Below are 71,593 nucleotides of genomic sequence, written 5' to 3'. Positions count from 1 at the left end.
AATTGTTATGAAGCTTCTACAGAAGTCTTAATTGTCAATCTTTTGACAATATTTGATTCCAAATTGTATAATCATTGAAATTATAGTATTAATAATGTAATTGGGAAACATTTAATGGTCAAGCATAATCATATAGCTTTGGATTTTAGGTTTTTATTTATATTGATGTCAATAAAAGTTTATGGTTTCCATAACACCCTTCTTATTATGTGGTTGATTTTGAAAAGTTTTTTTAAAATTTATCTGTATTATCAATTTTTTTGTGGTAAAGGGTATTGCTAAAAAATGCGAATTTGGTTATGGCATTTGGGAGGCGATATGGTTTTGTAGGAAGAAATGGATTAGGGAAAACAACATTATTGAAAGCTATTTCTAGAAAAGAGTTATTTATTCCAACTCATATCACCATACATCATGTAGAACAAGAAGTTACAGGTGATGATACCACTGCTCTTAACAGTGTTTTAGAAGCAGATGTTGTGCGGTATGACATTATCTATTAATACTCATTCATATAGCTTATATAGCTTATTTTTGCCATTGTATTATATTGTTGTTTTGCAACTTATTTTGCAAATTAAATTGTTACTGAAAATTTAAATAAACTGCAAATCATTTGTTTAGGGAACTATTTTTTCCCAACAAAATAACTTTTAGGGAAAAACTAGTTACCTTAAAGGTTTTTTTTTGTTGAAATTTTATGTTTGTGCTTTGATATCACGAAAAAGAATGAAAAGGTTTTTTTATATTTTCTCTTTTTCTTTTTAGAACTGCTCTATTAAAAGAAGAAGCAGCTTTAACAGAAAAAATAAATAAGTTAGTCATTTAATGTTCACTTATGTTCACAATTTCTTTAACATTCTACCTCTGCCTTTACGTAAATTAATGGATTAAATATTTTAATTTTGTATTACAATTTATATTTACAATGGTTTCAAATTAACAATTATTATTGCAACCATTTGGTTGAACCTTTTAGCAGGCAAATTAACATGATATAAAGTTAGTAACCTGCTTTTTTTAATTTGTTTTAAAATACTAAAGCTATAGGTTTTAATATAAAATTTCTAAAAAGTAATAATTTATCAAATCTAAATTGTATCTCTATATGATGCACTTGATCCTAAATATGTTTCATAAAATTCTTCTATTTTTTGAGCTAATAAAAAATGGATAAGATCTTGTTATAATCAAAATAATCATTAACATGCTTCTTGATGAGTGATGTCATATTTAATGTAATAGAATAGGTACCAAGTTGTTGAGTAATTTATCCCAAAAATCAGTAGTTTAAGTAATTTGAAATAGTACACTGGTTTTTTTCAGATTTATAAAATTTGCATTTCAAAATTAAATGCTTTCTATATTTAATTCCATAACTAAGCAAAACAATTTTTTTTTTAAGATCTGAAGATAGTACAAGTAATACAAGACTTGCAGAAGTAAGTGTGACTCTAGTTTTATCAAATAAATGTTCTTTCATCATTTTATTGGTCATAGAATGTAAGAGCTGGAAATATATTAATTGATATTTACCAAATTTAAAATATAAATTGATATTTACCAATCAATATTAGTGGTTATGTTTTTTTTTTTTGTTTTTTTTTTAACTTTTTAGATACAGTTATTATTTACAATCAGTGCATATAGATAAATACAAGTCTATCTTTTTAAATTTTTAGATACAATTATTATTTACAATCAGTGCATATAGATAAATACAAGTCTATCTTTTTAAATTTTTAGATACAATTATTATTTACAATCAGTGCATATAGATAAATACAAGTCTTACCTCTTTTAAAGTCTGAAAATCTCTTTGGGAATGTCTTACAAACTTTGATTGCAGTTTCTATTCTTCAATTTTCCATACGTAATTTGTTTCATATCTCCATACATAATTTCTTCATATACTCCATAATGCTACCATATTCTTCTATAAAAATTATCTTCAAAGACATCTTGACAAAAATAATGCATTTGTACAGTAGCGTAACTCAGCTGAATTTATTTGTAAAAAAAAAACATTAAAAACTTGTAAAAACAAGTAATTTAATTGATTGCAAGTTTACATTCACTCAACTAGTTTATGTTGAAATGGTGCTTCATTATCTTAACAACACTGTATAAGAAAAACATTCAAGTTCTGGCTGAACTTATCAGAAATAACTTGACGGTATAAAATGAACTTTTATGGAAATAAAATGAACTTTTATGGAAATAAAATGAACTTTTATGGAAATAAAATGAACTTTTATGGAAATAAAATGAACTTATATGGAAATAAAATGAACTTTTATGGAAATAAAATGAACTTATATGGAAATGCAAGTTTTGAAACTAGGAAAAAGCAATCATTAAAAAACAAAAAATCAGAATAAATTTTTTTGCATAAAAAGATTTCGATTAATCTTAACAAATATTTTTTTTGAAAATAATTGTACGTAAGTTTCTCTATTTCAAAATATATGATAACAATCCAAAAAAACATCAGAAACTAATACACTCAAAGTTAACCTTTAAAAGCCATTCCTGTGCATAATTAATTCTCTTGTCCTATATTTTTGATGACCATTTTATCCATTAATATTAATTTGTTGTTATATTTTCTATAAAAATGTTGCATAAAAATCAGAATTATGATGAGTTTAATCACATTTAGAGGTTTTTTTTTTGAGAGGATTTGGTAGTTAAGATAGAAATGCATTACAAGCACTGAGCAAAGCATTTAAATGGCAGATGAAAGATATGATGGATAGCTCCAATCTTATCAATAAATAAAAAACAAGAAGATTATAAATTTTTAAAAGTTTTATTAGAGTTACTTTTAAATGTCCATGCAAAAAAATGGAATTTTTTATAGTTGTTTTTATTGTAATGAAAAATAAGTTCTAAAATGATAAACAAGCAAAAATATTTAAATCTGAAAGGAATTGCTTTGCTGTGCCAAGTTTACAAGGTTGAAGTGCTGGTGTTTTTGGCTTTTGATTAAATCCTTTTTTGATAAGTTTCACAGTTTGTTTGTTTTACTGATTTATTTATTTTTTTGTTTAGTTTCGGTTATAATTTTTTTCTAATTTTTAGAGAGTTTTTTTTATTGATTTTGTTAAAAATTTGAAATTCATCTAGGAAATCTTTTATTTTACGATCTCATTTTTTTTCTAGATATATCAGAAGTTATCAGATATTGATGCTGAGCGAGCTCCTGCAAAGTAAATATTTCTTATTGATCTTTTTAATCAAACTTTAGCTTTTGAAGCAAATAATTTAATGAAATAGAGACTTTTAAAAAGATCTTTGCGAAAAAATAAACAAACTCTTTTTTAATGAAAATTTTCATTTAATAATTATATAGTTATTTAACTTAAAATCTCTTAAAATAAAGTGTAAAAAACAATGGAATAAAAATTGAAATTAAATTTGTGTAATCAGATATACATTCGTTAAATAGTTAATTTCTATTAAATATGTACACAGATCTCATCCAAAATTGTTTTTTAAAAAAAGTTGAAGTTCTTTGTTTAAATAAACATATCTTAATACTAGTTGTGTAGTTTTAGTATATAACTCATATTTAGCTCTGTATATTTTACATTAAATTTTTCATAATAATCTTCACAATCTTAAGTAATACAATTTCATCCTTAGCAATATGGCTTCATAGTTTTTTATTAATAACTTTAGTGTAATTTAAATCTATGAAGTGGGAGATCTAATTTAGTAACTCTTAATTGTTGTTTTTGTTGTAGAAATTTTAGGGATTTACTTTGATACTTATAGAGCATCTTTAATACTTCATGGTCTTGGCTTCAGCACTGAAATGCAGCAGATGAAGACAAAAGAATTTTCCGGAGGTTGGAGAATGAGGCTTGCATTGGCCAGAGCTATTTTTATTGTACCTGATCTATTATTGCTTGATGGTGAGGCAACTTAAATTTTATGTTTTTTTTTTTTGTTTTTTTTTGTGAATAAAATTTATTAAACATTTATATTAAACATTAAATTAGCAATATTTTATGGTAAGCTATCTTTTTTATCAATGTTTATTTTCTGTGTAGAGTTTACTACATGTGTTGCATACTAAGTAAAGCACTATGTAATATATTTGTATTTAGAACCTACAAACATGTTGGATGTAAAAGCTATTTTATGGCTTGAAGATTATTTACAAGTATTTCCGCTGTATTAATAATAAGTTTCATTTTTTTTTTCCTGTTGTAACTCTTCTGCTTAATTTGGCTTAGCACAGCTGCTCTAGCTACCTCAATGATTTGAACCTGAAATATTGTGTTAACATTTTGTATTTAAAAAAATGTTAACACAGCATTTTAAAAACACAAAAGTTTTAAATAAAATGTTTTTTTTTTATCAAAAGACTTTTTTTTAGTCATGGCCTACTACTTTGTTGGTTGTTTCGCATGACAGAATGTTCTTAGATGCTGTTGCTACTGACATTGTTTATTTGCACTCGAAAACACTGCATGCTTATAAAGGAAACTATACAGCAAGTGAACTTTTTTATTTTCTTAGCCTAAATATAAAGCTTGTTCTGAAAAATTCACTTCAGTGTTTTTAGGAAATTAGAATTAGAATTCACATTTGAGGTTCCCAATACTTCAGTGTTGAATCCACACAGTTCTCTGGGGGCACTCTGCATTAATGGGTTAATGAGCAGGAGGTGGGTGGGGTGGGTGGATAGGTAAGGCAAGTCGTATTGCATAACTAGAGCTTTTTTATTCTTTAAATAAAATGTTATTCTGTTTGGTAACATTTATTAGTTATGTAAAATAATATGCCCTCAGGAAGACAGAACTTAACATAAGCACTTTATTTAAAGTTGCTGATAAAATTAAAGTGCAACAAATAAATATCATTATGAATAGAATTTAGATATTAAAGATTTAATTTAGATTAAGAAAATATCAACACTTAAATTATAACTTGTAGTAACAAAGTTATTGATAAAATATAAAAAGGGTGAAACTGATGATGTTGTAGATCATATTTAATTTCTTTTTTTTTTTTTTTTTTTTTTTTTTTTTTATGTTTTGGCTTTTTATCAGTAAACAATATCTACTATCTGTTTATCATCAAATATCTAATCTCTGCCTAATACATGCTTGCTAAGGTCTCAGGTAACTTCAATAAAAATCTTGTAAAGTTTCTTGTCTCAATCTGTGTCTTAACTTAGGGGTAAACAAACAATCAATAACAATAAATATTGACATCTGGCATAACTTTACAGTTGATTATGGAGTGCAGCATAACTGCACCATCTTTACATATAGCCAATAGCTCTATTATGCTGGTCAGCATAATTAAGCTGTTATTAATATAAGCTGCCTTAATAGATTTAAATTACTCAACTAACAATTGTGTATGGTCTCTGGAATTTTCAAAATTTTCAAAATTTGTTTGATTTTTTGTAGCATTATTTCTGCCTTAGACAATCTATGAAAAAGTTTGTAAATATTTTTAAAATGAATTGCATTTTGGTGGTTGTTTTGAGCATTAACCAACTAAAGATAAAGTATGGGTATGTATATAAGGTATTAAACTGCAGTGTATGTGAGGGGTTAAATGTCTAATGTCTGACAAAGAGCCAGCAACTTAAGACAAAGCTACAGAATAGCAAAAAAGTTTTACTGCTGTAGTTCTGCGTTTAAAAATTTTTTTTTTAAACGCAGAACTACGGCTTTTATTATTATTTCTAAACTTTTTAAAAGTATCTCCTGAAATTACCAAAAAATTTCTCCACAAATAGTTTTTCATTTCTTATTGCATTTGTAGTACATATTAAAATTGCTATGGTATTACTATGGTGTTTTTCAATGAAATAACTTTTATTTGTAGTATTATCTGATTATTATTTTTTTAATGACCTTATAACTCAATGCAACTACAAGATTTTACATATTCTTGGTTAAAATACGTTTGATGTTAAAAAATTTTTTCTTTTTTTTTCTTCATTTGTTCTAATAATAAACTTTGTTATGAAATCAGATATTTGAAAGAAAATATTTTTTTATATTTTAATCTAAGTAAAAACATGCTAATAAACATATAGTAGAAATATCCAAAAATATTTAGTAAAAATAACATCTTTAAAAACTAAATATTAAAAAATGTTTAGAAATACTTTTACCAGGCCTGAAATTTTTCTTTGGGCCAACTTTGGATTCAACACTGATTTACTTCTATTTAATCTCATTATTTGTTTTATTTATTTTATTATTATTTTATTGTGATTTTTTCTGTTATTATTTATTTTACTGTTATTATTTTATTGTTAGTATTTATTTTGTTATTTTCATTGTACTTTTTATAATTATATTTTGTTATAAGGACTATATGATACTATCATGTTGTGACCTTTTTGCTAAATTTTCAGCAATTTGAGAAAACAAGAGATGAAAAACTAAAGAATCAGCAGCGTGAATACGAGGCTCAAAAACAATATAGAGAGCATCTACAGGTTAATATAATTGTTTCCTAATATATTTATGTAAATACAATTTAACTATTGTTATGTTAAATTCTGATGGCTGATCTTAAAATCAGACTTTAAGGTTTCACGTAGAAAATAATTTTAGTCGACACAAAAAAAGATGCTATCAGGAATTTGCTGATACCAACTTGCCATTATGTATGAGATATAAAAATTATTTTGTTACATCTATTATTTTTATTTCTTTTTAAATAGGCATATGTAGACAGATGGAGAGTAAATGCTAATCGAGCGTCACAAGCACAAAGCAAACTTAAAATCTTGGAAAAATTGTAAGTTGCCGTTTTAGTTTTAGTGCAGTTAAATGATTTTTCTTGGTGTTGGAATGAAAAATATTTTTATTTTCTCTAGACCTGACCTTGAGCCTGTCGAAATGGAAGTAGAAGTTGATCTTAGGTAACTATCATTTATTCCTTTTTTGCGTTGTTCAAATGCGATTGATTTCAGATAATTCAGTGTTATTATTATTTAGGTTACCCGTTTGCGATAAAGTTCAAGCCACCATGTTTCGCTTTGACGAGGTTTCAATCTTTTCGTTTATCTTTTATGTTTTTTTTTCTTATTTTTACTTTTTGTTAAATATATCAACACTGGAAATTTAAAGTAAGTTATAATTACTGGCCGGTTAAACCCCAACACGTGCGTTTTTTTGCAGCTTTCATTCGGTTACAATTTTATAATTTTTTGTAGCTTACATTTGGCTACAATAAAACGAAAACGATATTTAAAAATGTTAATTTAACCGCCAATATGGACTGTCGAGTTGCTGTGTTAGGAGAAAATGGGTCAGGAAAAACGACACTGTTAAAGATATTATTGGGCGATCTAGAGCCAACGGGGGGCGTTCGTCATGTACACAGGTATGAACTCTCAATACTTAAGTCGTTGCTTTGAAAAAATGTGATCAATAAACATATTTGATTGAGAAATTTCTTTCTTTTATGTAATTCTATGTATTTCATTTAACAAGAAATCTAAGGGTGGGATATTTCAATCAGCATCACGTCGACTCCTTAAATATGAATCAATCCAGCTTAGAACTCTTTAAATCCCGATGGCCTGGTATGTTTTTGGCTTTTTTTTTTTTATCTTAACTAAATTATGAAATTTAAAAAATACCTCATGCGAGGTAAATGTGCAATGGCGTTGAAATATTGATCTCTTTATTGTTCATATCAAAGAAAAAATAACTTTTTCTGTACAGGCAAACAAGATGTTGAGTATAGGTCGCATTTAGGAAGATACGGTGTAACTGGAGATCTTGCAATGAGATCTATAGCAAGTTTATCAGGCGGCCAGAAAAGTAGGGTAGCTTTCGCTGTAATGACCTGGCATGAGTAAGTTAACATATTCTAAAAAGCCATTGAATATTATTGCGACTATTTTCGGTAGTACTCGTTATTTCTATTTTTTACTCCGCGCGTATTTTGTTATTATAAAACATGTTATAATTTTTTTGTAGACCAAACTTCTTCATTCTTGATGAACCCACCAATCACTTAGATATAGAGACTGTTGAAGCTCTAGGCAAAGCACTTAATAAATTTAACGGAGGTCTTATATTGGTCTCTCACAATGAACAATTAATTCAAATGGTTTCTAAAGAGACATGGCTATGCGGCAACCAGACTGTAACTAGAATAGAAGGTGGTTTTCCTGCCTACAAAAAAGCCCTTGAGGAAGAATTTCAACGCATTAACGCATGCTAGTATTTCAACTTAATTTATTAATTTTATGGCTGTACTTTTATTGTTGGCAATAAACTAATAATTTTCTTTTTTTTTTTTATTAAATCTATTTTTTTTTTATTAAATCTAAATGTTTTTTTATTACAAATGGTGCGCATTTCTAATCAAAATGTAACAGCGAGATATTTATGCTTTTTTTATGTAGTTTTTTGGTAAAGCTATTTTATTCGGAATATTTCATATAGTAGGCGTTTACATAAACAAAACCAACCTCCATTTTATTTAGATTTACATTTTTGATAAATGCTAAATCAGCCAAATTAGCAGTTAAAAAAACTAATAATTAGAGATGTATTCACAAGAATACATCCATAGTCTCCTATATTATTATTTTTTTATATATTATTTGGTTTGCACACTATTCTCACGCGTTGAGGGGCCGGGAAATTGAGAGAAAAACTCAAATGATTTTTTGTTGGTTTTGTCTGTATGTTAGAATAAGAAACAAGCTTTTAAATCTTTAGAAAAAAAATACTAAATTCACAAAAGAATATTTTCTGTGGACACAGAAAAAAAAACGTTAATCTAGTAGAATTGTGTATCTCAATTCGGTTAAAGATCTCGGCTGTTTTTACGTTTTTCTTTAGAACATCTAATAGATACGCATTCGAATTTTCGTCAATAAAGAGATCATTACAACCGGGATATAGATGAAGCTTTGATAGTCTTCGCAAATAGTAACCTGAAAAACACGTTTCAAATATCTTCGAAAAGTTGAAAAAAACTATTAGAACTAAAAGCTATATCAGCTAATTTCTTATTTGTTTTAAATGCTGTGTTGAGACTTAATTCTTATCTTTTATCTCAACACCCAAATCTGAGAAAAAGATGTCTTTCATGCTTGGTTATTAAACAGTTGTCTATAGTAGGCCAAACCGCTTTTTATTGGATCAAAATGAAGTTTGTAATTTGAGAGATTTTATAATAAGTTTTTTACTAAACAACAAATGAAGTTTAATAGGTATTAGTTTTTCTTGATGTAACTCATTTATAATTGACGGCAGTACTATCTCTAGTTCCATTTATGACTAAGAATTCAGGTGCAAAACGTTTCAAATACCTAAAACTAATATCTTTTTGAAATTAAAGTATTTGTTTTTAAGAGAGGGAAAAGACAGTGTTCATGTAATGGGTTAACATAAATTTAATCAAATCAACAAGTTTTCTTATGTAAGCAACATCAAGTATTAGGTTTTGGTTTTGGTTTTGGATTTCATGACTGAAATCAGTCTAAGTTTTGTACAGTATCCTAAAGGTAGCTGAGCAAATTCTCCTTATCAAATGTACTGAAAATTGTTTTATTGCTTGATATAACTGGTTACAACGATCTTATTGAACGGTGATATTTCTGGAATATTCATGAAAACATTAAATTCTTATGTAATGTGACGGGTAATTTTACTACAAATTTCAGTTAGCCGCAGTAGAGAATAAGTTAAAGTCATACTAGCAATAGAAACGTAAAGATCGCAATTCATTTAGTACCTTTCTGGTTACTTCTTTGATAGTACTAACCGCATCTGCTGGTTGAAAAGCTTCTAATTTATGAATACTTCTGCATTTGTTTGATTTAAACGTGACATTGAAAAAGGAAGGTTAGTATAACGTGTTTGTTGGGCGAATCCAGTTAAAGTAGGTATAGAGGGGGAAAATTGATACCTCAGGTTTCAATACCTCCATTCCAAAATATTTTTCTGGACTTTTGATGAAATCCCTGTTTTTTTGATTTTTTTTAAGACTTTTCTAAAAATATAAAATATTAAGAGCAAACACGGCTTTTTTTTTTTTTGGGGGGGGGGGGGGTGGATCTAAATTCTTTTCTTTTGAATCCTTTAGCTATTGTTTATATATTGCCAGATTTGCAAACATAGGCTCAACATTTTGTCTTGATTTAAAATTAGTTGAAAAGTTACGCCAACTCCTTAAGTTGTAATTTCTATATATCATTTCAGGCATCATCCAAACGTCATCGTAAAGTATTTTCAGAAATATCTAGTTTTAACACGTGAATTGTATCTCTAGCACAAATAATTTTACGATCAGTCTGAGAAATACTTTTCTTCGGTCGTCTACCTAAATGCTCAGTTTCAACAGTTTCTACGGTGCTATATTTGTTGACTAACCGATTTATAAATGCTTTTTAACATTTTATACTTTTAATATAATTCATTTTGTGTAGCTCCAGCATTATAATCAATGACTTTTGGAGTTGTCTTTCTATAACTTTTTTTTTTTTTTTTTGTTTATTACTGTGTCAATATATATCTGTCTTGCATAGAGTAGATGCTGATGCCATATTTTATCAAAATCAATATTTTTTTGACTTATAACTGCTTTTGGCATAATTCGTTTTGTGTTGTTCCATACCTATTACATACCATTCTGTCGTCTTTCAGTTATAGTTTTACTCTAAGTTTCTTTTAACAACGTTCGTAGTGTTTTTTACTCTAAGTTTCTTTTAACAACGTTCGTAGTGTTTTTTGTTACACAAGACTAATTATGAAACTAATACGTCATCCTTAAATAAAACCCAGATTTGAAATGAACAATTTATGATGAAATTGCTGCTCTGTAATTTAACATTAAGATGAAAGTTTCATTTGCTTTGATTATGTTACTATTTTAATACTGTTTTTTTATCCATAAAAAACAGTTAAGGACTCGTACAAGTGAGAACAAAACAAGAACATATTCCACATTTATTAGCAAACAGTATGTCTAGTAAAGGCTTTTGTAAAGTTTAGTAGAGTTTTTTAAAATTTCGTTTCCTTATGCAGTAATTTTATTTTAGAGTTCCCTTAGTTTTGGAGGATAGTGTAATATAGATGTAAAATAGATGCTTAGACTACATTTTTTCTAAATTAATATTTTATTCTATTGAAATCAAAATAGTAGTTAGCGTGCTATATAATTTTTACATTTAGTAAGGTTTTTTAAATTAAAACCGTTTTAAAATTATTTTAACCCTAACCCTAACCCATCTTCATTATCATCGGAGAAACAATAGATTAAAGAAGGCCAGAGTTTAGAAGAATGCGGGCCGTAGGTTGGCGACTACTGGCTTAGATAGTGATGCCAGGCAGGTACAATTTCTGATTAATTAAAGAGTAAAAACCTTAGAGTAAAAATTTCCATTTAGAAATCTTTAACATTTGAAGATTTTGTTTTGTTATCAATATAAAAAATACGGATTAGACCATGATTAAAACTCATAAATCTTTATAAAAATAATTGACTCGAAAGTAAGGATATTACCAAATCTTTCATCAAATTTTTTTTTTTTTTTTTTTGAAAGGAAATAATTTTCTACTTAAAATAAGACAAATTTAATACAATTTTTCTGTCGAAGGGAAAAAAATATCCAGTTTTTGAGCCTTTACTATTTGTAGTTAAAAAAAATTACCATTTCTCATGCTATCTAATTAAAATGCAACTTTATAGAATATGCATAGATTTTACATAACATACGTACAATGGGGATTTTTTTCAAAATATACAAAACATCTGTAATTTAATGGTGATGGGAATCGTGGGAATCTTCTTTTTTTTCAAAAATCTTCTCTATTGTAATGGCAACTATAAATGCTCCAACACCCCATGTAAATCCAGGAAAAAGGCTCCTAATATTTTGTCTGATACTAAACCTCGGATTATATCGCCAGGCTTCAAATCGAGCCCAGGGGTCTTTGATGACTTGCCCTGGTTTTGGTGTAAACATTATTTAATTGTAATTCTAAAAAATAAAACAGATATAACAGTGTTAAGTCTGACACAAAATAAATAAAAACAAAATTATAACTTAAAGTTAACAATAAAAAATAGAAAAAAGGAAGAAAAAAAAAGGAAAATATTTTAATCTTACATTTTAATAACAACTGTTTAATGAATTTTAAAATAAGAATGAGAAATATTATAATTTTATTATTTTCACCTTCATTGAGAAATAAATGTTTTACACTTGAATATAAAAAAAATGAAAAACTTTAAACTTACAAACTAGTTTCAATATTTTTGAATTTCAATATTTACACCAGTTGGAAAACTAATTTAAAAAAACATGTTCATACGATGTATGAAATTGTAATCATTTTTATAACTTAAAACGAAAACACTTCTTACATAGAACAGATGGATTGCTCATAATTTGTATATAAAAGTATGACAATACACAGTGAGCCCATCAAAAGAAAAAACTTAGTGAGCGAGTCCATCAAAAGAAAAAAAGCATTACTAAGTAAATGATACATGTTACATAATCAAAATTAATGTAATTTTTTTTCCATATACATTTTATTTTAAATAAATATAGAATTAAAAATACAGGCCTAATTGTAAAAGTCATAAAGAAAATGAGATTCCATGGAACATTGATTACTAAGAAAATGCAAGAGAGTTTAAAGAGAGATGTATTACACAATAAGGTCAACAAAACCCATAACAGAATTGAATTTACAAAACAAATTCTAAGGTGATACAGAACTGAATTAGAAGGTTTTTCTTGTAATAGATCTGGGTCCTTCATCATCATATTCTTTCTTAGAAACCCACATTTTTTTGAAGGTATCTAAAGAAGCCAGAATAGAGCCACCAATCCAAGTAGAATATAAACGTTCTTGCGGTGCTGATATTCGAATTTTAATATCTTTTGGTGCCACTTTCTTGACTTCACTGAGAAGTCGGTCACCAAACCCTCTAAACAAAGTTGAACCACCAGACAAAACAATATTTTGGTACAAGGTTTTACGCAAGTCCATGTCAGATTTCTGTATTGCATACTCTAAAACTTCATGCAGTCCCTCGAATTCTTCTCCAATCAAGTCTGGTCTAAATAAAAGTTCAGGTGCTCGGAATTTAGCAGCTCCAATGTCTAATGTGCTACCATCAGGTAATATATAATGAGTTTTTTCTCCATCAAGACCTTCCTCTTTTTGCGGGTTTAATGCCAAATAACAAACATGTTCTTTTATTTGTTTAACAATCTCACACTCAGCTGTAGTTTTAAATGAAAACCCTTCTCGCTTAAGAAGTAGCTGTAGGTATCTGGTAACATCTCTCCCAGCCAAATCTGTTCTCATTATGGAGTGGGGTAAAGCAAATCCTTCAAATATAGGTACAGAATGTGTGACTCCATCTCCACAATCTAAGACTACACCAGTAGTTCGCCCAGTTGCATAAAGACTTAACACAGCTTGCATTGATACAAATAAAGCTGGAACGTTAAAAGTTTCGAAAAAAATTTCAGCAGCTTTCTCTCTGTTTCTACGTGGATTTAATGGAGCCTCTGTAAGTAACACAGGATGTTCTTCTGAAAAAGTTGATAACTGTTCCTTTGAATATATATACTGCCAGATTTTTTCCATGTCATTCCAATCTTGAACAATTCCATGCTCCATTGGATACTTTATATTTAGTAAACCGCGGTAATCTTCAGCTTTTGGTCCAATAAATATATCCCCTTCAAGTGCACCAGCCATCACACGGATATGCTTTGGTCGACCAATGTAAGATGAAAAATGGCATTTTGGGATTTGGTCGCCAGCAAAACCAGCTTTTATGACACCTGATCCATTATCAATAACCACTGGCTGATTAGCTATTAAATCATAGTTGCTCATTATTAAATTAACTAAGAATAAAAATATGAGTTATAGAACCATATGAACTTTTTAAAATCACTATAACATTAAATGACCTAAAAGTATTTTTAATAACTGTTATCAAACAACAAGTATATTTTTAAGTTTAATGTTTAAACTAAATATTTTGTAAATTTAACTGTGAATTATCAAGTAACTGTTTACGTTTGATCCAGAAGGTCACAGAAAGCTCTTTTTAAAGTTCTTGAGTTAGACCTTTTATCAATGATACTTTGATTACTAGCCATTAATTTAAATATAAAAAACACCAGCTTTAATTAGATGTGCGTGTATACTTGAAAAGTAACTTTTTTTAAAAGTAAACAGGTAAATCTCTTTCTATATTTACATCCACATCATCAAAATGAGTTCATAATCTTCCCTACTGTTTCTCTAAGGACTCCTAACATTTTCCTTAAACAAGAACATAATGGCTGAGAAAAGAGGGTGCTTTGTTTAGTAAAGTACTCTCCGCCATTAAGACACTTATAACGTTTTTGAGTACGGAATAGAATTGAAAAGTTCTGAGCATGCGTATTTTGTTTACCTTACCCTGACGAGCTAAAGTATACATGAAGCAAACTAATGCAATTTTTGGCGATCTGTATTTGGGTTAATCCGCCTAAAGTTCAGTAAAAACGAGATTTTGTGTCGGTAAAATAAGAAAGCCATCGTATGGCTAGCTAAAAATACTGAAAACGATCGAAAGCTTGCTATGCGTTGTTAAAGAGAGTACTTCGTACTGCATTCATTTGGCAATAAGAATGAAATTTGAAAAACTATCACTTTTATCTCCAAGTGACGGAATTTACAATTTTTCAAATGTTACAAACAAGTTTTTTAAATACAAATTTCCATAATTTATTAAATTTCTCACAGAAGCAAAGTTTACAAAATTAACATAATAAAAATAAATTAATACAATAAAAATAAAAATACCAGAAAGTGTTTAAGCAAAAATTGTAAAATTCAAAATAACATTTTTTAACGGTAATTTTAAAACTAAAACCTTAAAACTATGTTATTTATTTTCAAAAAAAATCTGAAAGGTAGTTTTAATAATTGTTATTTTCAGACCTTTATTTTTTACATTTTTTAAATTCTTTATTATTCCCTATATTTCTACTTTGTTTTTGTATACGCTATATTATACCATATGTTTTATATACCACACTCTATAATATACCATATGTTTCTAATCATTAAATATACAAAATAATAAGCAATATACTAAACATACACCGCTTAACACAGGTAAAATATCAGATGCTGTCCTTGATAGATTAAACAATTTAAGAAGATCATTTAAAAGATGTGGGAAAAATTCCAATGATCAACGGTAGAAAGTTAATGTTGCTCCAGGTGAAAGTGTGGCCGCTGATGTTTTTTGTGCTAAAAGTACTGATTGCATTTAGTATCAACTAACAGCAAACCGACATTTTAAAAGACAATGAAGATGTGAATCTAGCGAAAATGACTTCAGTGGAAAATTAGAAACTTTTAAGAATACGAATTCTACGAAGAATCATGTGAAGAAGAAAATTCCTATGAAAAAACAAATCCTGTGAAGAAGAAAAATTAATCAACTAATCAATAATTACCGAAATCATTCATGGGTTGTATTGATTTAAAATGATGTAAATGTTCCAGGTAAATTAACTATGGACTAACAAGTGAAGGTCATCCAGCAGTGTACAAGTGTTTGTTAGAAGTGGCCAAATCTGACAAAACTTGGTAAAAAGAAGCAGACCGTATCGAACAATTCTTAGGGGTCAATTTGTGTTTAAAGTTAAGTTATGAAGGTGGCTTCCTTCTGATTAAATATATATGAAACGAATTTAAAGATCCCACTTCACATAAATTGATTTTACATCAAGTGTTGCATTTTTATTGAAATAGTAGGTATTCAAAACAGGGGGTTGTTTTATTGAAAAAGGAGGTATTCAAAACAAAGGGTTGTTTTAATCAGCGTTATTATCGGATTAGATATTCTACGGTTAAATTTTTTACAAATTTCGTGTAAAGCTGTAATTTATGAACTTTTTTTCAATAATTTATATAGCTTTCAGACACAAAAAAACGTTCCACAAACTTGAAACGATCTTGTACGACTAACTTTTAAGTCTATTTGCTCATTTAATTTAACAGTTACACAGAACTTTTAAATCCTGTTAAGTTTTTTTTTAAATTCAAAAGTTTGTCTTAATCTCACCATGAAGTAACTTTTTGAAAACAGATTTTGATAGGTTTATTTTTTTCCTTTATAAAGGTACAAGAGCCCAATATACAAAAAACGTGAACTTATCAACTCGTAAGTCTACAAGTTTAAGATATATTGTAGACGAATAATGTTCTATACAAATACCCATTACCTGATGAAGCAGTCATGCTAACAGAGTATTTTCTATGAAGGTTAATGCTACTCACAAATAATGCTAGTGATAAAAAAATGTCTTAACATGAAGTTTTCGTATAGTGCTGGTTAGCAACATGATTACAAATCACTGAGATGGTTGCCTAATAGCTGAGATGGCTACGTAACAAAGAATGCGAGTAACGAAAATGCGCGTGACGAAAATGGAAAGAGTGTGGAACAGGAATTTTTTCTGAATTTTTTTTCAATTTTCTGATACTAAATTAATATTCAAGTGTATCAAACATTTCATGTGAACACAAAAATTAACATTTCAAGTGATTTTTTAAGTTTGAACTATTCTAAAGACTTTTTTTTTGGATCATCTAGAAGAAGCGCTCACAACTGCACCATCGATTCCCAAGTACAAATAACCACTGGTAATTTTATGAATGCTCACTGGAACAAAAGATTTTTATTTTGCTGCCCATCATTCAAGCAGCAAATAAAATTTGTCTTATCTATCCCGCGGTAAAAAGTTTTATAAACAGTGGATTTAGAATCGTTTTAAATTACCAATCACTTGTAGCGTTGTAGTGCTAAATAAGGGTCTGCGTCTCGGAATCATTTTCTCTGAAATGAACCGGAACAAGCATAACGAGACGAGAAATGTCCCGGAAAAAATTGACGAATAAACTGTCCCGGAATGAAGTTATAAACCGGGACAATAAATTTTCTTTCGGATTTTAAAAATTGTGTCCCGGATATCATTGTCTCGTCTCGTCTCGAATAAAAAAAATAACGAGACGCACATGCTTAGTGCTAAATGTTTCAAACGACGGCGCTTTAAGTCGCGGCTAAAAATACTCACTAATTATAGTCGCGGCTAAATTGCGAATGTTAACTTAATCTTTTGTAATTAGTATTAAATTAATTTCTCATATGAATTTATTTAATGATTAATTATTTTAAAGAAAACTCAAAATGTAGCAAGAAATATTTGCAAAAAAGTTAAAAGTGCACTAAAGTCCCAAAATGTTTTATCCACAATTATATGAATTATGTTAAAATCGCCTGAAGTATGAAAGTTAGCAACTCTCAACCGCAAAAAGAAACATGATATAAAGCAGATAAACTTTTAAAATAAAAAAGAGCAAATTTATTTTTAAAGGCTTTATGCTTGCATTGCATGAACTGAACGTATATAGTTATATACGTTCAGCTCTGGGATTATAATCCTTTCTCGTGTAAAAAAAGTAAAAATCAACAATGCCCTTATTTTTCCAAGTTAGAAAGGATTATATACGTCCAAATGTAATAAGCAAGTTAAAAATAAATAGTAATAAAGCTTAGCAGTTACTTTTGTTCATTTACGTTTTCTTAGGCATGTGCTCTGCCATAGTTTGTTAAAGTTTTAGCATTGTTTGGTTTGTCCAGGCTGAATAACTTACACTAAATATGCATAAACTGCAACTGGACTTTGATCGACTTATAAAAGAAACTTTTTTCGTTTGCTAACCATTCTCATGAGAGACAATCTTATGCTATATCATTTAACAATATTTTTACGAAAAACAATTACATGTAAAAGATAGCTTTAACTACATTTCTGTGATATCCATGCAGAGGCATCCCTAGTGTCTCTGGGCTCTAGAGGCAAGATTCAAAGAGGGCCTCATAAAAAATTTGTTTTATCAGTATGTATAAATATTTGAGATTTGTTTTAAACGCGAAACTAAACTATCTTATATTTTGTTACGCTTTTGATGAAGCAAACTGATCATTTATAGTATCAGATTACCTCTTTGAGTATCAAACTTGATAAAAATGAACAGATGATTTTGCGTTCATTTAGCTGGTGAGAGAGAAGTTATTTAATGGGTATTTGATTAAATTTTAAATAACCAATGTCATAATTTTTGAAAATAAATTTAAAATAGTTCAATCTGTTTGCAATGCAGCATCTTTCATACGTATGCATTATAATAATTATGCATTAAGCATAATTTTTCATGGTGCATAGTTATACTAAGAACTCTGCTAAGAACCTCTCATCAACGAATTCTTTACTCCATCTCTTCGTTTTCTGTTGATTCTAGCTAAAGTTTTTGCTTTATTTATGCTCATTTTATTCTTCTATGCCATCATCTTCGCTGTATCTACAAGGAAGATGATGGCATAGAAGCATAAAAAGAGCATAAAAAGAGCAAAAACTAAAAGTTTTTCTTGAATACTTCGGCACTGCAGAGCCTTCTGGGATACTCTGGCCCAGCTGTCAAATATCAGTTGAAATTTAGCACTCTTTTTTTGGGATGTGAGGTAAAAGCCCACAAGAAAAATTCCTGTAAGACTAAGTATTGTAACAGAATAAAAAAAAAAATGACACAAACCAAATTGACAACAAAAACAGTAAGTACTTGATGACACTTCACTGAAAATGAAAATAATACCTCGTTCACATGAAAATGACGTTTCAAATAAAACTTGTTTTACGGTAAACAAGTCTCTTTAAGCTGCCATTTTAAGATGCCAAATTAAACTCGTTTTAAGTTCAGAAAGAACAACAAAATATAAAAAGATTTTAAAAATACGATGATTAAACTATGTTTTATCGTCAGTATGAGCAGGTAGAAGTAAAAAGATCAACTATGAAATGATTCAAATGAGATGAAACAAGTTCCTTTTCAGCTTAGTAAAGTTCGTACCAAACATCTGATTAAACTTCCAATCAAATACCAAATTTATGATATTTCCGCCCAAATAAAATAAAAAAATCAACAGATACACCAGCAAAAAAACTCTGACTCATGTAAAAAGAACTTAGAGAGTAACGATGTCACGGTGACAACGTTTTTTGGAACGCCTCTTGACAGACTTTTTAGAATTACTCAATCCTCAAAAACAAAAATGCATTTCTTACCAAATCGAGAGAAAACAAAGACGTAGAGTATGCTTTTGAACTGGAGAGGAATTTCCGACCTTCAACACAAGCAAATCGTTTTTCAACTAGTGTTGTCAAATAAGTTTTTTTACTTGCATAATTTTTAAAGGATTTTTAAAGTAAATTAGATGCTAATATTTTATTCAAAGTTTGTGGAAAAATTTATAAAAAAACAACAACAAGAAAAAAACAAAGAAAGTACTTTGAAATATTGCGAATGGGCGAAACGAAACTGTATTCTTTGGTTATTTTTATATAAGCGGCGTTTCTTTATATCTTATATTTTGAGCAACGAAGCGCAGTTATTTTGTGCACGCTTCAATAACTATGTTTGAGCATATTTTTCTGCGAATACCTCCCAAGTTATATGCCCACAAAGATGGTGATATCTTAATTAATAATATTGTTATTAGAAAAATTATTATTAGCCTTTTTTGAAAACTTGCCAAGATGTGTCCTTTCTTTCTTGACATCTAGCTTACAATCCCAAACAAATCGTTGAATTTGGTATGAAGATTAACAATGAGAACCTATATTTTCATTGTGTGTATGTTTTCAGCGATGGGCAGTCAATGTATGTATTGACTTTTATTTATTTAATTGAGATAACACAGAGATAGCAAAGAGATAAGACCGACAGTTCAAACATGATGCTTGTTCAAAACTTTAATCCTCTTTAATTGAGTTTTTTTTTATCTTTTTTTAAATAACTATTAAACTTTATATTTATATTTTGTAGATGCCAGAGAAATATCTGGTCATTCAGGAGAAAAGAAACAATTTGTTAGTATGGGGATGTTTGGGGGTCGTGGTATGGATAGTTTTAGCGGAGGCATAGACAATAGCTTTGGAAGTTTTGGTCACAATGGAGGTATGGATTTAAATGAAAATAGCATGGGAAATCTTAACCTTCAGAGCGATAGTGATGGAGGAATAGGATCAATTTTAAGTGGACCTCAGTTTGGTGGCTGGTCGTCTGCTACTGATTCGATGAGTACACTGGGCGGTGGTGCAGGTAAAGTAGGAGTCTGGTGCTTTATATAATGTCTTTTATTTTAGAAAGATTTTTTAGGTTTTGTTTATTAGTTGCAAAAATATTCCCTTAAGTCGCTTCATAAATTTACTTTAATTTACGAAGTTTCTTGTTTTAAGTTCAAACTGGATATCTCATGCTATACAGTTTTAAACTGATTTTTCTCTCTTTCACAAATTTTTTTTCTGCTCGATACTGTAGTAATATACGTGATACAAGCTCTCGTGTAATAATCACATAAAATGGAAAAATGGCTATTGTTATAAAGTGATTGACAACTTGACTGCAATTACTTAAAACAGAGAGTATATTTCCATCGTTCACGTCCTCAAGATCTTTGTCTATTCGGACATATGGTAATTCATCAAGCATTTTCAGCCAGTTCAGTCTCAACTAAATTACGCAATCAAAGACTCAAAACATTTGTATAGTGTCTTATTTCTCAGTCTCTGTATCGTAACACCTTAGATTCTGCTACCATAACTTGATTGTTGCATTTGGTTTCTCAACAGTTTAAATGAGACGATGATTGTGTTTAAATTTATCAGATAGGTTGTGTCTACTGTCAGAGGAACTCTGCATTAACCTCGATTGATCTTTTCGACCGTTTATTCACCGTTTTATGCAGGTTTTAGCATTTGCATTTGGCTCAGGGGTAATAGGTAGTTTAGACATATAGTTTCCCATGAAATCAGCGATCGTGAAGTTCACTTTTGCCTACTTTAAATGTTTGACTTCGGGATGACTACTTATCTTGAATTTTTTTTTATTCTTTCTCTTTAAGAACATTAAACGTATTTATTTTCGTTTATTTATGAAATGAAAAAACATTCATCCTACGTAACAAACAACCACAAAAGTTTTACAAACTTACTTATTTACAAAAAACGCCTACCATTAAGCCATAGTCATGGTCCACAAAAGTCACGTGAAAAAATAGTTTTTTTCATCACTCTAATTAGAAGGCTCGCCTAATATAATTCCCCCCCCCCCTCCCCCTCTCGAAGGGTATAAATGGAGATCTCCTTTCTGATATATTTAACTCATCTTATAAGATTTTACGGAGGTATTGGAGTTTGGTTAGGGAAATAGGTCACGTAAAAATGTGCGACTTACAATACTAAAATATTTGATACACGCAAATACAAGTTGTCCCGCAATTCCTCAATTGAAAGCTCTACAACACTCACATTCGTTATAGTCGATCTTGTGCTGCTGCTACGATACATCTAATTATCGTGTTTTATCTGGTAACAGTTCTAACTTATTTTACCACCTGTACTTAGGAACTTACGCGTTCTACCATTCTTTTCCAAGAATTCATCTCTCAGCGGCTCTTAAGATCTTTTATGAGAATTCCTGTGTACTCTTATGAGAATTCCTCTGTATTTTATGAGAATTCCTCTTAAGATCTCTTATGAGAATTCCTGTGTACTTTTATTGTTTATTCTATTCAAGGAAGAAATTTCAAAGTGTCTGAATTGAGATGCCCTTCCATCAGAAAGCTGTGCTTCTCAATCTCCTCATAGGTGATAGCGTCATCTTCTGGATATGTTGGCTTAAACAAGTCTTCGACAGCTGCTAAAACAAGCTTTCTTTTCTTTGTTTTCTGTTGACGATATGTATCTCGAGGATTGTCGAAGCGGACCCTTCAAAAAAGTAAAAAAAAAAAAAAGATATCCTTTTAAGTTTTATTTAAATACAGTCTATCATAAACTAAAATGTTTTAAATAATTTTTTTTTTAAAGGATGAAAGGTTATTAAACTGTATTAATCAATACTTCAAACTTTTTTCGGTAAAAGTAATGCTCATTAAAAAAAATTCTTTATTTACACTTTATGGCCATTTTTCCCCATGAATTTATCATGAGATATTAATGTTCTGAAGATATACCAAAATATCTTATATTTTGTAATTTTTTTAATAATATTATTTTTATCCATGACGTCTTAAAATTTTTTGTCATAACCCAATATATATATATATATATATATATATATATATATATATATATATATATATATATATATATATATATATATATATATATATATTGAGGGAGAGAGAAAGAGAGAAAGAGAGAGAGAGAGAGAGAGAGAGAGAGAGATTAGTTATCTAGTGAACATATGTCTATTTCAGAAGAAATAAACAGTTTTTGTTAAAAATACTTTAGGATTTAACTCACTGCAACAGTTTGCACCTAATAACCAACTTGGATTAAATAATCAAGGTGCCTTTGGCAGTAATGATGCTCTTGGTATTGGTCAAGAGCAACTGTCAAATCGTGCAGAATCTTTGTTTAGCAGCTTAAATGAGGATAATGAAGGGGACTCCCTTTTTGGTATAAATTCATTAGAAGGCAATTATGAAAGCAATTTAAATGATGGCATGAACAATGCAGGGGTAGGTCAAATGGATATGAATTCTTTTGAAGATACAAATGCTAAAGATGACTCTGGACTTCTTAATAGTTATACACCACATCACAAAGAAACCCACAAAATTGGTGACGACCGACAAGGTATTGGAGATGGTGGAGGTAATATACTTAAAATAGATCCCAATAAAATTGTTATTAACATGATAAATAAAGCACAAACTTTTTTCATGTTTGGTGATATAAGATGAACTCTTATTTTAAAAAAATGTTGTTAAAGAAAATGTTATTAAAATCAGTTTGTAAGGTTAACAATCAATAAATATTTTTTGGTGAGATTGATGTAGTGGAATATAGTAGAAATCTAGTATAATTATATACATCATATTTTTCATGATGTTGCTGTTACTTTAGACATGCTTTCTAATGAAATTGGGCAGTTAGATTCTTCAGATGAAAAACTACAAAAAATGTTAGAATTCGGGCTTTCAGGAGATAACTATGGTGATTCAACTGAAAATAATGCAGAGAATGCAATAAGTGCACTTTTAAATCCACAGGTTTTCTTTTCCTCGCTTTTATGGTGTTTATACAAAATGTGTGTTTCAAAAAGTTTCCAGACTTTATAAATAAATGTTTTAGTGTTTTTTCAACTTGCTTCATAATAATATGACTACTAATAGGTATGAAAAGATTTTCAAGATGTCTTAACGTTCAGTAAACATCACTGTTAACAGCACAATTTTTACTGCATTAAAAATGCAAAATTTTGAGTCAACAAAACTGCCTTTAAGGCAAATTACTATTTTATATACTTAATGAATGAAGGCAGCTTGATATAGAAAATAGAATATGTTCTGGACCGAAAAAATTAGAAAATAAAGAATTGCATTTTTCAAATGCTTCACATCCTAGTAGAAATATTCGCTTAAAAAAACTAGGAATGATGTTAAATCAAGGAAACTGAGTGCCTCAAGTGCTGAGTTCTAAAGATGGTGAGAAGCATCTTCTGATATGAAAAAAATTGTTCTAATGCAGCAAACGAAGAGATTTTTTTATTGAGTTGTGATTACTGATAAAATTGGATGGATTGAAATAATACTAAGGGCAAGAAGTCAGCAAAATGAGGCAAACTAACATGTTAACATGTTGCAAAACTGGTTAAGAAATGTTAGATGCAACAGAGGTTTATTTTTTGTTTATTTTAAAAAGACCTTTTCTCTCAGAGTTCATTGCAAGCTATTATTTTTCTTTTGCAAAAAAGTAGTTGCAATTAACTCTGAGAGAAAAGTTTTCTTTAAAATAAATGAAAGCTGGAAACTTTTTAAAACTCCCATTATGTTGTACATATTGTACATATATTGTATATATATATGGCTTATATTTTCTATGATACTATAAAAAGTTTCCTTTTTCAGTTTTTTTGGTTACAAAAAAATTCCTTAAAAGTCTGATTTTTTTAGTATTTAGCTGACCAAATGGATTCTCAACAATCTAATTCCCCTGATGAATTACCAAGCTTTCAACATGAAAGTAATTCAAATGAACATGATGTTAACCAGTTATCCAGTTCCTTAAGTGAAAGTCATTTAGGACAATTAACTCCTATAACAGTTCATGCACATGCAACTGATAAACAAGATAAAACACCACCTTCACTTGAAGAAACAAGGCAAACAGCAATGCAGGTTCAGGAAACAGCTGCAAGACATCATAGACGAAAGTTAGCTCGCTTAAAAAAAAGATTACAACAAATAAGGTCTGAAAATTTTTTTTACTTTATTTTTTGCAGTATCATATTATATTCCTAGTTTATGCTGTATTATGATAAAGTAATGTTTTAACAGAGCCACAAACAAAGTCTGTCAATCAAATAATATTCAATAATAGAAAAATATCTTCATTACTCAAGAATGTGAAGACACTATTTTATCAATTGCACTTCATAGTTTCTCACTTTGGCGAAAATTAAAAATAAAAATTTTGAAACTCGTTCAAGTGTTTTTAGTTTGTTACTAGCTTTATTGAAAATTATTGTTCTAAAATTTATTCAAGTATTTTTAGAATGAATAGTATACAGAAATATCTGGAAAAATCTTTTTTAAAATATCGAGAGGTGTATTCACCCATACGATAATCAGAATGGAGTAAAAAAAGTTAAACAATATTATGTTAAATAAAATTCTTCATTGCTCTCAGAATTTCTAGCCTCTAGTTCACTTTCTTGCTTTTTGCTACTCTCCATTACTATGGTTCCATCACCAGAGCAAGAGGTGTATCTCTCATCATAGATAAAACTTCTTCAGGCTCAAGTTCAGACTAAATTTTTTGGTTACATTTAATTACCATCAATTGTTCAATAGCTTTAACACAAGAGATGACAATTGCTTATCATCATCAATGCGGAAAAGGACCAAGCAGTAGTTGACTTGGGAACCAGATGAAGATATTGTTAAGCAAACTATCTTACAAAATTCACTTTTGGAAAATACCATTTTATTTATCCAGATCAACTTAATGTATTTGTCACATTTATCTTAATGTTATCACATTTTAAAAAAGCAGCCTTTAATATGTTTCAATTTCTTTCAATTGTCTTCAAAATTTTCTAAATCAAAACTGACTTCCTCTGACTTTGAAATACTGACTTCCAAAACTGACTTTGAAATACTCATATAACATTTTTACTACTTTTTCACCGTCCTGGTCCCAGAAAATTGCTTCAAGAGTTTTCAATGAGTCATATAACTCATTGAAGAAATTTCTTGACCAAAAAAAATTGTGTTTTAATCATTTTTAAATGTTAACTAAAAAGCCACATTTTTTGCATTATTTTTGCATCATAATATATATTTTTTGCATTATAATATATTTTTTGCATTGTTTTTGCATCATAATATATTTAATATTTAGGAATCTTCATACTCTGTACATTTTTCAAGTAATCAGTCTAAAGAATGAGTAATGAGATCTCAGCCTCTTCTCAAAAACTTTTGCAATTTGTTAGTTGTTAGGATTTGGGTACAGCTTTGTAATACTTTCACAAAGTTGTTTTCCAATTCATATTTCTTCATTGTTTGGTGAGGAGGTCAATTCATATTTCTTCATTGTTTGTTTCATTTATATATGGAAAGTGATCAGAAATCATTCATTCAATGACAGCGAATGACTTTTTAAGATGTTAAATCTTCCCTTTTAAACACTAAACCTTTTTTACTTCTAAAAGTAATGGAAAAATTTCATAAAATTTGTTATATGATTAATTTAATTAATTTAAAGGAGCCAATAGCATATGTAAAAAGGTTTCATAGCCTTTATCTTGATGCCTAATAATTTGTGTACCATGTATTTTTGGCAACATGTAAATACAATTGTATCAAAGTATCTTTTTGTTTACCTTATTTACACTGGTACCATCTGATTTGGCACATCAATTTGTTAGTGAATTTTGCATTCACTAATTACGAATAAACTTTTTCAATATCACTTTTTATTGAATCATTACCACTCCCCTTTTATTAACAGAATCAGTTCTTTTGGGTTTGAAACAAATTGATTATCAGAATTTCATTTGTTCTATTCATTAATCTATAACAATGCTACTCAAGAAAGGTTTTAAAATGCAAACTGGCAAGTAAACATTTAACAAATGTTTGATGGATTGATTGATGGAACATTTGTTAAATGCTTAATTGCTGGTTTACTTTTTTGACAGGGCCAGATAATTTTATGTGCTTTTCCTCAGTGATGTTATGTTTCATTACCAAGTTGAAAGTTTTGCTTAACCCAGTGAACTGTATCATGAATATCTTATGTGAACTCAAAATTAATTAAAAATTTTCTTTTTAATAAAAAAAAAAAAAAAAAATGAATGAGAAGCAGGAGAAACAAATTGTTTAAATAAAAACTGTTTAGAAATACACTTGTCATATTTTAATTTGGGTTTATGTCACGGGGTACCTCCTAAAGCATTTATGATAGCTTCAAGTAAACTCAGTTGGGATGTGGGTATGTTGACAAACCCTTGGCTCAATGAATGTCTGCTCTAAGTAGTCTAAGAGTGATAAAATCTGGTGTGCTGGGCAGCCAAAGCTCTTTTGACCAGTGTTTTGGCAGAATACCTTGAAGTTGCTTTTGAGTCTTCTTTAAAGTGTGAACAGGAGCGCTGTCCTGCTGGAATACCTGAATAGATTGTGAATATCATCCTTTGAAGTTAATTGAGTATCTATCCAGGGCTCAACATAGTTCTCCAGGGTTTGATTATATTCAGAGTCAATTTTTAAACCACCTTTGATAAAAATTGAAGCCATTTTGAGCCTGTCTAAAGAAATTTTTCCAATCACCAAAAATAAATTTAACACAATATAAAGGAACCGTAATTTAAAGAAACTAATCACCAATACATTAATTTAATAAATAATGAATAAATAAATAATAAATAAATAAATAAATAAATAAATAAATAAATAAATAAATAATAAATAAATACTTGAAATAAATTTAAAACTCAGCTAGTGCAACATTAGTCTTCAATAGTGCAAGCTGAGATGGAAGTAAAAGAAGCATGTATATGTAATAAAAGCATGTAATAAAGTAAAATATGAAACATAACTGTTTCATATTTTACTGTCCAACAAAAAGTTCATAAAATTTGAAAAAATGAAAATAAGCAAATAACACTATTGATCTGCTATCCACAAATCATAATTAATGATAATTAATGATTCTTATAATAATTGATAATTTTTAGATTAAAGTTACAGATGCTACAGGCTGAGCAAGCAAAAAAATCAACTAGTAATACAAATAATGATCCAAAAGAATCACGAAATGATGCAATCAAAAAATTGCTTATCAAAAACCTGAAACTGGCAGCCATGATTGCTTCAAAAGAAATTCAGCTTGAGGAAACCAAGAGCAAAAGTTTAGCGTGTATGTTGCTTAGCTACTTATTATTTACTTAAAATTTTCAACCTAAATTTAAAAAAAAAAAAAATGCAACAAGGCAGAAAAATGGAAAAAAAAAAAAAGATTTAGTATATATGAAACATATATAAAGTATATATGAAACATATTGATTTTAAGGTTATGTTCTTTAACTTATAATGCATTTTCTAAAGATGTTATTCTACATGTATTATTTTGCAGATCTATCAGGGAAAAAAGATCAAGATTCCGATGTGTTTCATGATAGTAATCACATGAAATCTGAGCCAGTTTTACATGAGAGAGCAAAACCACTAACTGAACTAAGTAAAAAAGCTGAAGAGGAAGTTAACCATTTAAGTAAAAATCCAGATTTAGATAAAAATAAAAACATTACACGTACTAAACAACCTAGTTCCATTTCGAATAAAATTAATTTAAAAGACTCTTCTAGCTCTGCTGTAGGCACAAATGTGGAAAATAGTAATTCATTTCTCAAAAAAATTAATGAAACACTTCAAATACTTGACCACACTTCACCAGATGAACATACACGATCTTCTTTAATGAATAGTTCAAAAAGATTTTTCAACAAACTAAAAAAACAGATACAATCTATGTCTCCTGATCAGGCGCAAGCAATGGAAGAGAAAGGTTTTTTTTTTTGTTTTTTAAAGTTTTTTATTAAATTTCCGTATTGCGGTTAACATAATAACAGTATTTTATTTTTAAATTTTGTAAAATTCTTAAATTAAAACTTTTACCAAATCTACAAATAAAATACTGTTATAATGCTATCATATTATTTGGAACAAATCATTTTTTACAATAATCAATTTTCAGGATTTTTAATTCTTATAAATAATTTTCTGTAGAATAGTATATGTGTATGTGTATGTGTATGTGAATAGTATATGTGTATGTGTGTGTGTGTGTGTGTGTGTGTGTGTCTATATATATATATATATATATATATATATATATATATGTATGTATGTATGTATGTATGTATGTATGTATGTATGTATGTATGTATGTATGTATATAATGTATATATATATTTTTTTAGCTTTGTCTAACTTATACAAAGCAATTAAAAACAAAGCAAGTAAGATTTTTTTCTTTTTACTATCAGTAATCTAAGCTCTGGTCGGCACCTGTTTCTTCTTAAAGCTATACTTTGAGTTTCGAGCGAACTTATTTTGACTTATTAACATTTACTTTTTTTTTTTTTGTTAAATATAGTTCGCCGAAAATCTATCATCAAAGTCAGGTAACATTTTTTTTTTCATTTTTCTTGTTGCAGAAACAGATGTTGATGTGTAAACACATACTTATGGAACGCTCATGCATGATACTCTCGTGAATCATCACACGAATTAAAGTTGTGTATAAATAAATTCATACAGACTCCAAAACGATCCATACATTATGTTTTGTTTGTGAAGAGTTTAAAAACATCCATTAGCAAGAAGTGTTATAAGAAAAAACAGCGATTTGCAAGAAATATTTTTAGAAATAGAAAAAACATAACCATGGTTTAGACACAAAGAAGTTTAAAAAAATCTTTGTTTTGTATGATCCAGGTTGAATTCTAAAAAAAGTTTCAAAAGGATGAAAGAAAAGTCGTGAAAACTTCAACTCAATTCAGAGAAGAAACGAATTAATGTAAAGCGCAATTAAAGGAGTATGCATCTTTAGTGCTTTTATGTCTGGTTACTGAATTCAATCGATCATTAAAAAAGTTCATGTTCGAATCAACTCTTCTAGAAATAATTGCAAAAAAAAGTTGGTCGATGTTCAGTGATATATGTACACTGAAGCCGCGTCAAGGAACAAAGAAATAGCGAGAAGTTACCATTAATACAGCCCTATATATAAAGCCTCTGCCTATCCATAAAATCTTTTTTTTCATTTGGATTGTAAATATTAAAAAAATCTGCTTTTGAAAAACAAACATTGCACACTACAAACCTTAAATTTATTAACGGTGTTAAATTTATATAAATATTAAATGTATTTAGCACCATAATAGTGGATCTCGGTCGGAAGAGCGCTTGTGTAGTTGGTATATTCAAATTATATTCTTGTTTGTGACGAGTTAATAAACCAACGGGTTAATATTATTTAGTGTGTGAGAAATTTGATTGGCCTTTTTTTTTTCTCTCAGGGAAATAAATTATACAAGTAGATTTGAATTAAAGCAGAGCCGTTTCAACTCTCAAATCCGAGTTGCACTTTAAAAGAAAAGTATACAGCGGTTTGTCTTAGGTTTTCATGCTGATCCCATGGCTTTCTTTTTTTTTATAATCCTAGCCTAGGATATAAATTGTATATAATCTAATCGTATTTAAATCATCTGTAAATTCCTAAACATGTTTGCTCACTACTACAGTCGCGCGACGGCTTATACTTGAATTACACATGTAAAAGCTCGTATAATAGCAAAATTTCAACGTTATGCTTTTTGTGTACGTTAATGTAAACATGAATGACTGCACATGAAAATTGCTTAACGTAAATCTAAATTTGGAGTCTGAAGAATTTCATAAAATGTCAATGGGGTGTAATGATCTATTATTTTATTCAAAGCTTATTTTATGTAACCTAAGTATTAAAAAAAAACCACATAATCCTTATCAGAATTTTATCACGCTTCTCGTTATAAATACAAGTTTGAATATCTAGAGAATATTGATCCACCTGCAGCTGTTCATTTACTTGAAGTACGTCATAAAAATATCTTGCTTAACATTAAATGTTTAATGCTGAAAAAATGACAAAGGAGATTTATTCAAAACCATTAGAGCAAAAAAGAGATGTTCCCGATTATGCTTAAAAAAAAAGATGTGCCCAATTGTACTTAGAATAAACTTTTGCCGCTATTGTTCTTTTGTTAAAATAAAAGAAAACGAATAAAAATAAAGGAATAATTTCATTACTGGACGTAAAAATCTGTTCATCACTTTAAAAAAATGTTCTTTCGGGTTTTCATTTTCACTAGAGACATTCTGCAGAGATGAATCCAGATCTCCTTACAACAGGATTAATTAGCGAAGCAACTTGTGTTGTTTTGTGTAAAAACCAAAAAAGAAGCAAATCTTCACTTTTAAGTACCTTATTCGTCAATAAAGTTGAAAAATGGAACGACAAAAATTTCGAAACTTGCGATAAAATCAACCAAATGATGGAGCAATCTCTTGTGATGGATGTATATTTAACAGACAGAAAACATAGTAGAAGAAATGGTATCTCAGAAATCGATCAAGTCGAACGGAAAATATTAAAATATACTGTTGCGTTGGCAACAAAAGACTCCACATTAAAAGCATATTCGTTTTGATTTATGTATAAAATTTATATTATCGATTTAAATGTTAAATAGTTTTTATGTAAATAACTAAATGTTAACTTAAATAAAAGGGAAAAAACAAAGCACATCAGATCCAGTTGTTTTTTTTATATATTTTCGCCCACGACTACCACACACCCCACAGATCAAAATTCTATAAATGGAAATCCGGCTTAATGTTATAATCCTTTAAAGTTTAGTTTTTAACTCAAAACTTATAGATCTTCTTATCTTCTTATCTTACATCGTCTTAAAATAAAATCGAAAAATTGAACTCAAACATCATCTTAAACGCAATCAACAGCAATTAAAATAGCTCCTCCACTAAAAGACCATTTTATTTATCAAGTGATAACCAAGAACAATCAAATACTGATGTAATAATGATATAATATATAATAATGATAATAAAAGTAATAATAATAATAATAATAATAATAATAATAATAATAATAATAATAATAATAATAATAATAATAAATATAATAGTAATAATAATAGTAATAATAATAGTAACAATAATAGTAATAGAAATAAATGAATGAATAAATAATAGTAACTAAGTTAATGGTAATAATAAAATTTGTAGTTATGCTGGTAGTAATAAAAACAAATCAACAAAAATAACACCAATAACAATATCTTTGAAAAGAGGCCAAACCCAAAATTTTCCCAGCAATCTTTGGTTGTGTAAAGTTTTTAAGTTGTTCACGTGGCCTGAGAATGTTTTACACATGAGATTTTGAAATTTTGAACTTTAGACTAAATGGGCTGACTAAGAGAATTTATAGCACTGTTTATAAATATCTTATAAGTTGAAATAATTCTTATCATTAAGCGTTTCTTGATTGCTCTTTCCACACGGAGATTGATCATTGGAATTTTGTTGACCTTTTAACCTTTATAATCTTTTGACAATTTTTTTTTTCTTTGCAACGCAGTTAGAAATATTTTTTTAAAAGCTTTTCTAATGAACTCTGTTGTTGCAATAATTTTTTTTTCTTTTTAAAAAACCAAAAGAATTAACCTTTGTTTTTCAAGTTTTTTTAAATAAATTGATTTATACTTCAAAATTACAACTTTAGTTGTTTTAAAGTATAAATACAAGCCCAAATTTTTGTTTGTTAGCTAGCAGGTTGAGTTTTCTTTCTTAAACAGTAAACTTTATCAAAGGTATTTATAGTGCGATTGCTCGATTTGTGACATAAAAAAAACGTTTGGCTGCGGCACTGTTTACTTTTTTCTTTGCTTACTAATCTTCATCACTTGCTTATCTTCATCCATTTTCTTAGTTATGAGATACAGCTTTTCTGTGTAAAACTTTTTTTACCATTTGGATTGTATGTATGTATGTATGTATGTATGTATGTATGTATGTATGTATGTATGTATGTATGTATGTATGTATGTATGTATGTATGTATGTATGTATGTATGTATGTATGTATGTATGCATGTATGTATGTATGTGTGTATGTATGTATGTATGTATGTATGTATGTATGTATGTATGTATGTATGTATGTATGTATGTATGTATGTACATACATATGCAATATATGAATATATTGTATATCTTTTGTGTATATATGATATATATTGTGACGTTATCTGAAAAATTACTATGACGTAATAGAGTGCATATACTTGATATTATAATTTTTATCAAGAATGTCATTACTCTCTTCAACGGTAATAAAAGTTTTAATGCAGTTTTAGAAGATTCAAAAACAAGCTTAGTAATTAGTGTAAACAATGCTTCACGTGAATGGCACTTGAATGCCTAGTCATGAACGTTATTGTATGTCGGTCACAAGATGCATAGGGGTTACATGTAATGCATGAGTTTGAGCATGCAGCATCCCTGATTTTAAAAAAGGCCAATCCAATTGGAATGTTGAGTTTTTTACTTCAGTTGACAACTTTAGTAATGTAAATGACAATATTACGATGCATTTTTATTTATCAAGTTTCGAATCAGAATTATTATGCTCAAATTAAAAGTAAAGTTATTATCTCAGTAATTGTCTCCTCATTATCTACTACATTATCTTCCTCATTATATACTACAGGGAAGTATTTCATTCAAAAGTGGGATCAACGCCGCACAAGAGGTGCGCATAACGGTATGAATTTGAATAATATATGGCGCGCTTAAATCATAAATTATTTTCGAGGAACACAGCGTTTAAATTTTTACATTTTGTTGATTTAATTAAATAAGAAAACAAATCGAGATTTTCACCCACCACTTTTTGTCTTTTTGCGTTAAACAGAAACTTTTTTTATTTTTACTCGCAATGTAATATGATTGGTTGAACATAAAGTACGTTGATGACGTAAAGTATGTCGTCATTCTCCTTAGTGAATAATCCTTAAAAAGAAAACCCAAATTGTAATAAACCTTTATTTCCACGTGGAGATTCATATTGCTGTGTAAGTTGAAAAATTTCACGTTCAATTTAAAAAGCATAAGCAGAGCAGAGTGTTTAAGTGAAAGACTTTTAGAAACAGCATTAAAGTTTTCATTTTGAAATTTAAATCTCGTTGTGTTTGTTTTAATGTATCATTTAACCAAACTATGTTGAAAGTTTAAAGTTATAAATTTAACCAACAAATAATCGTAAGTTTTAAATACTATCTTCTGCTCAGATTTCGTTGTAGAAAATTTGGGACCAAATGACTCGAATGAATTGATCGTGTATCAGCTTTTTTTTTAGCTTATTGTTTATAAGGAACTACAAGTATGATTTATATATAAATATTTATATGTTAATTATATTAATAGCTCCTTTTCTAAATTTTTTACCTGTCTTTTGATTGATTATTTCTACATTACTGTGTAAATAAGAAAAATTTTATCAGCTCAATTTTCTTGATCTCGCCTATTACATCTTCTCGCCTAGTACATGACCTTTGCATTATTTGTTGTTCAATTGTGTACTTGGAGTCTTTTCACGTTTTCTTTATTGAATATTCATTGATAATCAACTGTCGATTGACTTTATACCGAGTTTAAGACCCAATTTTCTCTGACTGATTCCTTTTTGATTGTTGACAGGTCTCTTTAGTTTGACTTTCTTTTCTCTAGTCTAGGAAGCCGGGCGACCAGAACGCTTTTTATGCGAAAAAGATTGACCAGTTTCAGGTCTTTAAATGAATTGTTTTAGGACTCGACCTGCTTTTTTTAAAAATGATTTACAATTGCACTATTTATTACATCAGAGTTTTTTACAAAAAAATTTCAAATCGTTTTTGAAAAGATTCCATTTTGCTACATTTAACCTCATTTTAGATGAATGTGTCTTAATAAAGTAAACATTTCATTGATTTTTTTTACGTATGCATCAAACCACACGATTTTTTGATTAGCAAGAAAAATTAAAATTTGTCCGATAATCTATGCATCACCCGTTATCACGTGCATTTTTTTTTGAAAGTTATATAATTTCTGATATATAAGCTCATCAGCTGCTTTGTCAGAATATATATCCCCCTTTATATTTATACTTTTGTTCTTTAGCGCAAAACGCAAAACATAATTAAAATATTTGTGTAAGTGACAAAGACATAGATATATAGAGAGAATTGTGTACAAACAACATCATTTAAAAGAAATTTTCCGTTCTGTTAAATAGATTTATACGGAATTTGTAAGAAATAGTTTTGTAAGGAATAAAACTACTTAATATAATAGAAATTCGTTGCATCGATGTGATTATTTAATCTTGTTTCATCTCGTAAACACTAAAAAGTTGTTAAATGTTGTTAAAGTTGGTAAAAGTTAATAAAAGTTGATGAAAGAAACAAAATCAAATTTTAAAAAACCGATGCCTTCCTTCCCATAACTTATTCGGTCTCAACATCAAAACTTCCTGTAACTTCCCGAACTACAAAAGCAAACTTTCCTACAACTCATTTGATTTCAACATCACAACTTCTTATATCTTGTCCGATCAAAGTCGCGTGATTTCCTTATAGTTTTGTCAATTTTCTGGCAAAAGAATTTCTACAGTGAAATAGCATTCAAAATATTGCTCAATTCAAATTTCTAGTTTTTTAGTTTCTAAAAAGAGGTCGAAAGAATTTCTCTTTTCGGTCTCTTTTCAGAAAATAAAAATCAGAAACTTCCTCAGTTAAATTGAATTTCCAATGGTCTATTAACTGATCCTAAAAGATGGACAAGGAGGAAAAGGTTAGTACCTGTTATAATTTTACGGCGGGTTATTTATATTTTTAAACTCTTGAACTCAGTAAATATGAAATCTGTTCATTAAATGTTGTAAAAAAAATATTAATAGTCTTTGCATCTTCTTCGCTCATCTTCATCGAAGGCAGGACGATGTTTCACATGTTATTTCACAAAAAACCTACTACCACAAATCCTACAACCAAATTCACTACAAATCCAAATTCCAATTTAAAAGCAAAATCAGGGGAATGAAAGCAACAATTCTACTTTAAATGCGACCATGAGTTTGTTTGTTTCACGAATTTACAAAATTCTACATCGTTGAAACAGCTGTCTAACGATAAAAACTGATGGGTTGTTGAAAAGGATGAAGATATGTGGTTTGAAAGAAAAACTTCTATTTTATCTTTTCAATTGTAGAATATTATGTCTAAGTAGAAATCCATATTTAGTATAATTGCTAATTATTATTAATTGTAAATTCCGTCATGCCTTTGCTAAATACAAATTGGTACAGAATAAAGTTAGAACCGACGTGTTTTGAGGTAATGGCTGATGTGTAGAGAATTATCTTTAATCCTGAGATTTTTATAGTCATTTTTGGGTTCTACATCCCAAAATAATAAAAGCATTTATTTAAGTTTTTCTAATCTTTGTGTGTGTGTGTGTGTGTGTGTGTGTGTGTGTGTGTGTGTGTGTGTGTGTGTGTGTGTGTGTGTGTGTGTGTGTGTGTGTGCATGTCAAAGGTAAGTGTCAAATGATTTAAGATTTGAATGTTATTTTGGCTTTATTTGTAAGGCCTCGACAGAAGTTCGAATTTTTACATTCTGGCTCTAAATTAACATTTCTTCTTCATTTTTTTTATAGGGCTAAAAGATAAGAGTAGTCTGAGTTTACTTGATTTAATAGGTTGAGTGTGCTGACAATTTTTCGCACAAATATTCGTCTGAAACTCTTCTCCGTAATCATGTTAAGCAAATAAATGATTTAGCGCTAGAACTATAGTTCACCATTAAGTATTTTCAACTATTTTTTATTTTTAATTAGTTTTAGAATATTAATTTTTTAGTTGATAAAGTTATCTAAAAAAAATCTATTTATTATTGTTACTTACGAGTTTTTAAGTTAAACTGCTTTAAAACTGTTTGGTTAGTGTATAATTATTGTTATTTTAAGCAGTTTTTATTATAAATAAGTAAATATTAAAATGAAAAACGTGTTAAATTGGTAACTTTGATTTTAATGGATTTAAATGAACTGCGAAATTTTAAAAGAGCGTGAATTGCGAATGATAAAAAAAAAAGAAAAAAAGAAAAAAAAATCAAGCGAATGTAAAATTAAAAAGATAGAAATCAAATTCTAAAATAAAAGGTTAGAAATTTTTTATGAAATAGCTAAACCGGATTGATAATAATAAATTGAAAAATTCAATTTGTAACAGGAAAAGAGTATTTAGAAAATAAAGACGTCCGGTTATTACAAATCGCAAGTAAAAGCATGTTAATTTTTTTAATTTGCCATTTTGGAAAAACGTCGTATTAAACTTCGCAAAAACTCGGGTTGAGGAAAAAGAAATGGAAATAGATATTTCTGGATTAAAGTTTAATTAGGGTTTCATCTGTTTTAACTTTGCTACATATCAATGTCGTAAAAATTTACAATTTTATTCAATCATAAATAAAATGTAAAGTATGAAGAACGATTTTTAATACACTTTAACGGCAATTATTACATTTGTTTACATGACTTGTAAAAACTGTTAATTGTTTTGTTATATTGCTAATACTTCTACATGCAATGTACTTATAAATAGCAAAGAGAGAAAGAAAATAAAAAAAAACAAAACAAAAAAAACACTCGGACCGCCACTTCTTTTCTACCATTACTTCTATTAAACTTCTCTTAAACTATGTAAAAAATTAAAGTACGGCTGATTGTTATAAGTTCACATCGTATGTGATTTCAAAAATCGTACTAAGCTTTTATGCTTCCTACACTCGGTGAACAGCCTTACTCGCCCTGTGCTTTAGGCATAATTGATGCATTTAAGCCTGGAGATACTTTCTTCAAAATTTTGCTTTATTTTTTCATAAATCGTTACTTTTCAAACTCTTAGCATCAATATGTCTAAACTCATAGAATTTTCTTTTTCATCAGCCATTTCGTGTTGAGTTAAAAGAAACCGAAATTAATAATATCTTGAAGTTGCGAACAGGTCGTACAGAACGTCGCAAAAACAAATCGACGTTTACATTTTAGGTTTTCCCCAGCATAAATGTTCACGCTTTCCTCATGCTGGAACTGCCTAAAATATACTAAAACTGTTATGCTAACTATGGCAACTAACACGCTTTATTAGTTTAAAATTATGCAATGCTATACCTACCAAATTAAAACTAATCGCTTTCCTTGACTTTATTTGATAGATAAATAGCAGAGTTTTTATCTGCATATCCATAATTTTTATTGATCTTTTGTTGCAACCTAAGTATTCGGAATAGTTTGTGTTTTCGCAGTGTTTTATTCGTATCCTGGATGGTACATTCATCGTAAAATCAAGAGATCACTTGAGAATGTACACATAAATTTGTAACCAAATGTTTGTATTCTTTAAAAGTAAATCTATATATTATAAAACTGTTTTGTATTCAATTAAACATTTTTGTGCTGTTTAAGCATAAAAATTAGTTTAGGTTACAAAATATCAGAGTTGATTCAAAATTAAAGCATTTTTCTCTATGGTATTTCTTATTTGTTAGCAATAGATATGGAGTATACATGTAAAGTTTGAGTTCTTATTATTGGAACATATCTACATATATTATGTTGTTTAAACTTATGAGTTAATTCTGTCATATGTCAATATCACTTATTTTTTTGTTATTTTAGAAATATGCCTTGTTTCTATAATTTTTTTTTTTTACTTGTATATATATATATATATATATATATATATATATATATATATATATATATATATATATATATATATATATATATATATATATATATATATATATATATATATATATATATATATATATATATATATGCACATATAGCACATTTAGAAAAATAAAAAGTAAATGGTTAAGTTGACAGAGTTTGCTATCATTTTTGACAACAATCGTGAAGTATTTTATCCTGGAGAAGTAGTGACAGGAAGTGTTATTATGGGCTTAAGTCGCCCTATGGAGATGAGAGGAATTAAGTTGACAGTGGAAGGTAAAATTGCAATTTATTTTTTATAAATCCACAAAGCTAACTGCTCTAATTACTCTTTAATTTTTATTTTATGTATACTCATTCTGTCAATATAAAAAGTATAAGTAAAAGTATTTGGTTACTCATTATAATCTTCTTTTGATAACATTGTTATGCTTTTTTTTTCTTTTTGTATAAGTTATTGGAAAAATTTTAGTTTAATTTTTCTAGCTAAATAATCAGTTGTTTGGTCACATATGTACAAAAGTCAATAAAATGCTTACTTTAGTATTTAAAGCACATTTATTTAAAATGAGGTTAAATGCAGTAGAACAAGAATTTTAACAAACAAAGAGGTCAGTCAGATAAAAATTGGGTCTTAAATTTGGTGTAAACCAATCAATAGTTCATTGTCAATTTAAAAAAATGATTATTCAATAGAGAAAAAGTGAAAAGACTCCCAAGTACACAATTGAACAGCAATGCAAAGAAAAGAAGCAAAAAATTTGTTAACCACCTCTGTAATATAATCGTTGTAATCATAATGTAACGTAATCACTTCTGTAATATATAATCACTTCTGGTCATTCATAATAAAAAGTCCTTTTCTTTTCCAAGTGCTAACATGCCTAAAAATTCTGGATACTACATAAACATCAAAGAAACATGCTCAGAAAGAGTTCGCTTTGTAGGAAAAGAGAAACTTTCTGGGCATGTATTGGCTTTGTAGAAAAATTGTTTATGTCAACTATCATGGCAACTTTAACTATTTATTATGGCCAGATTTAGCAAGCTCTCATTACTCTTAAGATTCTCTTAATTGGATGGATGAATATGTCAGTTATGTCAATAAGGAATCCAACCCACCAAATATGCTCAAGCACAACCAATTAAGAACATTTTAGAAAAAAAAATCATAGCTTTTTTTTTTTTATTTACAAATAAGTTACTTAAGTTGTTATTTTGTCCAATAACTTGTGGATTGCCTGTTTAGTCATAAATTTATTCAACTTCTTTTTAAATAATTATATAGTTTTATAAAGTTCTAATCTTAATTGATATTCCCCTAGGTCCAGCTTTCATGAGCTTGGCAAGTCCTCTTAGGCCTTTTACTTTTATTTATTTTTGTTGCTTTTTTTAGTTTACTTAACTTAAGAATCTTACCTGATTCTTTTTATCACTCATGGAGTTTTCAATCAGTTTTTTATTTCTCTTGAAAAATATGCATGTCACCTTGTAAAAGATGTTTTGCTTTTGTAGTTGATGTCAGGAATATTGTAAATAGTTATGAACTCATGAAATTGTGGTTTTTAATAAGAAGTATTCAGAAATTGTTAAAATTTATTATTCTAAAGTCATAACTTGACATTTTTTTGTTAACTAAAACTCAATTCTTTGTGAAAAGTTTCAGATAAATTAAATGTTTCATCATGTCACAACATTTCATAATATTTGCAATGCATACTTTTAACAACCACTACTGCTACTATTAGTATTAATGTATGTTTTATTTTTTCAAATAATGTTATTTTAGGTAAAGGTTCTTGTAATTGGTGTGAGAGTTCAGGGGTAGGTGATAACAAAAGAGAACATCACTATAGTAATAGTGAAAATTTATTTGAATATCAATTATGGATTCATGGAGGGACAACTTTAAAGTTTCAAAGTGAAGCTGGTCAAAGTTTTCATCGTTTCAAATTTCATCTTCCTGTTATTTTACCAAGTTCATTTGAGGGCAGCCATGGACATATTCGGTATCAAGTTTCTGGTAAGATATTTAAGAATACTCATGCACAAATTTAAAAGTTCATATTAGAGTGCTATTTAAGAAGATTTTTATGATATTTGCTGTTCATCCTGTCAAGTTAGAACTGTTTTGTTCTCCCATTTTAATTGTTATGAAGAAATGGATTATCAATTTTAATTGGTAATGATTACTTTTAAAATACAGTTCATTTTTTTAAATCTATTTCTAAATAATTTTTTAAAATATAAGTTTTTTTAAAAATATAAACAAGTTTAAATATAAATTAATAGTTTAAAAAGATTACAATTTCAAGTAATTCTAACTTTATAATCAATAGCTTTCTTCCAACTTTTAAAATGGGAACTTGAACAAAATAAATCTAAACTGAAGATCTGTAAGTTGTAAGTTGCACTTGCAATAAATAATTTTGTTTTACATTTCTTTTGGTAATTGTGTATTATTGTTTTATCCAAGATTACAGGTAAAAGGTGCCTGTATTTTAATTGGGTTGCATAATATTTAGCTGAAATTGACAAGCCTTGGAAGTTCAACCACAAAACTAAAAGGCCTTTCACTGTAAACGAAATAATTGATACAAATTTAGCACAGTATAATTCATTACGACCTGGAGGTTCGAAACACAAAGAAGTTGGATGTTGTTGTTGTGCAGCTGGACCTCTGGATTTGGAAGGTATTGTTCAAGTTTTTTTTAATTTTGTTTATTGAAAATCTGTATTTTTCTAAATTTTGGGTTTCTTGTTAAAATTAATGTCAGAAATTTTACTTTGTTTGGAGCCTTTACATTTCCATGTTAAATTTTTTTTTTCCCCAGCAAGTATTGATCGATGTGCTTATTGTCCGGGTGAATGGATAATGGTAACTGCACGAGCTACAAACAACACTACTCGTGATATGGCTGGCATGAAGGCTAAGCTTTACAAACATGTAGAGTATATAACCCCCACAAAAACAAATACTTGTTCTGAAAGTATTTCTGAAATTGTTGGTAAGTGAAATTCTAAGAATTGTTCATAAAATAATCATAAACAATAACATTTTCTACTTCAAATAAAAGAACTCATCATATATCTCATAAGAGACCGCAGCAATTTGTATTTAAGATTGTTTTAAATTGATTGGACATCACTTAAAACATGAACATTAATTAAATAGACCTTAACATTATCAAGAGGCTATACAATTAAATATTCTTAATGTTATCAATTAAATTGTTCGTTTTTATTTCTACTGTGTAACTAGTAAAACACTATTTAGCACTAACATTAGTATTTGTTTAAATCAATTTCATTTTATGTTTCAATTATTCTTTTTGTAAATGCTAATGCTGATGGAAAGAATCTGTTAAATCTCAAATATAGGTCCAGCTATTCCTAGAGGTCAATCTTCTTCATGGCAAAACCAACCTTTCAGCATACCTCCAACCTCCCCTTCTATTTTATCATCACGTGTTATCAAAGTTTGGTACGAGTTACGAGTAGAAATAGATGTTCCTTGGGGTTTTGACCCTGATATAAAAATGCCAATTGTTATTGGCACAGTGCCATATCGCACATTGAATGGTCAATCTGGTCCTGGATTTCAATATTTAAACAAGCAAACAAGTCAGTGTTTTCGTTATTAGCACCTCATTAGTAACACTTTTTTAAAATAAAATTCATGAATTATAAAATGAGTATTAAGCTTTAAATCAATGTAACTTATGAAAAAATTAAGGTTCTGCTGCCAGTTTTGCTCCGTCGACTGTTGGCTTCATGGGTTACCCAGAAATGGGTCCACCTTCATATGCTGCTGCTGCTGGAGCCACTCAAACAAACATTGGTGACAATGATGATAAACATACCTTTGGTAATATGAACTACGTACCAGTATACACATACAATCAAATGCCTCCGGTAAGTTTTAAAGTATTCTTACGTACATAAAACTCTAAAAATTGCTGAAATCTGAGCAATCAGAAATGAAAAACATAAAACATGTTTATTACTTTACTGTAGCCGGAAGCAAATGGTATACCAACGACTAATCAACTTCCACCATCCGTTATAATTCAGCAACCGCTATTATATCCTCCAATAGACTCGCAACCTCCTACTAGCGCTTCAATAAATTTCACTCCAATTTCTTTAACCTGATGTTTATTTCCTTATAGATTTTAAACGAATATTTTTTTATGCAGCGATCAACTAAACTTCGCCTTTATTCACAATGTATAACTCTTTAAAACAAAAAATGTTTATTTATTGGTTTTCTTATTTAAAGTTAGGATAACGTTTTTATATAAATGATATTAAACCGAGAAAAAGAAATATAAAAAAATTTTAACGTATTGATTAGCTACTTGGTATATGCAATTTTTGACGGAATATTTCTCAAAATACTTTTAACGGCAACCACTTTTTGAATGTTTTCTGGCGAAATTCTACACGAAATTTTTCTATAAACTTTTTAAGAATAAAGTTTGGTATTTTTATTTTCTCAAAGGTTTTTTATATTCTCGAAACGTTTTTATCTTGCGAAATTTTTTAGCGGTTACAAAAATAGTTGTATAAAGCTATTTTTAAACTTGAAATTTTTTAAACCTCTTTTTAGTTTATTGACGTGACTCTCTCATTGATTAAACTAATCTTGGTGGCGCGCTCTAATTTACATAGCTATTTTTAATCTTTCCCAGTCTCTGTCATGATAAAAGTACAATTTTTTAAAATATAAGTTTCCATTTATAGAAGATACTTTAGTAAATTTAGAAAATTCTTAGAGAAAAGGGCTAAGTCAAGTTTAATTTGTTAACTTATAAAGAGGTGTAGCGACGAATGCCATCAAATCAGAAAAAGAAAGTTCAACCAAGGAATATTCACGGAATTTGTGAATGCTTCTTTTTACAGAAATGGATTTTTATAAGAATTTTTAAAACAATATCTAATTAACTATTCACTGAATTATATTCAGAAATTTCAAACTTAAAAATTGTCTCTTCAAAACATTTTGACTTTTTAACAAACTGTGTCATTTAAATAGTTAATGACGTTTGGGAGTTAAATATGATTGACATAATTTAAAACTTTTATATAAAAAAAAAATTATAAGGCTTAAAAAATTCCACTAATCTGCGAACTTAAGGCGGCTTTCCACGGAGCGAATTATTTCGCGCGAAGCGAATTAATTCGTGTCTATTTTTTCGCTGAACCAGAAATTTGATTTCCACGTAAGTTTAGCATAACTTTTAGCGCGCTTTTTGGAAAACATGTTGACGAAAAAAAGATGGCTGTTATTTCGAAGAAAATTAATTATTTTAAAAATGATGCAATTGAAAAGAGAAAAAGTAAAGAATAAAAAACGATTTTGGGTAAGAAAAGTTTATGCCGAACGCCTACAGAAAGGAGAGTTTCATTTATTAATCCAGGATTTACGTTTACACGACCAGGAATATTTTTTTAAGTATTTTCGTATGTCTTCAACAACTTACGAAGAGTTGCTTTCGTTCGTAGCGCCTATCATTGTAAAACAGAGAACAACCATGAGAGACCCTGTTAGTCCTAGTGAAAGGTTGGCCATAACACTTAGATTCCTTGTAACAGGTGATGCTCAGTGTACTATTGCTGCAAGTTACAGAATCAGCGCTTCCACTATCAGTAGGATTATTAGTGAAACGTGTGCTGCTATTTGGACTTCATTGAAAGAGAGAAACTATCTACACGTTCCATCAGAAAAACAAGAATGGAAAACAATTGCAAAAGAATTTGAAAATATGTGGAATTTTCCGCATGCTATAGGTGCAATAGATGGCAAGCACATTGTTATGCAAGCTCCTCATAATGTATAGAGTATTTTAACTATAAGAAAACGCATAGCATAGTTCTTCTAGCTGTTTGTAATGCTAAATACGAATTTACTATGGTGGACATTGGTGACTCTGGAAGACAGAGTGATGGTAGTGTTTTTAATAACTGCAGTCTTGGTTATGCAATTGAAAATAATAAATTGAATATTCCTGATCCAGAAAAGATTGGTAATTCAGATAAAATAATACCGTACGTTTTAGTTGCTGACGATGCTTTTGGTTTAAAAAGGCACATGATGAAACCATATCCCAATCAAAACATTCTTTTAAAACAAAAAATATTTAATTACAGACTTTCAAGAGCCAGAAGGGTTATAGAAAATACATTTGGCATTGCCACATCACGCTTTCGAATATTTCGCAGACCAATTATTGCTAATCTCGAAAAAGTAATTTTGATTACACAAGCGATTGTAGCCTTACACAACTTTCTGATGAAAAAAAGGTCAGCAAACAATTATCTCTACTGCCCCACAAATTATACTGATATCGACGGTCCTGCTGGGTTTAGACCAGGTGATTGGAGGCAAGATAATTCATGTTCTGCTGCACTGCAACCACTGTCATCAGGTTCTAACAACTACTCAAAAGACGCAAAGCAAGTTAGAGACGACTTTAAAGAGTACTTCAATTCACCAGAAGGTGAACTCGAATGGCAATTAGACTTAGTAAATAGAAATTCATAAAAAAATTGCTTTAAAAAACTGTTAACATGTCAATTCTGATTTTTAAAAAAAAATTTAAAATGTTCTAGAATTTCTGTAAATTTCTATAATTTCCGTAAAGTTTCTGGTTTTAAATATATATGTTAATACTTTTGATAAACATTTAGAAATTCATTTGAATGTTATTTCATATAATTTATTTGTATCTGTAACACAGATAAAAATAAGGCATTAGCAAATATAAAATATATATAAGTAGATTTTAAAAAAAAAAATTAAGGTGAAAAGTCTCCATAGTAAACCATGTAGTTTATGGGTAGTTACTATCATCTATTAGTCAAAATATTACGACACTTTATATTCTGATATTTTATTAAGACAAAGTTATTAATGTTAACAACTGATATGATAAAAAGACTTTTAGAGTAAATTATAATATAATTTATATATATATATTATATATATATAATATATATATATATATATATATATATATATATATATATATATATATATATATATATATATTTGTATAATTGCTATAAATCAGTTATCTAGTTTTATTGCTAAGATTTGGTCTTATAAATATTATCAAGTTTTTTTGTATTGGTGTAATTATTTTTGAAGTTTTATTAACTTTTTATTAATTTTATATATATATATATATATATATATATATATATATATATATATATATATATATATATATATAGTTATATTATAATTTAAGTTATATTATAGTTTACTCTAAATTTCTTCATGCTCGCCATATTTCATGTTGAAAAGAAGTGTTTTTATCTTTATCATAGCCCGTCTGTTTTCTTTTATTGGGAGTTCTTTCATAATTGGAATAAGGCTTCGACAAAATAGGGTTGTTTCATCTTCCTCGACATCTTCCATTGACTTTTTTAACATCTTGTCACACTCTACTAATGATTGTGACAATTGTGACAATGACTCATCATTTTGATTTTTGATCCGTGCTTTTTTTGGAATGGATGGTCTTGTACAGCTTAATCTTTTTCGATTTTCAGTTAGAATTAATTCACTGCTACAACTACTGACACTTGGACTTAATGGTGAAATACTATGCTGTGAGTGAAATGACGGTGAAGCAAAATCTGGAAAAATATCTACATTAGATTCCGTTAGTTTGTTTGCACTTTTTTCATGTAAAAATGCCATTTGATCAAAAAACCTACATTTTGGTAAGTTTGAGGCTGCTGCTCCTGATCTAGTCATACGGTTACGTTTATCTAAACATTTTTTTAGTGTATCTTTCAGATTTTTTAACTTTTTCTGAAGGAAGTCCTCTTCCTTACAAAATTTTAATGCAAGTTTTTTCCACGCATTTAATTTCACTAATCTATCTTTGTATGTGGGATGATTAACATCCCATAAGCTTGGAAGCTCACGAACAGCTTCAAGAAAATTATCTATATCGAATTCAACAGGCATACAATGATCGCTTTCATTCTCTTCATTTTCGACTACTTCACCAACTACTTCTTCATTCGTAATTGCAACTTCATTTTGAGAAGCATTTAATAAAGCTTCCAATAAATCAACGTTAACATTTCTTTCTTTAAACCACTGAATAAACGTACTATTGTCGGCCATTATAATTTTGTTGTGTTTGTTTATTTCCGAATTTGCATGTTTGAATATTTCAAAGGTTCTGATTGGCCCTTTCTTCAAGCGAAAAAATTCGCTACAAAAAAAGTAGAAGTCGATCCAACTATTTTGCGAAGAGAAATTTTTCGCCTTGCGATAAAAAAAATCTTTGTGCGCATGCTCTCAAATAATCTTGGCGAAATTATTCGCTTCGCGCGAATTAATTCGCTCCGTGGAAAGCCGCCTTTATGTACAGTCTGAGGTTAATGTGATAAAGTAATTGCGTGCGTATTTTCACACTTCACGAAAAAAAACCGAAGCCCTCGCTAAAAATTGTTTAACAAATTTATCGTTTTTCAAAAACTAAAGGTGCATCAAAAGTTAGTGATTTTCTTATTATTACGAAAATACTTGTGTTCTAGAACAGAGTGCGTGTGTATGTATGTATGTATGTATGTATGTATGTATGTATATAAACTCTGTTCTAGATTTTTTTTTTAATTATTGAAAAATGAATTAACCCAATCTTTATAATTTTTTTTAGACTTTCTGATGTCTAAATTGTATAAGAATTGTGTAATTGTCAAAGTGTGAGCACCAGCCTAAGAAGGTCAGATTTTTCTAGAGCAATAGAGATTGACTTCATATTCTTTTTGTTACCAGCAAAGTGTTAACGACTCTGATATAAACGCAGGTGAAACATAACTGAGACAAGTACGGATGCTTGTTTCAAACATACCATTGTTACAAAAACGTCTCCGATAGCGTTGTTCAGTTAATCAGAATAATAAACTTATAAAATCTATAGATCCCTCTTTAAAAAAAAAACAAAAAGCAGTTGAACCTCTTTTGTAAATCCTGAGATATCATATTGCTCATGGCAAAAAAACAGCATTTTAATAAAGAATAAACTCGTTTACAAATTTTAATTTTCGAGAAATTTTTACGGTCGGTAGAAACTAAAAGTTTTATTATTACTTGTCATTGTTACACACACAAAAAAAATTGGTTTTATCCAGCTCTTAAAAAAACGAGCACACCAAATGAAACTTCAAATGTTTCTTTCGTAGCTTGAGCTTTAATCCATGCATTGATACACGTGCTTTGAATACTTTGGCGATGCATTATTTGTCATGCGCGATATTTTAATGGCATTTTGCCAGATATCATGCTAACGTGGTGTGACCACGGTAACTTATTTGAAGATCGTCGTAAAATTTTAATCTTCAAGTAAATTAACATTTAAACGTCACAAAATTTTAAAAAGATTCTTTGAACTCTTGGCATGAATTTAAAACGCAAGTATAAATACGTGCATTAAAAGTTAATGTTTTAGGTTTTCCACGTCGTAGATGCCGCAAAGTACGATGGTATATCTACAGTTTAAAAAAACCAAAGAAATCTTTTTAGAATTGAGCGTAAAATGATCGTAGAAATCTTTTTAAATGCGGCATGGTCAGATATTTAAGTCTCATACTCTCATTGTTTTGTATTTTTATTTTACTTATTAAAAAAAAGAAAAATTAGTTTAATTGAGCACACAAGTCAATCATACCCAATTTCACCAAGAATATCAATCGCGGGTTTTCTTCATGAAATTGGGTGTGTTTAGCACCAAATGGTTTGCCATCTATTCATTACTCAAGACCACTGATCTCAAAATATAACTGGATAGCGTATACAGAAAATTTTTTGAAGCCAGTTTTGGCCTCCCAAGATGGCGGCGGAATCAAGGAATGGTGATGTGAAAATTAAGAAACTGATGATAATCAAGTTTTAAATCTTAAGCTCAAATATTGATAAATATATAATTTTCTAATAAAAATCTAGTTTTTTTGTTTAACATAAGATTTTTTTCATTAAAAATAACGGAATATTAAATATTTACATAAATTTCAAATATAAATATTTTTTTATTTAACAAAACATATTCTTACAATAAGTTGCTCTATATTAACTTTCTGTATATATATGTATATATATATATATGTATATATATATATATATATATATATATATATATATATATATATATATATATATATATCATATCATATCATAAAAATATTTTTGATTGGTTTTTGAATAGGATAAGTTTTGTTAATTGCTTCCTAAGCTTTTTTCCAGTTATTTTGGCAGTTTGTTTTTTACCCAGGTGATAAAGATATATTTTTGCATAGTTTTCTGAAATATGATAACATATGATAACAACACTTTTGGTTGGTTTAATTAAACCTCTGTCTTTGAATTTTAAAAAAACTGGTTTGTTTGAAATGATAAGAAAGTACTAATGCATTCTGACATTTAATGCAGATAGTTTATTGTAAATTTATGTATTATACATTTTTTGATAAGATACATAATGTTGATGTTTGATAACATACAAAATATATGTTATCAAAAAGTTCCCTTTATAAGTCGTTTTGAATAACAAGTCAAAAACAATTGACTCAATCATTGAGAGCTGGAATATTACAAAGAATAATATATAAGTAAAATAATTTTTTGTATTTAAAGTTCTTATTAAATACTATATCCATTAATTTCAGCTAGAGACTGGAATTACCGAAAAACGGTTCCTTCGGTTAATTTCGGTTCCTAATTTGATAAGGAACCGATAACTTCGGTTCTTTTCGATTCCTTATTTTAGGCAAGATTCGAAATTTTGGTAAATTTCGATTCCTTATTTTAAGAAAGAATCGAAATAACGGTAAATTTCGATTCCGATTCTGATAAAGAACCGATAACTTCGGTTCTTTTCGACTCCTAATTTTAAGCAATAATCGAAATTACCGTAAATTTTGGTTCCAATTTCGGTTCTTAGCAGGAAATATCGCAAAAAATCGAAAATACTACAAAGAATCGAAATTGTTACTAAGAATTGAAAAACTTGAATTTTTTTTAATTTTTATTTTCAAAAATACAGTTGAAATACAGTTGAAAAATACAGTTATTCTAAATCACTATCAGTGAGATCAGTGACACTGTCCTTGCTGCCCTTGCGACTACCACTAGCACTGCTATAAGCTACGCTAGTAGAACTATCACTAGCTTCAGTATTAAATAAATCTTTAGATGCATCATATATAGGGTTTTTTTTCATTGGTGATTTTTTCATTGGTGATTCAAGTACAAGTTTCCTTTTTTTAGCTCTTTGTAGTAGACTTTGAGACTGTGATTCATTTGGTTTCAAAAAACTTTTCATTTTTGTCTGTTTGGTTGATTGGGTTTGTGTAGATGGAGATGGTTGAGGTTGAGTCTGAGAAGGTGATGGTAGAGGTTGAGTCTGTGAAGTTGATGGTAGAGGTTGATCTTGAGAGGTGGATGGTAGAGGTTGATCTTGAGAGGTGGATGGTAGAGGTTGAGACTGATAGCCTGGTTCACCAGGGCATTTTTTGTCCCAGGACCTTATTTTTGATTTGACTAGTGGAAAGTTTTCTTTTATGAACATTATTTTTTGAAAGGTCTCTGGCTTCATATTGTGTCTTTTATCACTAATAATATTTCCTCCTAATGAAAATAGCCTTTCTGAAGAGCATGAAGTCACTGGTGGACACAAGTACTTCCTTGCCATAGCAGCTAGTAATGGCAGTTCCTTTTGATTGACCTTCCACCATTCCAAAACCTTCACATCCTTAGCTGGCTTTTGCATAGACAAGTACCTCTTAAATTCCATCTAAAAAAAAAATTTGAATTTGAATTTACCGCAAAGAATCGAAAAAATATTTATAAGTATCGGAAATATTTATAAGAATCGAAATTATTATTAATAAAAATGAATATCTACCTTTAGAGGAGGCTCTGATGGTCCTGCCAAAGTTGGTGCATCATTTCCATCATTTTCCATGGCCATTCTCTCAAAATCATCCATATCTTCATCTAAGTTTGGCTGTGCAGAAGGTAATGAAGCCTCATAAGCCTCATTGTATTCTCTGGTAGTTGGATGATTGTCTACCAATTGGTCTATTATTCCATCTAAATGATCTTTGTTGCCCTTGATTAATGTGATAGAATAACCTCTATAAAATGGATCAAACACACTTGCAAGATTAAAGTCATTAACTTCAGTGCCTTTATCTGGAATCCTAGTTTCCAAGTATTCTATAAACCTGGTCTTGCATCTTTAGCAATTCTTGAACCTGGAAAAGAAAAAAAAATATAAATAATCTAAATTGCATAATTTGTTGATAATTATTCGAAAGAATCGAAAGAATCGAAATTTGTTGATAATTATCGAAATTATTAGTAAGAATCGAAAGAATCACAAAAAAATATTTTTTACCTGAAGTATTTTGTGTAACTGTCCTATGGCACATAGTAATCAATGAAAAGAGGTGTTGCTGGATCTTGTGAACTGTAGGTGTTTTATCTGAGGACCAAATCTCTGAGTATTCTTGACATTTTGCCAAGAAAGGATGAAGTTCTGCAATTACTTGAAAATCTTCATCACTTGGTATAAGTATTGTCAAGTTTGCATTCAGGCTGTTATCTCTGACAGACTTCAAACCTTGCTCATTTCTTAACACTGACTTGAACAGCATTGCATTTGAATTCCATCTTGTTTGCACTGGTTGGATTAGCTTGATTGGATTACACCCTAGAGATTCACATTCTTGTTTGATTTCATACCAATCCTTAGTGCTTTGATGTGTCCTTTGAGCAAGTCTCTTGCACTTATCAACAATTACCTTAACCTCACCATTTTCTAATGTGTCTTTCAAACAATTGTTCAACATGTGATCAACACACCAATTGCTTGTCCAATAAAGTTGATAAACTGACAGCTGCCTTTATGTTAGCTGCACCATCAGTCACACATGTTCTTTCTAGGTCAGGCCTTGCCAAGACTTCATATTTTGAAATCATAGTGTCTAATCCTTTGGCAAGTAAAGGACCTGTTTTCCTATTTAAATGAGCCTGGCAGTCTAAACTGTACTTTTTCAACTCAAAATCACTGTTGATGTAATGGAGTGTGAGAGATTCAAAAGGATCACCATTTTTTGCTGTCCAACCATCTGATGTAAAAGCTACACTTTCACATTCTGGTACTTCTTCCTCAAGTTGATTGGTTTTTGCCTTTTCAACATTAAGATGAATCATGTCAAGCTTTGTTGTAGCAAGTGTTTTTGGTGTTTTTATGATTGCTTTTGGTGCCAAATAGTTCAAGAGCAACTTCATTCCTAGAGTTTCCACAATATTGAAAGGAAGATTTGACATGATGCAGGCCAGAGTGAGAACTGTATCAAAATCAAGCTGACAGCTGCTTTGTGAATCCCATTTAGTTATCTGAAATAATAAAAAAAATGTAAAATATCGAAAGGAATCGATATTATCGAAATTACCGCAAGGAATTGAAATTACATTAAACAAGACCTGACAACCTAATATATATGGGTAAGTTGTTGCAGTTTCTACAGACAGTGCTAATCACTCTATCTATTAAAACAAAGAAGTTTAAAGTTAAAAGCCTTTAAAGTTTTGAAACGTTTGAAAAACACGTGTTTACTAAATCTACATGCACATGTTAGGTGACAGGTCAAATCAAAAACTTTAAACCTCAATAACTTTGTTAATATTGAGTTTACAGCAAAAAGGACATTAATTTGGAATCATTAAATTGTTGTCTAGTGTGGAAATTTAACTTTTTATTAATTTACAGAGTTATTAAACTTTAAAGTATATTATAAATTTGGAAAAGGGCTCAAAAGTTTCTAATTGAATATAAAAATAGATTTCTAACATTAGTTTCATCAAAATCAAGCCCGAATTGGTAAATTGAGAAAAAAAAAATTTTCTGCATGGCCCAAACGGCGCCCAAAAGATCCGATTTTTTTTTGAAGAAATATTTTTTCTCAATTTACCAATTTGGGCTTGATTTTGATTCGAATATTTACAAATAAAAATGGTAAAATATTATAAAAACGATTATTTAAGCTACTAAAAAATTACAATATTTTTCTCACCTTAACATGCTCATCCAGAGTTACTTGAAGTTTTTCATGACCACCTTGCTGACTGGATGGTGGAGACTTTTTACTAAGGTTATCCACCCTTTTTTTACTAGTGGTTGTGGCTGGAAAGAAACCTCTCAAACTTGAAGATCTATCAAGCTCCTTTTCAACTTCCTCCCTGTCAGCAGCCAGTTGCACTACCTTGTCATTCTTTGCCTTAAGATAAGCTTTGGCTTGAATGGGATGCTGAGATCTGTATAAAAAAAGATTTAAATTAAATAATTATAGGGATAGGAATCGAAATTACCGAAATAATTGAAAATATTGAAAAGAATCGAAAAAATTGAAATAACTCCTATAGATGGCGCTATATTAAATTAAATGTAACAAACAGTATTACTGTTAGCTGTTACTGTATAATAAATAATAATCAGTGCTTATGTTTATTTAGTTATTCAGAACTATTTTTATTTTTTTATAAAGTAAATCTTTACTTAATATTAACTTAAATTGCAAAAATTCTGAAAATATTAAAAAGAATCGAAATTACCGAAAAAATTGAAAAAACATTACTTACCCTAAATGTTTACTCATTCCTGATGTACTTCCATGGCAGCAAGTTAACACTGCTTGACATTGATTACAACTTGATTTATAAGTTTTCTTTTTGGTGACAGAATTCACTGTCACTTCTGGTAGTTTGGTAAAGTAATTCCAAATTGCATTATTAACTTGAGACATTGTTGTAAATTGTAATGTTGTTGTTGTTTGTAAGAGTTGTTTGTGAAACAATAAATTGTAACTGATTAGATTTTCACAAAACCCCACTATTTATACTGGTAAAGGGGAATCCCTTAGGGGAGGTAAATTAAATTTGAATGAATTTGAATTTAATTTCGCACGCCATTATTAAAACGTAATTGTAATAAAAACGATTCTTTACAATAAAAACGATTTTTTAATTAATAATTGAAATTTACCGTTTTTATTACAAAGAATCGAAATATCCGAAATAATTGAAAATATTGAAAAGAATCGAAAATATTGATTATAACGGAAGTATATTATTAAAAAAAAGGTGAGTAATCAATTTACGGTTCTTTTCGATTCCTATTCTGATAAAGAACCGATAACTTCGGTTCTTTGCGATTCCTTTTTTTATAAGGAACCGATAACTTCGGTTCTTTTCGATTCCTATTCTGATAAAGAACCGAAACCTTCGATTCCTTTCGATTCCCCGAAAAATACCGAAGAACCGAAGAACCGAAGAACCGTTTTTCGGGAACTTCAGTCCTTACTCACAGCACTCAGCTAATAGATCATGCAGCATGTACATATCTGGTATCTTGCTACAAAAATTGAAAATATAATATTTTTCAAAATTATAAGTAGACACCACTTACGGTTACCATACAGTTATGTTATTAACCTTCTAGCACATTGCATTGGGTAACTAAGAACTAAAAGGTACATAAACTATGCATAAATATTATTTAATCGTAAATTGCACTTAAAAAGTATATCGAATATTTTGTACCTTAATATATAAATAATTTCTTTAATTGTCTGATTTTTTTAGATATTTCATTTCTTTAAAATTTTTAAAACTTTATTTCATAGTCTAGTTTTTCTTTCAAAACTGTTTAATTATTTTCTTTCATATTTCTGTAAAAAGCCTTATAAAATGTAATTCTGTCACCGCTAAGAGCTCCGATCGCCGCCATCTTGGGAGGCCAATTTTGGCTTCAAATTTTTTTGAAAAAGACAATTTAATACGCTATCCAGTTATATTTTGAGATCAGTGCTCTAGACCTTGAAAAAAAAAATCTTTAGTTTTTTGGTAGAAAATCCAAAGTTATAATCAAAAAATACATCGAAAGTCTGTAAAAGTAAATTGTCGGCCGATTGGGAAATCGACTCGTAAATTGTTATACCAAATTCAGATGCAGTCAGAAAAAGCGGAAAATTCCTGATCGATCTAAGAATCAGTCATTGTTAAAGCTTTATGTTAATCAATTGGTCTACCGTTAAACGAACACGAACCATAGACGGACCATACACGAATACCGTTCGACGACACACACACACACACACACACACACACACACACACACACACACACACACACACACACACACACACACACACACACACTGAAGGCAAGTCAAAACAAATCAAAATAAGCATCAAACAAAACGCAAAACCCTTAACAAACGAACAAAAAAAACTTCACAATAAGAAAAAAAAAAATAAGGAAAAGCATTTAATTCGTACCATAGTGTCAATTGCCACCTGTACCTTTAAAGTCACTGTCATAATTTATATTATTTACAATGTTTTAAATTTGAATAAATTGTTTAATGTAAAAGTAAGTTTACTAAATTTTCCTCAGTTTTTACGTCAACGAAAAAAAAAACTGGTGGTTTTTTTTTTTAAAAACCGTGCAAAAACGTTTTTCATAGATACTTAAAAGGAATACAATGGCAAAGATGAAATTTGTTCACATGCAAATTATATGTGATTAAAAATATGTTGTAGAGGTTACAAAGTTCAGCCCTTTATCTAGGACCTTTGTTTCTATGTCTGATAACTCCTGCTTGGATATATATCATTCTTTAGTTTTTCTACGCATATTTAGTGTCAATTTACATTATAATAATTTACATTATAATCTTATAATAAACTATTATTACTAATTTACATTATAATCTTATAGTAAACTCTAAATACGCGTAGAAAAACTAAAGATTGCCGTAGAGCTCTTCTCATTGTGTACCAGCCATTGTAAGTGATCGTTTTCAGAGGTAGCTCAGCAATATGAGTTGAAAATACTAACAGCTTTCAGAATGCTTTTCAATCGAAAGATCAGTTGTATATCAACATCAAAGTTATTTAATATTTTTGGATGAAATTTGAAACCAATGAAACGTTGGCATTAACTTTGCAGGACAATTTTTTGAGAGAGCTTAAAAGTAACCGTTACAATAATTTAGACTTTTTCATATAGACGAATAAATATAAATCTTTTGATGCAAACGAAAACATTTTTGTAATAAATGAATTTACAGAAATAATTTTACATAAAAAATAATACAGTTTGTGATTTTTGCCAATAGAACTTTTTTTGTTGAAAGAGTTTGCAAAAAGAAGTCATTTACTGTTTTTAGTGTACGATTCAAATTTAAACCCATGGACACCACCCTAAATATGCGCGCCCTAGCAAATTAGGATCAGTAGCTTGATCCACTAAGCAATCCACTTGCTCTTCAACTGATAGAAACTCTTTCTCGGGGTTATTAGTTTTATCCAGTAATTTCTTGCGTACGTTGTGTTCATACGATCCTTCAGCAACGCTCACGTAGGCCTTCAATAACTCTTCATCTTTTTGATGCAAAGGAGAATTTCGTAGTTCTTCACTAAAAAAAAAGATTTAAGCTGCTAGAGAGAATGTGAAAAAAAAAGTCGCCTTAACGTCGGGAAAAAAAAAAAAAAAAAAAAAAACAACGTTGGGGAAAAAAAGAGCCACCTTCACGTCGGCAAAACTAGAAAATTTTCAGATTTCAAAATCCAAATTCTTATTTTATTTTTTTGAATTGAATATTTAAAAAAGGAAGCATGTACATATATATAGCATGTAACTTATATATAACATATAAAACGTTCAATGTCTTACATATAAGTGGTTGCATGTACTACTTTTAACTACATCTAACAAACTGGAAATAAATGAACTGTTTCACTAATTATAACTTCTGTCAGGCAATTGGTCATGATTCCAGATAACTTTTGTTAAGCAATTCGATTCCAGATAACATTATATTGGATTTTAGTTAATCTGAGATCAAAATTTGAGGATGGCTTTAAAACTTTATTGCTCTTTATAATTCTTCTCTTAATAATTCTTCCACTCATTTTTCTGTTTAATAAAACTAAATATTTTTTAATGCGATTTTAAATCAGAGCTTTAAATTTTAGAGCTTTGCAAATAAAAAAACTCAAAACTTTACAGTTTTGTTATTGAAAAGCATGGTTTTTTTTTTTTGCTAGAGAAAAAAAAACTCTTTGACAAAAACTACCGAAATCTTTTTCTCGCTTTAATAGGTGACTTTTGTTAACTTGAAGATGTTTCCAGGTCTGAAAACCAAAATGGTGCATCACTTACCAATATTTAGAAAAAGCCTTCATTTTTCACCATGTTTGTGGCACTGTGACATACAAATCATAGCCCTTCTGGTTAAATATATAAGCTACCCTTGTCATTCGGACCTTTCCGAATCTTAAAATATGGTATCCAATTTTTTCCACTACACACCGTTTGATGCATAATGATTGGGGTTTTTTTCGAGCCTTTTTCGTTGAAAAAATTGGGTTTTGTGTGCTTTTTAAAAAATAATTTCTCTATTTGTTGTATTTAACAAAAATGAGTGTTGAAAATCACACCCATTTTCGCCGTATTATGCTGTACAACGCCATTTCGATGAAGGAACAACCAGCAAAAACCAATTTGAAAGATAGTTCAAGAGGTTCAAAACGGGCGACACAAATTTCGACCACCAGGTACATCTAGCGGCCATGGAAGAGAACGAAAAGCTGTTAACACAAATACCACGTGATAACACATACTTTTTTTTGCCCCACGACTTCGATGTTAACCAATCCACGATCATATGTCGTCTCAAATAGCTCGGGAAAGTGAGGTAATTGGCTGGATGGGTTCCCCACAAATTCTTCGCCAATAACACGGCCAAACGTCTCCACATTTTTACTGATTTCTTGCAAAAAAAAAAAAAAAAAGAGCGAGCTCCGTTTCTGAAGATTCTCGTCACGGTTGATGAATCATGGGTACTCTTCAAAAACGCGAATAGAAAAGGTTTGCGTAGTGTTTCTCCAAAAAGAATGCCAAAAGATGTCCGGTGTAAGATTCGACGACACTACGTTCTTACACCGTGTTCTTACACCGGACATCTTTTGGTATTGATAAATTGACGATGAGCGTCAATAGTGTGGATTACGGGTAAGAATGACAAGCGGTAGTTCAACAACTGTGGCGTCTATCTGGCTCAGCTTGACCGCTCTCACGCTGTAATTGAAGCAAAACGACCATAAGAAAAGAACCATGTTATATTCCATGACGATTATGCCCGTCCTCTTGTTGAACGTAGTCTCGTCGAATCGATCTCCAATAAGGGATGGGAGCTGCTCTCACATCCGCCATATTAACCGACCAAAATTTACGAAGATTTGGATGACTTAGTAACCGATGTCAAAGCGTGGATTGCATCTAAGAACCGTGACTTTTTTTGCCCATGGGATCGACCACCTACCATTAAAGTGGGAAGCAGTTCTTGAAGTGGATGCTGACTACGCTTCGGAATAATTGTTAAACCATCCGTTTGTTAAATATCTTGATCGTTTTTTGTTGAATAAAACTTGTTGAAAAAATTCCGCAATAATTATGCATCAACCCAAAACCATGCACCGTTTTCGTAGGTGAAAATTTAAAAATAATGTCAAGTTTATCAAAGAAGATATAAAATTTTAACAAATTTTTTTTTTTCCCTTAAAATTGATAAAAATCTGCACAAAAAACAAGAAAAAAAATTCAAAACAAAAAAAATCACAGGAAAATCAGTATGGATTTAAGTTCTCTGTTCTCTTGACAACCTTTATGTCCCTCCAGTACTTTTGTTACATCATCACACACTTGAGCCCAGATCCATGTTTGATATTTCTTTTTACAAATACTGCTTGTTGACGCATGACATACGTCGACTTGATGGGAGATTAGCTACATCTTTGTTACTGCTGTCAGTATGAATGCTGTTTTCCAATCACTGACATTTATTAGATTCCATAAACTGCAGCAACATCCGGGGTTAAAATATACTTATTAACTACTTTTTGAAGTATTAAGTATTTTCTAATTTACATTATAGTCTTATGTTCTTTTATTTCATCTGAACTTCTCTTCAAATAGAAATTCAGAACTATTACTAAAAATCTCATGTAGACGTAGTTGCATTTTAGCAGCACTGCATTTTTTTTTTTATTTGAACCATCTTTTTATCTCTTTTATATTTTCATCTCTTTTATATTCATGATGCATTTTTTCTTTCTGCTTCAGCCGAATGTGATCCACACCACAGATTTTTTCGAAATAATATATAAAATTTCCATTTATGATACAAAGCTAACAATTGTTGTCTTTTACTAACTGAATTTAATATATTAGTTGTACTTCAGTCGTCTTATATTATGTTAAAAAATCAAATATACTTCTGCGTTAAATATAGACGTAATGTTTAGCTGTGTCTTTTATTCGGCATTTTTCCATGACGAGCTTAAGCGGTCATTCAGCGCGTGAAGTGACATTAAAAGATTATCTTCAACATCTTTGTTGAGAAAGAATTGAATATCAGACAATCTAATCTTTCTCAATCCCATCAATGCGTTTCCCATTTTCCTTAATTAAACTTATGGTCATAAGCTCAAACCGACGGCGTGCTACTAAATCAAACTTATGGTCATAAGCTCAAACCGACGGCGTGCTACTAAACAAATTGACCTTTGCCTGACTGCTGCTCAGGGTTTAAAGCACAAGATGACGTTAATCAATCAAGTGTTTCCTCACAACACAGTAGATGTAAAACCAACTGTTTGGTTCTTGATTATTTTATTAATCTTAGCTTAATCATTTCTCTAAAAGGTAGCATAAAATTGGTAATGGTGACTAGTTTAGTCACATTTGAAATTTTTGTGTGGAGATCTTGAGAAAACTTTTAAAGATATATGGAAAGTTTTAAAGATATATGGAAATGGATCGAAAAGCAGTGAATGAAGCAGCAAAGTGCAGATAATAGGTATAAAAAATCATACCAGTTGTAAGCAACATTATTAATTTCAAAAAATTGCATCAGAAATACTCTGAAAACATTAAAAGAAAACGAACTACAAGTGCAAGAACATATTTCGTCAACAATTTATCCAAGTTTAAGTTATCGTGAACTTACTAAAAACCTTCAATGAAAAACTTGTTTCAAACTTGCTTCAAACTTGTTTCAGAGATGTTTGAGACTTTTTACTTAGGAAAACATTGGTGTTTATACAACCGTTAGAAAGCCGAGGAGTACAGGCAGCCGAACCAAGTAAATTTCAAAAATCAAAGCAACTTCGAAGATTAATCAAGAAAAGCTAAGCTCTTCCCTTAAAAAGATTAAATCTGAAATGTATAGCAAGCCCTTTTACCGTGGTTGCAAGATGGCAGTGGGAATGGTGGTATTTGGGGCTGCTTTAAGTTTAACGGAATAGATTTGTGTAATATCTACACAGCTTGAATCAACCATCACACCTACATAAAGGCGCTAGAAAAATGCATAGTTTCATCCACAGACATTCTGATTAATTGAAATGATTTGTTTTTTAGTTTCAACAAGATATAATTCTTGCCAACACAGCTCGCCTTGTCAAAGCTGAGAAAATCAAATGAAATTAATTTAACATCCCGGCTACCTCGATCACCAGATATGAATCCAATCGATTCTATTTAGACTTGGGTGGACGAAAAATTTGTCAAAGTTCAAATAGGTTCCATAAATAGCATAAAAAAACATTAAGATTTGGAGTTTCAACCGAAATTTGCAACAACTTTGTTAAATAACACAAAAAATTTAAAAGATATTTATAGTTCGAGATTATGGAATAGTGATTTGATTGCCCTCCCATACTACTCATAATTAAAAAAAACCTTAAAAATAAAATAAAAGTTTTAGGTTTTTAACCTCCTACGTGGCAATTTCAAAGACTTTCATTAGTTTCTAGATTGTGCATGGTGTCCAGTCTCATCTACGACGTAGATAAAATCAGCTGAAATATTAATGTATCAACATCCAAAAATTATTCAATCTTTAATTTATAGAATACTGTGATCCTCGCCATAGAAATTGGTTCAGGCAATCGCAAACTAAGGTTAGGATTGCGGTTCATAAATTGGTAAAATTTTCCAGTCATGCAAAACATCTTCGAGGTATTTCATACTCTATAACTTAAGACATGTACCAGAAAAAATCTGCGCGGACATTATAAAAGATATTTATCTAACTATTGTATTTCGATATTGAATGTTATGCATATTTTGAAAGTACATATATTAATATTTTTAAATTTCACTTAAGAAAGTTTGTGAAGTTTTGTACGTGAGAACGCACGCACTTTGCGTTTTACACTCGACATCAGCTTTTGCACAGTCTTCGGCTGGACTTTCTTGGAAGCTCTCATCCATTAATTTTTGAAGTCTTTAATGTTTTTGGCTTCTTTTACATTGAACCTTAGTTTTCTTTTGACAAGAGCCCAATATCTTTCGATAGGACGTAGTTCGGGACAATTTGGTGGATTGCAGTGTTTTTCAACGAAATCTACTTTATGTTCTCTAAGTCAGTTTAAAGTTGTCCCAGAGTAGTGACATGATACTAAATCGAGCCAAAATAACGGGTTACCCGTGTGTGTTCTTAAAAACGGCAAAAGACTTTTCTTGAGGCATTCTTTTATGTATATTTTGGTGTTAATTGTTCCCGTAGTCACAAAACAAGAGCTTCTTTCATCACATTCACAAATTGCTTGCCAAACTAAGAATTTTTTAGCGAATTTTTGCATTCCAATGCATTTATATTTGGAATTCAGTTTCTTGTGATTAATTGCTGAATAATATTGGTGTCCTGGAAGAGATCGGAAATATGCAGCACAATAAGTTTCATCGTTAATAATCAAACAAGATTTTTTAGCACATACCTTTTTATAGAGCAGCTTTGAACTTCGAATTGCGACATTTTCTTGCTTTTCTTCACGACGAGGAACTTTTTTCTTTTTATAAGATTTATAACCACAATTTTTCTTTACTCTTTGTATAGTGGAAGCACTTGTCTTAAATTTATTCGCTAATGTTCGAACAGAAATCTCCGGTTTTCTGTCTAAGGCATCTTTTACCTTTTTACCAAGATCTCGTCTAACAAAACATTTTTTTCTTCCACTTCCTGATTTTCTTTTGATTGTACCAGTGTCCTTAAATCGTTTCACAACGCTCTGCACTGTTCTCAAAGCAATCTACAGCTCTTTAGAAATTGTTTTGTTTGATACACCAGAATTTTCAACGAGAAAATGCAAAACTTTTATCTTGATTTGATGACATTTCAATTAAAGCTAACTGTTTTAATAACAGAGTTGTTTAAATTTTGAACAACATTTATACAATCACATTTTAAAACAATTAGCTATTTTAAATGATGTACGGTTTCCGTAAACACCACATCAGAACACGCGCAGATTTTTTCTGGTTCATGTCTTAAAATACTAATCGCAATTGGTACAATTTGAGAACTTCATGAAGGTAAAAACTACGCAACGGTAAATACAACGGTAAATATTTTCAAATTCAAATGATCAGAATCAATGCTAAGGTATAATTCCCTCGAGCAGTTCTCTGCTCGCGGGCAGAGAACTATCCGAGGAAAACATCTTTTGAACAACCATAAGTAACCAGAAGCTTCCAACATAATATGGTTTTTTTCTGATGAAAAAAATTTCAGTCAAGACCAAAAAGTCAATCAAAGAAATGATAGATGGGTATGTTCAGAACCCACAGAGGTTCTCCATGTTATGCACACAAAAATTCTAGCTACTGTTACGGTATTAGGAGAATACCGTACGTCCCCCTTGTATAAATACCTACTCCCTCCCCACCCCCCTCTGAATAAATATAAAAGCTTTTTGAGTACAATTTCCTTTTGTGTAGTTTTGGTGTTAACAAAATTTTCATGAAAACATTTTTTTAAAAATATTTTTTAGAAATAAAACTTCAAACCTCGTAATAAAAGCGGGGTTTACACCGTTCAGCTTTTTCTTGCAAATATTTATTATGTGCTTTGAGTACCAGTCTGCAAAGAAACGAAAAGAAACACCATATTATAAAAAGAGTTTCCAAACAACACCAATTGAGTTAAAACTTTAAAAGTGACAATTAAAATAAAAAAATTTCTCTACAAGTTTCAATCATTTACTGATCATCAAAGCAAATTTTCAAGGTAAAAATATTGTTACATCTTTATCTATAAAAATACTTATTTACAAAACTGCATATATGAAATATACCACTAGAGCAGTCTCTATATGATGACGAGGATTCAGTTTTCTTAACGTTCATCTAAAGAAAAAAAAAAATTCATTTGCAGAAAAAAAGAATTTGCAAAGTTCCGACCACTGATTTTTATGTTTTTGGATACGCTGATACTGAAAATAATAATAAAAAAGTCGTATCACCCAGTATTTTTTCTCATTTATTTAACATCTGATCGTTTTTATATAAACAATACATTAAAGCTAAATGAAAATGGTTTGGGAGTGGTGGTAAATGGCACTTTCCCGCTTCGTCACTTCATCGAGAACAACAAAATCCATCTCATTGGAGAAAAAACTACATAAAAAGCTTCAAAGGGAAGGGAAAGAACAAGAAAAAAAAACAAACAAAAAAAAACATTTCAAATATATGTATTGAAATGGTATATGGTGTGTTATGTTAAATAAAATCTCTAATTAAACAGAAGTGAAGGATCAAGGTTTTTTTTCTTTTAAAACTTGCCCGATTTTTAAAAACAATTAAAGGCCATTCTTTGAGAGAACTGTAGGCGAAACAAACAAACTGATGCCAGATAGGGGTTCAGCAGACAAAATGCATAATATTCAGCTGGGTTTGTTAAAAAAGTATTCAGAACATATTTTTTGTTGGCCTGTATTATTTAGTAAGCAACTTTATTAAGACTTTCAAGCATTGAAGAGATCTTTAGTATATGAAAACTTTTACATAATGGATTTAGGATTATGAAATTAAAATTACTTACAATTTTTGTAATAAAAAACTAGAACATACCTGCCAATCAATTAAAGGTTCATTAATGAAAATATCCATAGTACTAATCAACACCTTTGTGTGTCTTCGCAGTGCTTGCAAGACAGCCATCATGGATTGCTTGTAAGGAGAGGGGTCTTTTAGTGGAACAAGAAGGTTCAGCATTTGTTTTGTTAAACGAAATGGAAATAATTCAGGTATCTTCAATTTCTTAAAAAATTGACAAAGACTTTTTGACTTAATAGTTTAAAAAAATATATGAAAATATACAAAATATCTAAAAAATTAAATTAAATTGTGAAATTTTACTTAGAATTGTTACATTACAGACCAATATACTAATAGAATATACTGGCCTACTTTGCTAAACTTAGTCAAAAGTAAGTCTCAAAGAATAAATCATGTTGGCAAAAAAAGTGATTTTGTGTATCAGAGTACTTTTAAATATCAAGTTATGACTACTTAAACAAACACCGATGTCAAATTATTAGATTGAGTCATAAAACAACTCCATCTTTAACAAAAAAAATTTATTCCCTTATAAAATAATAATAGTAATAATAATAATAATAATAATAATAATAATAATAATAATAATAATAATAATAATAATAATAATAATAATAATAATAATAATAATAATAATAATAATAATAATAATAATAATAATAATAATAATAATAATAATAATAATAATAATAATAATAATAATAATAATAAAAACAACAACAACAACAACAACAACAACAACAACAGCAGCAGTTGCAACAACCATATCCCTAAAAAACCTTTAATTCTTTTTGAATAGATTGCCTTATTTGACATAAAGAAGTTCTCAATAAACTCTGTTAATCATTAGCCTTTCACAAATTGAAAAATATCATTTTTCACTTGCAATCAGTTTTGTAGAGATCTAAAAACTCTTTTTACTGAGAGTTTTTTACTATCTTTTCTAATTGGCAGTATATTGTTATATCTTTAACATGTTTGCTTTCTCCTACGTATTTCAGGACAGATTATTTCTTCCCATAATGCTAATACTGTATCATAAGTTACATGAGCTACACTTTTATTCCCTCCATTTTCAAATTTAAAATTCAGAAGATTAATTTTATGAGACTAAAAGAGATTTACTTATTGCAAGTAGGTTATTCTTAAAAACAGAAATTATTCATGGCTCAACTTAACACTAACTACTTCAAATCCATTTAAAAAAAAAGTTTTTTAAAAAAAATTAATGAAAGATAAGTAAGAAAATCTAAGTAAGAAAATCTAAGTAAGAAAATATAAGTAAGAAAATATAAGTAAGATTATCTTTAAAGGATGATGCAAGGAATTCTTAACTGCTAACTTTTTGTCACTGCCTGCTTCGATTTTCTTTGGGCATCTTTAAAATATTTGTAATATAACCATCAGCCTTTTCTAATATGTTTGAGGTCATGTGCCAAAGCAACAAACTCTTTAGTCTGTAACTTATCTTTTAAAAAAGACTCCTCACAAATCAATCACTCATAATTTATTTCCTTAGGTACAAATGTGCATTCACAACTGTAAATCACACAAAAAGTAAAAAAATGATGTTCCATAAAATTTAGAATTTATATGGGTAACATGGATAATAACTATGGATACTTATTCAATTTATATATCACCAAACAATCAGCAAAAAATAACTTCAGGATTCCAATATATTTTAGAAATAGCAACAACTAAAAAATTTATAATCATGTACAGTAGACTGATCCAAATTATTGTCTAAGTTTTTTTTTTTAAATTAATATCAATTTGGGTCATAATTTCTTTTGTTTGCATGAGTAATTTCTTTTGTTTGCATGAGTTTTATAGACCAAAAATGAAATAGATTCAGTAATAGTCAGAGGTGGCGCAAAATTGAACAATTTTAGTGGAGACTAAAAAATGTTATGTAATTTTTCAATTTTTTTTGCTTATTTGAAGTAATTTCATTTTTTTGTTCAATGGTTTCATTTTATATAATTTAGCCTAAAATCTGAAAATAAGTATTTATAAACGTTAGTTTTAGTTCATTTGAAATATAACAGATGTTTAATAAGATTATGATAAACTCAATATAGCAATCTGTAAAACCAGGTTTTAAAAAAAAGAATATTAATTGTATTGCAACTTTTTTGCTTACTTAATTTAAATTTAATTGCTTTCACTTTCTCTCATGTTTGATTGCTTGTAGGTAGTAATGTAGGAAGTTTGTAGGTAGTTTGTAGGTAGTAATGTAGGTAGTTTGTAGGTAGTAATGAAGGTAGTTTGTAGGTAGTAATGTATTTCCTGAATGAATCTCCATTATTACACTAATATGATTGTTAAATCAATTTTAAATTAGTAATTGATCATTATATTACATGCAGCTGTCTCTAATTCAAATTCTTCAAAGTTTCCAAAGTAAATTTTTAAATCTAAATTAAATATTTATATATACATTGTTCAAACTGAAAATTGTAATTGTTAAACTAAAAATTATCATTCTGAAGAAGACTAGTAGCAGTAGCAGTAGCAGTAGTAGTACTAAGCTGTTTCAATCATTCATTACAGAATTTTTTTAAATGTTTGCATGAAGCAGAAGTTTTCTTTAACACAAACAGAAAAATGGTAAACACTAGACAATTGTTGTTGGTTTATTTTTAAAATAAATATAGCTAAAGCTCCAACAATGAGAACTTCTACCATTGGGCTGTGTGACCGATGATGTGTGATTAATTGGAGAAACAACCCATGAGTTGTAATGCTATAGACTTCCTTCAAAATAACAAGTACTGGCAAACTTCCTCTACTTCTTCACAGGGAAGAAAAGAAATCATTAAACTTAAGTGCCAACATCACCATTATCACCTGTCTTTTAGGAAAGGGCTAAAAGGTAAAACAATCAACTTGGAAAACCCACTGGAATCATATGTTACAAGCTGAACATCTCATCTTCACCTTCTCATCAACAATGGGGCAGTAACAGGCTCAAGATTTCTTATCAATGCTACCCAACAGTTAGCAAATGGATCCAGTTTATATTCAGAGAAACTGCAAGGAATCTGAAAATAGTTGATGGCTGTGCAGAGAGAGAGGTTGCTTAAATACAGACCTTCAATTCTTATATTACGAAAGACAATTCTTATATTACGAAAGATAATTCTTATCTTATGAAAGACAAAAAGCAAAAGCAATAGCTCTTGCAGGTTATCAGCACTCATCAGAAATTCTGCGCAGAGAGAGAGAGGTTGCTTTAATAAAGACCTTCAATTCTTACATTATGAAAAATAATTCATATATTATGAAAGACAATTCTTATCTTATGAAAGACAAAAAGCAAAAGCAATTTTTAGCTCTTGTGGGTTGTCAGCACTCACCAGAAATCCTTTCTAGAGCCATCAAAGTGTCTGTTAAAAAATTCTCAAAACAAACAATGCATACATAACAGTAAATTAAGTTTAAAATAACTAAAACCTCTTTATTTCATTTTTGTTTTGTTACAATTTTTTTGACAAAATTTTACACTATTTCTCAATTCTTCCATTGCAAAAACATTTACTGTTCAAAATTGTGCCACTTCTAACTAATTTTAGAAAAAAAAATTAGCCAAAAATGGCCCATATGGGAATAGAACAAATGTAAATTTGACCCAACTTATTTTTCTACCTTTCAATTTACTAGACCACTTAGTTTAAATTAGCTTGCTTTTTGCTCACAAAGTCTTTAGTGTTTGGCTCAGTTATAGATAGTGCGATGCTATCATCTGGCTCAACATGCAGTCTGTTTCTGTGCACAGTTTTAATGATACTAATTTAGCCAAATAATAATTTTTAAAAAACTTTAAGAAAGTTGCAATTTATTAGAAAGTTGCAAATAATTAGACCACGGTGCAAATCAACTTTTATTTAAATTTTTTGTAATAGACATTAAAATTGCAAACAATTATAAATAGTACCTGAGTAGCTACACCAAATGCATATCCAAAATCAATACCCACAACACCACCTGTCCCATTATCAATAAGCATATTATCAAGGTGCCTGTCACCAATACCTAGTATGTAATGTGCCATACATAAACATGAATGTGACTGTATAAAATGACTTCGAAGAACAAAATAAGCTTCAGAAGACGATGCAAGCTTTGTAAACGCACATCTAAATTAAAGCAGACAAAGTTATTTTACTAGAATTATTATTTTAGAAATTTCAGATGAGAGATATAAAAATCCTAATACAAACCTTAGCAAATCCCAAGGGACAGCAGAAACACAATCTTCAAACACTTTAACAGTCTCACTACGATTGGCTTTTTTATATAGATTATTCATACCTCCATACTTATCACAAAATATTTTAAATTTTTTTACAGGGTCCCTATGAGAATAAAAGAAATGAAATTTTCAATACTAAGCTATAAAAGCTAGATTAAAGCAAAAAAGCAAACAATAATTTGACACATGAAGGAAGCACAAGTAGAAAAGCCAACAAGTTCAAATAAAGCATACTTTGGTCCATGTAAGATTTTCATTTCCTCACCATTAAACAGAAACTCTTTATATGAAATAGTATTGCTAACCCACTCAATTATTCCCAAACTAACATTAAAACAAAAAAATAAGAATTTTAAATATAATAATATAATATTAATAATATAAAAGATAACTGATGAAATAGCAATTTTATCTTTTGAATCATTTTCATCTTTTCATCTTTTTGTCATCTCTAATAACTTTTGACAAAAAATTGTTTCCATGTATGTAAAAACAAACAAAAATGTAAATAAATTTATGCAAAGAACAATTTCTTGTTCATTTTGTATACAACTTAAATGTTAAAACATATATTACCGTGGTGTTATAGGAATAACTTGATATGTTTTAAGTTTCAGCAAACGATTGCAGCAAACAGAATCGTTTTGAAGTATCTTATTTATCAACATAAACACCTAAAAATAAACAGTTAACTATATAATGGTAGCTATCATAAACATACTTCTAAACACCAGTAGTTTATCATAAAAATCAGATATAATCTGAATTCATCAGTGTGTGAACCTAAAAGAAAACAACAAATACAACCTGCTCAATACGTTGGTCTTGTCTTAAGTCTTCACCTGCTTTCACTAAGAAATCATAATCTTTTTCATCATCTCCTCTGATTGTTAACCTAACTGGCTGTCGTATTGATTTCATAACTAAAACCTGTTTGAAAAATATGAAAAGAATAAAAAAGGCTTTTTAGTAACTCATTTTTAATAAATACTCTGAATATTTTGAAATGAAAAGAAATTTTTTTTGAATCTAGAAATATTTGATGTAAAAGAAAATAATAAATGAATCAACAACAACATGATAAATAAAACAACATAAGTTGTTGTTATTTGATAATAAAGCAAATAATAAATGAATCAAAAAAACAAACATGTCATATGAACATTGTCATGGCAGCATAAATATAACAACACAACAAAATATTTTAATGTATTAACTGAAGTTTATAACTTTATGACAATTATGATTCAATAGCAAATGTTAAACTTATGTAAATAAGTATTCACAACAAATCAATTTCAGTTTACTGAGTTAATTAGAGGTAAATGTGGTTAGTAAAACCAAAAAATTTATCACTTACATAATTGGAAGTAATTTTAATAGATTTCTAATTAGTAAGGTTCATTAGAATGAATTAAAAAAAAAAATTGTGTTAATACAAAGACTTGCACTTAACATTTCACGGTTATTATGGATCATGATAATGATCCAACCTAGCAGACCCAAAAACGCCACATATATGGGGTGATGGCATACACATCAAGGTACCTTGTGATGCAAATTTTGAAACCTTTTAAATTTGTCTGAAGAAAATAATTTAATTTGAATGTTCAAATTGAGTGAAGCTTTGACTTCATAGTGCCCTAATAAAACACCTATAGAATGAGAACCACTTTATATAGTTTAATAAAAATTGATACAAATGTAGCCTATACCCACACCAAACTCTAGATTAAATTTTAGTTTAAATTTTGTTAGTTTTTTGCTTTTTATACCTCAAAACATTCCCAATTACTGTGATATTCAGTCACAATGATTGAAAAACTTTTCTAAAAACTTTTCTGTATTTAAGGTTTCAAGAGTCAATGAAAATTTGTTAACAGCAGTGTTTTTTTTTTGTTTTACCAACTGGTAGTCCTTTAACCAAGTTTTACACATTTTTTTAGGATTTTTTTGCATTTTAACAGTAGTTTATATCTTAGAAAATGCTGAGACTTTCACACTACGCATAAGCCAAGTCAAACCATGCTTTAAATAGCAAATCAATATTTTGGTCTATAAAATGAAAATGATACATGTAGCAATTAAACAATTATAATAAAAACTGTTTGTATTACATAGTAGAACACTTATGTAACCATTATTTTGAAAATAGTGACTGAATATCACAGTAATTGGGAATGTTTTGAGTATAAAAAGCAAAAAACCAATAAAACTTAAACTAAAAAAACCTAGAGTTTGGTTTGGCTATATGCTACATTTGTATCAATTTTTGTTAAATTATATAAAGTGGTTCTCATTCTATAGGTGTTTTATTAGGGCACTATGAAGTCAAAGCTTCAATCAATTTGAACATTCAAATTAAATTATTAACTGCAGACAAAATCAAAAGATTTCAAAATTTGCATCACAAGGTACCTTGATGTGTATGCTATCCCCCCATATACGTGACGTTCAGCTAGGTTGGATCATTATCATGATCCATGATAACTGTGATTTGTAATTACAGTTTAATTTAACATCTGGGCTTCTTTTTAAAAAGTCCAGACAAACAGCTCATTTCAAACCCAATAAAAAAGATAATTACTAACTAACAATTACTTTGTTAAAAACAAATCTTATCGATTTGGAGTACAGATATATGAAGTACCATAAATACCAACAGCTAATGAGAATAGTTCTTATTCTAACAACTTATTTAAAATGTTAGAACCAATGACTAATACAAATAACTTTTGATATGTTCAGCTGGGAATCTTTCTTAATTTATTATGGTTTTTTTAAATCAATGATGAAAAGAATTTTGAAAAGGAAGAAATGTTGGAACTGCAGGCTTTTAAGATGCTTAGAGGCATCAAATCAATATGATCAAGCTCAAAAAGATTCTATTTTAGACCAAAGAAAAAAGAACTTCCAATTATAGTAACAGATTTGTTCACATCTTTATGATTCTAAAGATTAATCTACAGTTGAACATGAAGGCTGAAGAACTTGATTATTTCATAGCTAAAGACACCAACTTAATAATAAACAAAGCTTCCTTAAATATTTTGGTTTTTATCAAAAAAGAAATGGCTGTAAAAAAAAAAAAAAGATGGCTGTAAAAAAGGCTGTATTTGAACTATCAAATGACTGTTCAAAAATGCTTAAATAATTGCACTTGATAATAATAATTGCAATTGCTTTGAAGCCTTTTTCACCATCATCTGTTTTAAGAAATGATGATGTGAAAATTTAGTAATGCTGGAGTTTTCATCACTTACTTTTTATAAGTAGAGAATATCATTAAGTGGTAAATCAATTGACACATTTTTTGCATTCTAACTTGAAAGTTTCGTTATGTTTTGTCATTAGCACTATCACACTGAAATGTATATTGTTGTTCTACGCATTTAAGAGCCATTTTATTTCGTTTCTAATATCTTTTTTTACTTGTCAACAACCTCGACAACGTTACAAAAAAAATTGTTCGCTATATATAGCATTTGAACATACAACTTGTGACTCTTGTCAACAATTAACAATCGTTATAAACAACGTTATAATATTAAAATTATGCAACGTGTGAATCTTGTCAATAATTAGCAAAGCTAATTATTGGCACATTATTGACACATTAAAATCACAACATCTCCCCCAGCTCACTAAGAGCTCATACATAATCTTGATACTTTCGGTTAGGAAGCACTCTTCTCCCATATCGAGTGAATCGAACAGGATGTGTCTCTATCTCACAATTTGTTGGATAGTTTTGACCAGTGTGGTCCGCACTATTGTCAGCTTCACCATCGTCCAGGGGGTTTGTTTGGGAACTTGGATCTTCGATTATAACGCGTTCTAAGTTAGTTTTGGGAGGTTTAACCAGCGTCAGGTCGTAATCGTCATCAGTTGTTATGTCTCCTTTCTCGTCCCCACAACGATGCTGCAGATGAGAAAAGTGTCGTGGCAACGTATGTCCATTAACTTTAACTTCAGCTGTCAAACCATTACGCAGTGCCACGATACTTCCTTTTAACCATCGCCGTGTACACGGCGTCATATGCTTGGGCTTCACCCACACTTTGTCGCCAACTTTCCATCCTTGAAACTTAGTTAGGGGTTTTTGTGTTGATTCAACTTTATCGATTCCAGGAATTCGGACGCGTTTGTATTGTTGGCATAAGATTTCAAAAGGTGTGACGTGTTTTGATGGAACGTTGTTGATTAAGAATACAGACATGGGTATACCACATTTTGCTCTCGCGTTTGTTCTTTTTACCGTTCGATGAACTCTTTCAACAATTCCATTTCCAGATGGTTTTTCAACAGCTCGATAAATAAGTCTT

The 71,593-nt window shown here is 29.3% G+C and overlaps 6 protein-coding genes and 2 long non-coding RNA genes across 14 annotated transcripts in view; 4 read left to right on the top strand and 4 right to left on the bottom strand.

Moving 5' to 3' along the window:
• LOC145185404 (ATP-binding cassette sub-family F member 3-like) overlaps positions 1-8,303 on the top strand; it is an 18,884-nt gene extending 10,581 nt beyond the window's left edge. Inside the window, exons 5-19 of one of the 3 annotated variants that reach the window (XR_016455382.1) lie at positions 272-484; positions 769-816; positions 1,406-1,442; positions 3,166-3,212; positions 3,781-3,920; positions 4,116-4,182; positions 4,388-4,504; positions 6,392-6,475; positions 6,704-6,780; positions 6,860-6,904; positions 6,981-7,029; positions 7,199-7,368; positions 7,479-7,570; positions 7,713-7,845; positions 7,971-8,303. Coding sequence is in view for 2 of the 3 variants with exons in the window: in XM_090097105.1 (XP_089953231.1) it covers positions 272-484; positions 769-816; positions 1,406-1,442; positions 3,166-3,212; positions 3,781-3,920; positions 4,116-4,171; positions 4,388-4,504; positions 6,392-6,475; positions 6,704-6,780; positions 6,860-6,904; positions 6,981-7,029; positions 7,199-7,368; positions 7,479-7,570; positions 7,713-7,845; positions 7,971-8,217 (1,555 nt within the window). In the remaining variant the exon portion in view is untranslated. Of the gene's footprint in view, positions 1-271; positions 485-768; positions 817-1,405; positions 1,443-3,165; positions 3,213-3,780; positions 3,921-4,115; positions 4,183-4,387; positions 4,505-6,391; positions 6,476-6,703; positions 6,781-6,859; positions 6,905-6,980; positions 7,030-7,198; positions 7,369-7,478; positions 7,571-7,712; positions 7,850-7,970 lie in introns of those variants that run through there. The other 2 variants (XM_090097105.1, XM_090097106.1) reach the window with 2 other exon arrangements.
• Positions 8,304-11,690: 3,387 nt separating this feature from the next.
• Positions 11,691-14,371, bottom strand: LOC145185399 (alpha-centractin-like). The gene has a single exon (XM_080061285.2). The coding sequence runs from the start codon at positions 13,869-13,871 to the stop codon at positions 12,741-12,743; it is 1,131 nt and encodes a 376-aa protein (XP_079917411.2). The 5' UTR covers positions 13,872-14,371; the 3' UTR covers positions 11,691-12,740.
• Positions 14,372-17,425: 3,054 nt separating this feature from the next.
• LOC149884243 (uncharacterized) lies at positions 17,426-19,439 on the bottom strand. Its single transcript, XR_016455370.1, has 2 exons — positions 19,389-19,439; positions 17,426-19,224 (listed from the first exon to the last, which is right to left on the bottom strand). It is a non-coding gene; the product is annotated as an uncharacterized LOC149884243 (long non-coding RNA).
• A 70-nt stretch (positions 19,440-19,509) lies between these two features.
• On the top strand, positions 19,510-30,966 carry LOC145186179 (uncharacterized). Of its 3 annotated transcripts, none has more exons than XM_080062279.2 (10): positions 19,510-19,760; positions 19,926-20,201; positions 22,394-22,759; positions 23,012-23,157; positions 24,061-24,356; positions 27,348-27,529; positions 27,746-28,177; positions 28,593-28,631; positions 28,769-28,796; positions 29,110-30,966. In XM_080062279.2, exons 1-10 carry the CDS (start codon positions 19,709-19,711, stop codon positions 29,153-29,155), a joined length of 1,863 nt encoding a protein of 620 aa, XP_079918405.2. In that variant the 5' UTR covers positions 19,510-19,708; the 3' UTR covers positions 29,156-30,966. The 3 variants fall into 3 exon arrangements, with proteins under 3 accessions (XP_079918405.2, XP_079918406.2, XP_089953158.1); XM_090097032.1 differs by lacking the exons at positions 19,510-19,760; positions 19,926-20,201 and adding exons at positions 21,282-21,469; positions 21,678-21,878; XM_080062280.2 differs by lacking the exon at positions 28,769-28,796 and having other exon boundaries at positions 19,547-19,760; positions 28,830-29,665.
• Positions 30,967-31,961: 995 nt separating this feature from the next.
• Positions 31,962-35,524, top strand: LOC149884242 (uncharacterized). The gene is made up of 2 exons (XR_016456010.1): positions 31,962-35,070; positions 35,177-35,524. It is a non-coding gene; the product is annotated as an uncharacterized LOC149884242 (long non-coding RNA).
• Positions 35,525-38,114: 2,590 nt separating this feature from the next.
• LOC145185856 (arrestin domain-containing protein 3-like) lies at positions 38,115-42,621 on the top strand. Its single transcript, XM_080061892.2, has 7 exons — positions 38,115-38,292; positions 39,806-40,039; positions 40,542-40,709; positions 40,851-41,024; positions 41,398-41,640; positions 41,753-41,931; positions 42,034-42,621. The coding sequence occupies exons 1-7, from the start codon at positions 38,154-38,156 to the stop codon at positions 42,169-42,171; spliced, it is 1,275 nt and encodes a 424-aa protein (XP_079918018.2). The 5' UTR covers positions 38,115-38,153; the 3' UTR covers positions 42,172-42,621.
• A 2,668-nt stretch (positions 42,622-45,289) lies between these two features.
• On the bottom strand, positions 45,290-46,319 carry LOC149884241 (uncharacterized). Its single transcript, XM_090098110.1, has one exon. The coding sequence runs from the start codon at positions 46,160-46,162 to the stop codon at positions 45,290-45,292; it is 873 nt and encodes a 290-aa protein (XP_089954236.1). The 5' UTR covers positions 46,163-46,319.
• Positions 46,320-55,131: 8,812 nt separating this feature from the next.
• The window catches only part of LOC145185403 (DNA-dependent protein kinase catalytic subunit-like), a 76,100-nt gene continuing 59,638 nt past the window's right edge, over positions 55,132-71,593 (bottom strand). For 2 of the 3 annotated variants that reach the window (XM_090097793.1, XM_090097795.1), the window contains exons 79-87: positions 68,076-68,198; positions 67,845-67,942; positions 67,503-67,592; positions 67,237-67,371; positions 66,951-67,152; positions 63,023-63,211; positions 62,248-62,299; positions 61,961-62,033; positions 55,132-55,523 (exon numbers count right to left, since the gene is read on the bottom strand). In XM_090097793.1, the coding sequence (XP_089953919.1) occupies positions 55,289-55,523; positions 61,961-62,033; positions 62,248-62,299; positions 63,023-63,211; positions 66,951-67,152; positions 67,237-67,371; positions 67,503-67,592; positions 67,845-67,942; positions 68,076-68,198 (1,197 nt within the window). In that variant the 3' untranslated portion in view covers positions 55,132-55,288. The remainder of the gene's footprint in view (positions 55,524-61,960; positions 62,034-62,247; positions 62,300-63,022; positions 63,212-66,950; positions 67,153-67,236; positions 67,372-67,502; positions 67,593-67,844; positions 67,943-68,075; positions 68,199-71,593) is intronic. The other variant, XR_016455662.1, reaches the window with a different exon arrangement.

Source organism: Hydra viridissima, unplaced genomic scaffold, assembly GCF_058129835.1.
Source record: "Hydra viridissima isolate aposymbiotic clone 2 unplaced genomic scaffold, HvirCarnegie_v1 scaffold_9, whole genome shotgun sequence".
NCBI classification, from domain to species: Eukaryota; Metazoa; Cnidaria; class Hydrozoa; order Anthoathecata; family Hydridae; genus Hydra; species Hydra viridissima.
Note: the sequence above shows the minus strand (reverse complement) of the source record. Positions and strands in the feature narration are given on the sequence as shown.

Bases quoted from the DNA above. Each gene is read 5' to 3' on its own strand.
- LOC145185399 (XM_080061285.2), bottom strand. From the start codon at position 13,871: ATGAGCAACTATGATTTAATAGCTAATCAGCCAGTGGTTATTGATAAT.
- LOC145186179 (XM_080062279.2), top strand. From the start codon at position 19,709: ATGAGAACCTATATTTTCATTGTGTGTATGTTTTCAGCGATGGGCAGT. The intron at 27,530-27,745 runs GTATGTTGCTTA...ATTATTTTGCAG, and splicing joins CAAGAGCAAAAGTTTAGCGT to ATCTATCAGGGAAAAAAGAT. The intron at 28,632-28,768 runs GTAAGATTTTTT...TGTTAAATATAG, and splicing joins AGCAATTAAAAACAAAGCAA to TTCGCCGAAAATCTATCATC.
- LOC145185856 (XM_080061892.2), top strand. From the start codon at position 38,154: ATGGTTAAGTTGACAGAGTTTGCTATCATTTTTGACAACAATCGTGAA. The intron at 38,293-39,805 runs GTAAAATTGCAA...ATGTTATTTTAG, and splicing joins AATTAAGTTGACAGTGGAAG to GTAAAGGTTCTTGTAATTGG. The intron at 41,025-41,397 runs GTAAGTGAAATT...TCTCAAATATAG, and splicing joins AAGTATTTCTGAAATTGTTG to GTCCAGCTATTCCTAGAGGT.
- LOC149884241 (XM_090098110.1), bottom strand. From the start codon at position 46,162: ATGGCCGACAATAGTACGTTTATTCAGTGGTTTAAAGAAAGAAATGTT.